This window comes from Populus alba, chromosome 17 (assembly GCF_005239225.2).
Source record: "Populus alba chromosome 17, ASM523922v2, whole genome shotgun sequence".
Lineage (NCBI taxonomy): Eukaryota > Viridiplantae > Streptophyta > Magnoliopsida > Malpighiales > Salicaceae > Populus > Populus alba.
This window is the reverse complement of record NC_133300.1, coordinates 12,341,899-12,413,987: the sequence shown is the minus strand read 5'-3', so window position 1 is coordinate 12,413,987 and position 72,089 is coordinate 12,341,899. Positions and strand designations below refer to the sequence as shown.

The window sequence follows — 72,089 nt, the reverse complement described above, 5'->3', positions numbered from 1 at the left end:
CAGGAAAAGTACAAGTCATAGACTAAAACTTAAAACCCCACCCATCGAAATTCTAATTACCATTTGAAGAAGGTGAAGAACAATCACATGCCACCTCTGTTTCCACTTCCCTTCTGTGGAAGTTCCTATGGCAACCACAAGCCGCACAAGTGAGTGCAGCAGCTGTGCCTTCTTCACCACTTGCCATGAACTCTCTGCACCCATCAACAGCGTAACCTCCAACTCCAGCAGCATGATTCTTTTGGCACTCTCCGTATTTAACATTCCTGATAGTGGAAGAAGAAGTCGTTGAGCTTCTTGAAGGTTCTTCTGATCTTCTTACCACCACTTGTCGCTTCCTCATCTGGCCAGTCCCCAATTCTTCTCCGCTTCCTTCGCCTTCAAATCCTTGATAAGCTAGGCTAGAATTCTCCAATTGGAAGACTGACCTATAATTAGAATATGGCGTAAAGATAGAGAGGGGGGAGGAGAGAGAAGCAAGAAATTGCTTTTAGTTGTTACTGCAAGCCCTAACCCTAGAGGGTATATTTATAGCATGGAAACCTCTCTTTATTCAATAAATCATTTTATCAGGTACCATGATTTATTATCATTTACTTTTCTTTTTAACAATGTAATTGTGTGTTGTAAAAATATTATATATTTCGACAAGTTACTGTGAGGTGATCATCGAACTGCCTTAACAACCGATTAGCACAGTGAAAAGAAATATTAACCCTTAAGGCAAATCCTAAATGATGTAAAAAGCTTTACTTTTCGTGTTAAACTCTGATTGGTTTAAAATAGAATGAACAGCTAATCTCTTAAACCTAATATGCACTGTGGCCCATAAACTGTTGCTGATGCTAAAAGGTAGTTTTGTGGGGTGCGTCGATTCGATGCCAACAAAATTTGTCCAGCTAGGCCTAATAACATGCCAGTGTTTAGCAATCTTGCCGAACCTGATATGTAAAGTCCTTCCATTTTCGTCTAAATCACTAGCTATACCATTGCACTTCTTGTGGCAAAATTTTCAAGTTTAATTTGGCAAACCCAACAACTATTGTAGATGAGACTTACTCCCTCATGAATTTTGAAATAAGTTTAAGGGTAATTGTAACGTTCTTTGAAGATTTCAAAGTTACATTTCCATCCAAATCAGGTAATTGATTATATAAAATGGTCAAGAAAATTTTTTAAACAAAAAAAAACAAAAGAAAAACATTAGAAACAAAAAATATGTTTAAACATGATTAAGAGAAAGAAAAAATTAGATTATTGATAAGGCAGAGTTCTTAAAAAGTAAAAATTGGAGAAATTAAGAACTCAAAAGCATAAAACAAGTTACCATCATAAGATCAAACTCAAAAGGCACTAATAGAACATAAAAGCAATAGCTTTTTAATTACATGATAGTTTCTATTTGCTTATTGCTATTGAGAAGATTCAAGTGTGTGTGTGTGTGTGTATATATATATATATATATATATATATATATATATATATATAGCTGAGGAATTTGTATGTGCTGTAGAGAGTGCATCGTCTCGATTTGTTGATCAGGTGGATTGGACAGTATTTCAATGAAGATGCTCGGTATTGACAAGTCAAAACCTTGGAAACTGCAAGACCTGTTTAACATGGCTTTATTGTCTAAGGATTGAAGACTATCAACTTCACTCCTCACTCCCACTTTAAGAGAAGCAAATGGGGAATCAAATCAACTTGAAAAAAAGAGATGGGACAAAATTGTCTTAGTAATGTTTGATCACTTGAACAATTTGCTTACCTTGCCATCTTCTGAATGGTCGCTGCGTCTTGAATTTCATTCTATTAGCAAATCTTATCGATCCTCACCAAGGAAAGAAAAAAAAAATTGTAACAAAAACAAAAAAACGAGAAAAAGAGGGCCGTATACGTACTATCTTGACCACACATTTCAGATAAAAAAAAAGGCGCCAATAGTCAACCATGTCTAAGATTACTTTCATTTATGTTCAACATCGTAATAAAACTTGTATGTTGTTTCTTTTAACTTCGGATATTTGATAATTTCACAAGAGATTATCTGAAGGTCAAATTTTGTGCTTTAAAATTTGGACGAGGGTCCAAGAGAAGCAAGAAAGCTACACATGCTTGTGTAGGATGTTAAATGGACTTCTAAAAATGGAAACAAACTAGCATGGTTGCTCAGCAGAGCATTTTTTTAGAATTTATTTTTTTATTTAATTTTTTACTAATAAAAATAAATATTCTAAGGAAACACATGCAACAAGTAAAATTAAGAATAAAAAAGAATTTTTTTTTAAAAAAAATATTGATTTATGTAATTTTTTATTGTTTTGACAACAAAATAATTTTTTTATTAGTAGCATAGTTTATTGAAAACAAATAGTAATAAAAAAATATTTGCAAACACTACAATGATCTGAACTAAAAAGAAAAAAAATATATTTTTAATCAAAAATATAATTATCTCATTCATATATTCCCTTTTTTTACTTTGACAAAAAAACATACTTTTTATAAGAAACATTATTTTTTAAGTAAAAACTTTCTAAGATCGTGAAAGCAAATTTTAGTAAAAATTACAAATAACAAATCAATCATTTTGACACACTAATATAAAAAATATAACAACAAAAAATTTGAGAAATTATATAATATAATAAAATAAAAAAAAAATATTTTATTCTCATTTAATAATTATGAGAAAATTATTTTAAAAATTCTAAATATTAGGCTAATACATGATTGTATATAACACAATCAATAATATCATCATAAAAAAATAAGTTTCTTAAAAACAATGGCATAATTAAAAAATTGCTTAAATATTATTTAAGTAAATTAATTTAAACAAAATTTTAATAGGTTTTAAAAAGATAAAGGAATATTTAAGCAAAAAATCTAGGCACAATTGTGCCTAGTCTTCGAGGCCTAGACATTCCAAACACAAGAAAAAGTCTAGGTAAGCCTCGGTTTGAAAGGCAAGCTCTTATGCTTTTTTGAAAGAGCAAATAATATGTTTTCTATCCAAAATTTTATTTTATATATTAGACAACTTGTTGTTTGTCTATGCGAGCAATACATTGTATTTTGGAGGTGACTAGAAAATTAGGATTAGAGTTCGCAGACATTAAAAATTCAATTTTTAACATGTGTTTACTTGGAAATACTCCAAAAACTTTTATAAACCTCAATGAACCAATTTAAAACACCAAAAGAAAACTTGTAATGACTTAAGAAATCAAAATTAAATTGAATATAAAATAAATTTACATTCTCCAATCTATTTTTACGACATGATTAGACGGAAGCATCATCTTCTTTAAACTTCTCTCTCTAAAATAAATTCATTGACACTAAGATTGATTTTTTTAATGATTATCATATAGTTGACTGCCCACTTTCTCACTCCTTTTAAATTCTCTAGGGATTTAAATTTAAAACAAATAAATAGTACTAAAACATGAAAACTTAAAACTTAGGGACCAAACATGAAATATTAAAAGAATTTTAGGACCAAATTGTAATTTTTTGTGTCCCATGAGCAATAAAAAAAGCTTGTTTTTTTTTTAGTTAAATTTGGTACAAATTTTTTAATTATTTAATTGATAAAATAAAATTTTATTTTACAACATCAAACATTAGTTTAATACCAGAGTAATTTTTCACATTACAAATGTGTCATAACATGCAAAATGAAATAAATTATGGTGCTCAAGATCATGTGAATAAAATGTGGGGATGTAAATGAAAAAAAAAAATTAAAGACCATATCAGGATAATTTTGCCAGAATTTAAAAAAAGGGGGGCTATAAAAATAATAATTATTTACCTTTCTCTTTTAATATTACTTATTATTATAATTATAGTAATACACAATTAGATTTTTTTATTTTTTTTTAATGAAAGTAGGTGATCCCCTACTTTGAGTTAAATGCAAAGTTTTTTCCGAGATTGTGATGCTTTTTTCCAAGTGGGCAGGTTAGGGATGGTGAGCAATACCTCTCTCGAATGCCATAGGGCTTCTAATGCTAAAAAACCAATATAGTTTGTTTAACTGTATATTAGTTTTTGGATCAATGGTTATTAATTTTTTATTTCCATGGTTAACAAAGTAATTTATTGTTTTTTTCAAATAATTATTTTATACTATTATGCTTGAATAATTTTTGTCTAGCTTATGATAAAGTTAAGTGGAATAAATGAGACACATTTTTATTAAGAAAGTCTTTCAAGGAAGTGAAGGTTAAGATAAAGATGGAGAAATTGGATGGAAGAATTAAAAGCAATAAGACCTTATCTTATTTTTCTCACTCTTGTAAAATAGCTCAAATATGATTACAGGGAAAGACTTTAGGCGTTTCACATTGTTAAGAAATTGAATTCATCAAGGAATTGTGACTACCCGAATGCCTTGAAAAAGTAGGTTCCACCGACTTGACTTTTGTTACTATTTTCATTGAATTATTTATATTGTTTCCTGTATAATTCTTTTCTATGCTACTTTTTTCTTATTTGTGTAACAATTAGGGTAAGAGTTATATTCTTGTACTACTATATATAAAAGTCTCAATTGAAAACATAAGGGTTTGTTTTCCTATCCACCGTTTTCTCTCTATCAACCTCTTGGCTTCATAACCTCATGATTTATTAAGAAGATTCAAATCTTATTTATTGTTCTTAGTTTCGGTTTGTTTTTGTAGTGCGGTTTATATTTTACATTGGTCATATTAAAAAATCTCTCTTGAAACTTGGGTTAAGAAAAAAATATAATATATAGCTTTTTAAAATATATTTTTTCAAACTACCACTAAAAAAGCTACTACAATATCAATTACATAATCATCAAACACAACTTTCTTTCTTGACCTTTTTAAATATATTAACACAACATGCTCTATTTATCCCTTTATCCTTACCAAATTCATAAATGACAAATTTCTATTTTAGTGATTTTAGATAAGAACCTTTCTTCTATGACTAGAGGTATCCAAATTTATTGATGGCTTCAAGCCAGAACTTCTCAAGAAGATCCAACCATTATCTTTGGTTCTTTATCCTCTCACATAACTTTCTTTCTCGATTTGACTTGCTACTTTTATACCCTTGAAAAATGCTAATCACTTTATGTTTATCAAACTCAAAATTGGAAATTTTTTGTTCTAGTGATATTAAATGAAAACCTTTCTTCTAAGATAAAAGGTATTCAAATAACAATCAGAAAATTGACAAATACAAACAGAAATACCTACAACCAAAATTCTACCGGTAAATTACAGTGAACATTACCGATGGAATAGTTCCTCACTATATCCTTTTATAAACATCGACAAAATATTTTCATTGGTGTGTACCACGAAAATTATAGTGGAAAAAATGAATAAAAAAACAAAAAGCTACGATGATGTGGTATTTTTATAGACGGTATTACCAATGAAATAAACTCATCGGTAATCTTTGTATGTAAATCCATCAGTAATATTTAAGTTATGACCTAGCATATGAACCCCCTCTCCTCCTCTTTCATTTCTTCTTCTTCCTCTATTTTTCTCTACAAAAAACAACAACCCCCTCCCCCCCATTTTATCACAAATCAAACTTTCATCACCACAAATCCAGCCACCCCATCACTTTGTCTACTAATATCCATGATTTGATTTAATTTCTCTTAGGATTCCCCATATCAAGTAAGCTAAAATAACCAATTTTTGTTTGAACTCAATTTTAAAATGTTGATTTTTATTGCATATCTTTGTAATATATGTAGTTTGTTCGTGTGTTTACTTGTTTTATAGCTTTGTTCCATAAAACAATTTGTTGTATGAATATATGATTTGTACATATTAGGGTTTGTTTGAGATTTTAAAAAATTAATTTTGTTTATGATTTGATGAAATTGATTTTGATTTTGTGACTTGGGTGTTTTGTAATGAAATAAACAATAACTTATTTAACGGGTACATTTTATATTTTGCAAATTTTATTATTGAGTTGAAAATTTTAGTAACTATGGAGGGATTTAAATTTATGTAGACAATTGATAATGATTTAATAGTACAATTAAAATAAATTGATTAAGTTTAAGTTAAACTAATGTTAGCTAAATTATTTAGTTCACATAATTAATTAATATATATTGTCATCAATATTCTATATAGGTTTGATATAATTAATGGAAGATTGTTTATGGATGTATCGAGTTTTACCCAAAAGATTACAGAGGATGAATTATTATAATGGGGTTGAGAGTTTTATTAATTACACATTATCTAATTCAAGAAATATTAGTGGAGGCAATATTAGATGTTCATATAAAAGGTTTAAAAACAAAAAGGTTCATTGATCTAGATGTTGTAACGAGATACATCTTCTATAAAAAGATTCATGTTGAAATACTTGTTTTGGTTTGCACACAGAGAACCATATGTCCTTTATGAGACCATGGTAGAAAGGATAGCTGGGTGATAAGAATGAAGATGACATAGTACTACTTATAGAAATATAGTTATGGAAGTACTGAGAATGAATCAAGATTATGTACGTGAATGTTCAATTGTAGATAAAGAACTAAATGTAAAGGCAACCAGGTTTTTTAATATTTTGAAGTACTTCAATGAATTATTATGAGATGGGTGCATAAATCACCATAAATTATTAGTTATTGCATAGGTGTTTATCATTAAGTCATCATAGACTGAGTGAAACCGGTTATAACAAAATTATTGAGTAGAAGATAAGCATTTTACCTTAAAGGAATACGCTAAAAGAAACTTCTAAACTATTAAGTCCATGATGAAATCCCCTAGCCTAAGACACCAGAAAATTAACATGTGTTCAGAATTTTACTTGTACTACTATGAAAAATATATGGGATTGCTCGTTATAAACCCATAACCGACAGGGGAAGGACTCTTGTTATACATAAAAAAACTTAGATATTTCACAATCACTCCTACACTGCAAAGGTAATCATGTCTCCAATAAAGTTATGATGCACCTTTCCAATGGTGAAGCTTGAAAACATTTTAATAGGCTGCATTCTTAGTTTTCAATGGAATCTAGGAATGTACATCTTGGGTTATTTATATATAAATTCAATTTATTCGAGTCATTTAATGCTTCTTATTCTTGTTAGACAGTTATACTCATGGTTTCAACTTACCATTGGGGATGTGAATGAGGCTGGAATTCATGTTTCTATCTAAGGTCATACTTGGTCCTAATAGTTTGGGTCAGAATATAGATGTTCGTCTTCGACTGTTGATTAATGAATTAAAGCAGTTATGTTCATCCAGGACTTTGACTTATAATGTCTCATAGAAATAGAATTTTCAGATGAGTGCAACTTTGATGTGGATTATTATTTTCCTGTGTATGTAATGGTTTCTGGTTGGAGCATGCATGAAAAATTAACATGTCTATACTGTATGGAAAATAATAAGGTCTTTACCTTAACAAATGGTGGTAAAGTGTCTTTTTTTTTATTGCCACCGGTAGTTCTTACCAACAAATAACAAGTACATAAATGACTTTTTTATTGGTAGAGTTAAAAAGGATGTTCCACCACCAGTACTAGCAATTATAGAATTATATGACATGGTATCGTAGTACGATGATATTGTGTTTGGTTTTCAATTTGAGATGCAAAATTTCCTGGTTTTGGTATGACTTATAATTTGATAATGCGAAGTATTTTATGGGAGCTTCTTTATTAGAAAACTAATCTCCTCTGTTATAATCTTGATATCATGTATATAAAAAATAATGTGTTTGAAAACATCTTTAACACGATTATAGACATGGAAGGGAAGACAAAGGATAACATAGATATATTGACACTATAAAAATATAGAGGTGGTTTATGTTGGGTCGCGGATCACAAAGCCCAAAGCTAGTTTTACCTTACACAAGAATGCACAGTTACTTGTCCACCAATGGCACAAGAGTCTGTGTTTTTTTTATGAACATGCTTTGAACATATCTAGATTGGTGAATTTAGAGAATTACAAATTATATGGAATGAAGAGTCATGATTTCCATTTGTTTATACAAACACTAATTCCATTTACTTACCAAGATTTATTGTCAAATAGGATATAAGATGCACTAATAAAGATCAGTCACTTTTTTAAAGATATATACTCTAACAAGTTGTATAACACATAAAGGGTGTCCATTCGAGAATTTCATTCAGAAAATCTGCAAACTTTAAATGATATTCCCTTCATCATCCTTCTACTCAATTGAGCATCTACCTATACATTTACCATTTGAGGTAAAAGTTGGAGACCTCGTCCAGTATAGATGAAAGTATTTATTCAAAAAGTTAGGGATTACATATACATCCTAATTAAATTTCTATTGTCTTTTTTAAAATTCAAAACTTTCATTTAATTTTATGCAGATACTTATTCAACCTTAAAAGAAAAGTAAAAAACAAGGCACATGTTAAAGCTTCAATATGAGAGGCTTATATTGTTGAAGAAATCTTAACATTTATTTTGTATTATTTCAAGCCTCACTTGAAAATAAGAATCAATCGTATTTCAAGGCACGATAGAGGTTGGAAAGTATTTTTGAGCTTGAACTTGTCAATATTTTCCCATCCCGGATGATTTGTACCAAAAAATGTTGTGAGAGGAAGATATTTAACAAAAATCAAATTCAAACATGCATATAATTATATGTTATTTAATTATAATGAACTGAGACCTTTTATTTAGTAAGTATAATATTTAACATATCATTATTTTAGAAAGATTTTTATCTTATACTATTATAAACAAATAGGTTGAATAATTCCTCGTATGCAACATCATAGTTTTTACTATCCTAGAATTCACAAATGACTTAATCTGAAATCTTTCAATTACAACATGAATAATTTTCCACATGGTTCATAACACATGTTAGGACTAATTAATTATTATTATATCTTCGAATACTTACTTTCATTACACATTTTTTGTTAAATATTAACGGTTGTAATTTATATATCAGGTTTATTAATTGGGATGGAATGCTAAAATTACTTTGAATTTACTGTGTCTGAGTCTTGAAAGAAAAGTGAAGTGTTATAATAGGTATTTCATCAATGGACATGTTTTTCATATCAAAGAGTATGATTAGGGTAGAAAGAAATATAACAACGGGTTTTATGTTAAGGGATCAACATTTAATGAGTTCAAACTTGACTTATTAAGGGAAGTTAGAAGAGGTCATTGAATTGCAATATCATAGCAAGCATAATATAGTCTTTTTATTCAAATATTATTGATATAATACCACCGATAAAGGAATCATATGGTTTGGTAAAAAATAATACAAAGGTTAGACTCCGCAACGTTAATGATATCTTTGTTTTTTCCAAACAATGCCAACAAGTTTATTACATATACATTCCTTCCTTTAGAAAGAATCATTCCAGAGTTAATTGGTTGTCCGTAGTTAAAACCAAAGTTAGGGGTCATGTTCAAGTTGTTTAGGATGGTAACGATGAAGTAACTGCAAGAGATGTATGTCAACTGGATGAGTTAGTTGATATATATCGAGTTACGCTATCTACTACCAATTAAGAAGAAAAATTAAATATTGAGTATACTTTTGTTAATATTGATGTTGAAGAGTTAAATGATATTTTGAGAACTAGTGGATATACAAAAATCAATAAAAATGATGATAATGATGGAATCAATGTAGAATACTGTGATAAAGATGGCAATGATGAAATTGATAAAGAAAAAGACAATTCTAATTAATTTATAAAACATGATTATATAATGAAATTAATTTTAATGTAATATTCTTGGATGTTCCTTCACAATGGCATGGATTTATTATTACATGACAAGGAATGTAATATTATTTATATATTTTTGTTATACACAGAACTAGTGTTATTGTGTTGTGATTTTAATGTATCCTCGAGATAGACAGATAAAGAATACATATATAATTTGGACATAAAAACTATTTTATACCGATGAAATTACCAATGAGCTAAGTTTCTCAAAAAATACCACAGAGATGGAAAACAATTACATGCATTTCCATTGAGACTTGTAGATCGAATCACCAACAAATTAAGTCCATCAGTATATTCTAAAGAGTTGGAAAGAAAGTACACTTTAATGCCACTAGAACATACAAACTGTATCAACGACAAATTAAGTATGTCGATATATTTCAAAAAGTTGGAAAAAAACTACACTTCCATGCCACTGGCTATTATAAACGAAATCATCAATGGACTATAATTTCATCAATGATATCTGGAGAGGGTTTTCGTAAAATTTCATGTTTAATTGAAATTTTAATTTTTTTATAACATACGGAATGACCAACAGAATGCAAAAACATAATAACTTTTTAATTGTCCGTTAGGAATTTCATCAGTAAAAAAAAAGCATCAAAGAAGACTAGAATCCCTAACTTCATAACAAAAGTTTGTCTTCTTCCTCTCTTATCCTCTTCCTCTCTATAATTTTTTTTTTTTGTACATTTTCTTCATTTCTTCTCTCTATGCTAAGTTCTTCTCTCATTTTCTTCCTTTCTCACTCCACGCCAGGTAAAATCTCTAACTCTTGCTTATTTTTATTTTTTTTATTGCTAATGTGGTTAATTAATTGATTTTTTTTCCCTCTCAATCTTAGCCTGCAAGGTTTTTGGCCAAGTAAACCTCCTTCTTCCTTTTATTTGTTGAAACATAATCATTATTGTTGTGATAGAAATTGTTTATAGGTTTTGGTTCTTGCTTGAAATGGTACCAATGGCTTTTGGGTTTTTTGTCTTAATACCCAATAAATCTTTATTATTATTAAGTGCTTTGTTGGTTGTTGTATTTTGGGTTTTAATGTTTTTGCTTCAATGGTTAAAGGGTTTAGGGTTTTTAGACTTAATTGTTTGAATTTTTTATTTGAATATTTTGGTTTTATAAGGTTTGATTAATTTAATATTGTGTTGTTAAGGTTATTTCATAAAGGTTAATAAATGTTATATGCCTATTACATATTTTTCATATGTTATATTATAATGAATTTATGTGGTGTGTTTATTGAGAAATGTTAAACATTCATCAAAATAGGCTTTCTTTTAAGTCTAATTTATTTTTTAAAAAATTAATTTAGATGTTGTTGTCAATTGTTAATTGTTGTTACCTATTTTTGGAACCTAATATATATATAAAAGAAAACAGAAAAAGAAAAAGGAGAAGCCCGAAACAGTGTCAATTTGAACAACACTGTTCTTTTTCTTTCTCTAGACGTGCAATAGTAGAAGAAGAAGGTTTTTGAATTTGTTTTTTTACCGCGCTCTCCCTTTCCCTCTCTCCCCCACTTGCACAAACACTATCAAAACCCAAAACCAATTTGTTTTTTTACCGCGCTCTCCCTCTCCCTCTCTCCCCCACTTGCACAAACACTATCGAAACCCAAAACCCAACATAACCCACACCCCCTCATGATGTTAAACTAAGAGAGTCGTACCCTGCAAGAGACTCCCCATTGGGCACCTTGCCCATCACCGGGGCAAAGTAGGGTGGCCTCACTCCTCATGAACCATGATGGGACAAGGGTAGGGACGATCTTGCTCCCCTTTCCCCCTATAAATACCACTCAAAAGGAGCAGACCCTGGGATTATTTTTTGAGAACCGGGGACGAGAAATAGAGGAAAGAGAAAAAAAGAAAGAACAAAGGGAAATTTAGAGGAGATTACGGAGGGAAGAAATGTAAAAAAACAAAGAGGACAGATTGGCGAGAAAACAGAGAAAAACAGGGGGGGTTCGAGAGAAAAAAGAGAGAGAAGAACAAAAAAACAGAAGGGGACTTGAAAGGTGAAATAACAAAAAACAAGAGACTTTATAGAAAGAACAAAATAGGGAACAAGAGGAAGAATGAAATACAAAGAGAGGATGAATGTAGAGGAGGGACAACCAAGAGAAACACAGAGGACGACATTTAGGGAGGAGGAGCAGAAGCATATATAAAGAAAACAGAAAAACAAAGGAAGAAGAAATAGAGGAAGAATGCCCATAACACCGCAGCAACTACCACTGTTCGTTGCCGCAAACCACCGTTATTCTTGCTCTTTGCCACCACCAACAACATTGCAAACAATCGCAGGTCCGCTTCTCTTCCTCCTCCTTTTCTTCTTCTCTAGCCTCATCCTCCACTATTCACTCCACACAGGCAGCGCCGGCTCGGACCAAAATTGTTAGGTTGGGTCCAGTCCAATCCAAAAAATTTCTGAAAAAATCCTTTCCAAAAAACTTGTGATTTTCCTGCATTTTTTTTTTTTATCAATTTTGTTTAATATGAAATTGTATTTTTATATCATAAAGATATAAGTTCGGTATTAAAATACTCGATTTTCATTGAAACGTTGCAAAAACAAATATATAAAAAATATATCTTGTTTTCATGCATACAACGAAGTCTCTTAAAGATAAAAAAGTCATATCATATTTTCATACAGAAAAAAACAAAAAAAATTTAAATATTTGTTTTAGCATGTATTTTGGCTTTAATAACCAGTTTATTAAATCCATAAAGACTATGCCAATATTTCAAAAACACACCTAAAAAATATTTTGTTTTCTTTTAGTATATGGGATTAGGAATTTATACGTAAAATGTATTTCTTATATTAAAAAGGTAGGTTCTTTTATATAGATATTAGAATGGATAAACTTTTACCCGATAAGATAAGGATCATTTTACGGATGAGGACTTTTTGTTAACCTTAGAGAAACCAACAATTAGAAAACATGACAAGACCTTAGTTTTTTATCAGAAAATTAAATAATGTAGTTTACCTTAGGTAGGGCGTATTTGGGGTGCTAATGTCTTTCCTTTACGCAATCAGTTCTCGTACATGATCTCTAAGACCAGTTAGGGTTCCTAGTGACCAAAATACTATATGGTGACTCTCATTCTTGCTTTCCATTGATAAAAGACAAGAATTCCTTGTCTCCCTATATTTTTCTGATTATTTCAAACCTACAAGAGTGGATGCTTTGCCATGACGCCACATATGTGTGACATTAATAAATACAATTAATATGACGCATCTAGTGAGTATAAGAGTTTTCTTAGGAATAATATCTATTCAATGATTTGAGTATATAGGTTTGAGCGTATAAGAGTAGAAGGAATTGATAGAAACAAAAATAGGAACAAGGATAGGAGCAAAAGGATTGAGTTTTGAATAGATATACTATAAAAATAGGTCTCTTCGTCGATTTAAATTAATTTTAGACTAAAGTAAAAAAATCATTGATTCCTCATATTTTTTTTTGTTTTATTTAGAAATTGATAGGAACGAGTGGTCGAAAATAAAATCAACTGGTTTGTGGAAACATATTAGTGATGTGTATTTATAGGTGCATAAATTTAAGGTACTCTCTCATATAAGAGAAGTGTTGTTGATTTTTTTTTAAATAGAAATATTTTTACCTTTTTCAAACCTTTAATTTATGTAGATGCCTAGGGAAAAGTCAGTAGTGCATCATATATAAAGGATTACTATTAGTTCTTCTAGCAACACTTCTAACAACCATAAGTCATTAGGTGCTGACTATAAACAATCACTTAAGACACAACTAAACTCTCTTTATGCAGGCTCATCATGTGTGATGCTGCCACGCCAAAGGGGGTCTATTTAGAGTAAGAACCATTCACTAAGAAGTATAATGTCGAGTGGAAGCCTAACCCCTTAATGTAAGTTTGTTTACCTTTCATACATTATTAAAACTTAAATAACAATTAATAATTTTTGGAAAACTAATTTTAACTAACGAATATAATTTCAGGTTTATAAATGTTGAGATTGCCAACATGATAACATTAACGATGAAATCATCGATGGAACTATCATTATTTCAATGGAGTCAGGTTTTTAAAAATCCTGAATGGAAACCCATGATTGATGCATGGTTTGGAAAATTAAGGATTAATATATACTTAAACAAATTTTTAATTATTATGTTAATTCAATTACTTTATTAATTTTAATAAACTAATTTTAAAAAAAAATTGACTAGCAAGGAAATGTTTTACTATAATAGGGTAGACAACACTGTTTTTCATAAGGGTTTGGAAAAATCATTGCACAATTAGATAAGATTGAATAAATAGTGTTATATGTTTTATTTTTTTATTTTTCATTTATTAATTGAATATTCATTTATACTATATAAGTTGTATGATTTTTAGTATGAAGCATAGAAAGAAGCCAGAAAATATGCTAAAGAATGAGATCTTCTACGCTGGAGAGACATGATGATTTAGAGAGACTTCAGACCTCCATATGTTTTGAAGGCTATATGGGTAAAATACATTCAACACGTGATGTCTGAGTATTTTTTGTGGCGGTTGCAATCTGGTTCAAAAATAAAAAAAGATTCACGATTTAATTACCACACATATTAGCGAATTCATTATGTTTATTTCGCATATGAAGCGGATGATAAGATTCTTTTTTATTACATCTATTTTATATATAAAAAAATGTTTTATTATTATTATTACGTATAACTAACAAATATTTTCTCTTACATGCTATGGTTATTAGACGCGAACAAAGACCAATGGAGCTTTTTGTAGAAACTCACAAGTAAAATGATGATTATCACAAAGAGGTGCAACAACTCATGGATAGCCGAACTCAGAAATTCATGGTATGTTGGATTTCAACAAATTCTTTTCTTAAATTTTTTTTTAATTCACTTACTTTGTTTTCTAGAGAACATATAACACTTAGTTGTAGGAGGGATACAGGGATGATCTTTCAACCCATTCAAAACTCGATTTGAATTTGTTGTTAGAGATAAGATCATCTAATAAACCTGTTAGAAATAGAGTTTATGGTATTTAAAACACTACGGTTAAGGAGTTGCGAATTCCCGTAAATGTTTCAATCATTTGATACTCGCAATCAGTATCTGGAGTTCCAAGCAATTCTAAACCAACAAGTTGAAGCTCAAATGACCCATCTTACTGATGAGATAAAACAACTTAATGTTAAGACAGTTAAACTCTGGTGATTGTACATGGAGTTGAAATCATAAATGGATGGTACATGTGCTCCCCTTTATCACCCCAGTCCTAGTGAAGACTCACCTCCTCCTCCTTTAGCTTCTTTATTCTAGATGAATTGTATTTAAACTAATAAATTTTTAAATTTGTAATAAATATTTGATTATTTTATTTTATTTTAATTTTATACTTTTTTATTAGATTGTTTGACATTCAGTCCAAATAATACAACTTTCTTCGTTTAATACCATAACCAATCTTTTGTCTGGTTTGAATTTTCTTAAACACATGATATTCAAACTAGAAAATTAACACATAAGATTAGGTTATTTGAGAAACCGACAACAAGTTATAATCTAATAATTGAACAATTAGAACATAAATTAAAAGCAAGGTATCAATAAAGGTTGAAGAAACTTCCCTAGTAACTAGGTTCAAAGTATTGGTAGTAGAAACAAATTTTTATAAGGATGAATTAAGAGATAAAGACTTGTATAGAACCAAATATCATATGTCTATAGAACTATAATCAATTATTCATCCACTATTAGAAATAGGTGCAGAAATATTTAAAACCTTACCACTATTATCTATAACTATTACCAAATTTGAGTTTTTTTCAACATCATCTTATGTTTTTATTTTAACAATAGTTATAGTGGAGGTTTTCTTGAAATTGTTTTTTAACAAATCATGATATAACCTAACTATTCTAGATATTTTACAAGCTCATGCCACAAATTTTTGGTATGACTTATCTAATTACAATTGTTGCATTTATAGGTAGACTTCTTAATGCTATTATTATTCTTAAACTAGGTGGGCCTAGTTTCGTATGCAGTTGTAGTGGCAAACGCATATGCTTTAAGTTACTGGTCATACTCCTCTTTCCTTTCATTATCACTCTTAATTTATGATAAATACTCATAATAATCATATTTTATCATATGATAAAACACACAAGATTTTCTAATTATATATGATGGAATGAGATGCTCAACAATCACAATCATAATATCATTACAGATGGTAGTTAACTCTGTTTTCACCTTCTTTCTAAATTTTCACATTGATTTCATTCCTTCTCAACTTTTCCCATTACTCAATTGATAACAAGATTCTCAATTATTCCTTCCTCGCACCAATCACATTCTTATAACCAATAGAGAGTAATTGTCTCTCCTTTAATGTTAATTCAACATTAAGTGTCACCATTTTCTTCACCACATCCACCATTTCATCACAGCAATCAGCTTGCTCGGCGAGTTTGGCAATGTCAATATCATTTGATGAATCCATGTCTATTTTTTTTTTATCTCCCTCTCACTCACTCTCTGTCTCTCTCTCTCTAATTTAGGATACCAAAATCAATCATAAAACAACGAGAATAGTTTCTCTTCCCCTTTGTATGATTAACAAAATCACAATTATTGTTCACGGCTAGAAACACTAGTTAGTTTGCTGCAATTCAATCTTTACCATTGAAATTGTATAACATCATGTCCTAAATTTCGTACAAAATTTTAGCTCAATCAGACCACGACTGATTCTGATTAAAGTGTATTAAAACGAGATGGATCTCTAAATAACTATTTTGAGAAGTTACAAATTGTCTAGATCTTTCTTTTTTTTTTATATAGAAAATCACACAAAAATTGTATGTTTCTCTTAATATATCAAATTAATTAAGAGAGAATGATTCGATGTGTTTGTTTTTTTTAGAATTCAAAGACTTAAAAAAAATGACAAAAATAGGGGAAAAATAAGGGGTTTAAGAATTTCAAAAACCTCATTTTGGTACCATGTTTGCCATTGAAAAAAAAAAAAAAAAAAACAGAGAGAAAACACTCTTATTATTTGCTGTGTTAAGAGAATGAGAAAGGTACATTATATATCATAGTAATCAAGCTAACTTAAAAATCACATTTTTTACATGGGAGAGTAAAGATGGACGTCGGTATGTCTAGTCTGGGTCATTTGGGTCAAGTTCTTGTCTTTATGAATTGATAGGTGAACGAGCTCCTCCAAACATTGGCCATCGTAGACTTGGTCATGAATTGATATTAATTTAAAAATTCTTTGTTAGAATAATGCACTGCCATGCAAATCTGAGTCTTTTAATCTTCAGTGTCAGTCATGTCCCTTGGAAAAATCAAGTTGTTTGTCATTATCTCATGCATTAGAGTGATCTCCACTCCTTCCCCTATCGAATCCGTTGATGGCAATAAATAATACATCATTTTTATTTATCATTCCAGCAAATTTATTTGCTTTTACCCTCTCTCTTCCACATCAGATATGTTTGCTGTTGTTGTTTAATTTCAATTTATATATGAGCTCTATTTTGATTCTGAAGTAAAAATGGTTCAAATTAACTCTCTCCTTGTCTTTTAACTCTTCTTCTTCTACTTATGTTTTAACGGCACCTATTACTGTTTTACAATATATAAGGATATTCATAGAGTACTTTACCAAGATCAACATCTAGAACAACTGGCCCGTGTTAACCCACGTCTTAAGAGATTGAGCCACAATACATTACATTGTTTAACAAAATTTCAAGAGATCAAATTAGAGCCAAAAACAGATAGCAGATTCCCTAGTGAATTTGCGAGCATCAATATTACCAGGCTAGTCAGAGTCCATGAAGGTATGAACCTCAAGAGAGGATTAACAAGAGAAGTGGAGATCATAGTCAGCACTAACAAGCTGGCGATACTTCGTACATTCAGGAAAGAAATCACCCACACGAGTACCAATCTTAACTGAAGAAGAGACTGGAGTAGCAATTGGCTTGCAGGAGCTCATAGTTGCTCGAGCTAGAATTTTCCAATGATGCAGGAGAAAGCCTTGAGGAGTGTTCATGAGCTTAAAATCTATACCGAACTTCATTTTGGAATGTCTGCATATTTTAACTTTAAGGGTTTCTTTTTCATACATCTCTCAGTTCATTTAATTGTAGTTGAGGAGTGAGAGTTTGAAATGTTATTTTTCAAGCTAACAAATGCATGCTATCAGTATCGATCTAATCCTATAATAATAATAATAATATGATGATGATGATGATGTGATGCAAGTCCACCGAAATTCAATCACAGTTTTGAATCGATATAAGATTCGATTGTCCAACCTCAAACTAACAAGATGAAAGATCTTAAATCCAAGTATTGTGTTTGGTTTTTTTTGGATTTTTTTTCCTTCCATCTTAGGCCATATATACGTGTGCCAACAATATGTAATTTCTCTGTGGTCTTGTCCTAGAGAAGTTGCACCAGTGAGCCGAGGAGAGACTTTTGAACTAAAAGTGACGCCAAAAACCCCCTAACAATTTAACCCTGGTGGTTTAAAGGTATCTGAATGGGTGATGCTGGTGACCGACAATGATGGGAGACTGAAATGGTGGTGTGGACCCTTTGCCATTTTTGGTCACAAGTGGCTCGTAATTGTCTAATACAACAGACTCACCTGCTGATTACACTCCAGAATCAACTATTTACTCAAGAATGCCTCGTGAGGCCAGCCCCTCAAAGTGGAAACGGAGCTAGATATCAAAATAATTAATTTTAATCCCTTTCATGAATTCAGGGGTGGTGCATGTATATAAAAAAACAAATGAAATCTGGGAACATATTTTAAAGTTTCTGTATTCAGGATTCCAATACTGATAAAAACTTGTGATGGGATCAGACACCACTCTTTGGTGATGGTGAGAGCGAGTTTCGAACCAAATGAGAGTGCGTTTTTTTTATTCTTTAAAAGCAAAACGATATGTTTTATTTTTCCTTATTAGATAAGCAGACAAGAGTAGTCAGCGTGTATGAAACTTGTCTAGCGTGCAAAACACAACGAATTGTGGATCATGCTCGTCCACAAAATATGGACGAGCATATATATAGACATGGAATTTTCTAATATTGACTTCTGGTGCTTTTGTAATTAGATGTCACATGGAATTTTCTAATACATATATATATATATATATATATATGTATATATATATATATATATATATAGACATGAGAGATTTGAAGCCGTTTATGGATGTATCACATTTTCTTATGATGAATGTAACGCAATTATTTAAAATGTAGTCGGAATTCAAAATATGTTTTGAGAGAGAGAGGATTCTTAAAAAAAATAAAAATAAGAGAGAATGATTGAAAGACAGTTAGTAAGGATAGATTTGTGGGGCTGATAGGGACTTAATTATGATTATGTCCTGAGAAGATTGGGAATTATGAGGCCTTTTGCTACTTACCAACCCAACCCAGCCAGTGATGGCCACAGAAAAAGACTAGTGATTTAGGCTTTTGGAGGTCCTTGGGCAAGGCATCTTAGGCTTCTTATTAAATCACAAATTTCCCTTTTTCAGATCTTGATATAGTGGGTCATTATAACAGACCAGAACTCGCAACTAACCAAAATCAACAGTAATCGAAGATTATGTTAATATGCTTTTTATTTCTTTATTATTATTAACGTGACTGTTTGAATTAATATGTGTATCTAGATAAATTTCATGAATTTTAAAATTAACGATTATATAAGTTTTCAATAACCCCTGAGATTTATGATGCTAGAATTAGTGATTTTTAAAGAGCAAATTTAAAATCTAACCATTTAAATTATACCCTCAAGGAATTGGATTAAAAGTTGGCGTTGATTGATGTCACTTAACCTACCAGACTCTTTTCCCTGTTTGTTCAACATCCCTTCTAGTTAAAGAAAACCTGCTTTCAGATCTCTGGAAGATGCCATTTTCAGTTCGGACCATATATTGTACGCACACATGGTGTTTAAACCTAGTCTTTTAGGATTTGTAACTTGAAAGTAAAATTCACATGACACGGGAAGTTTTATGGCTTTATCGAGCTTTACTTTGAAACCTGAGAGAAGGAGCTACCAGGACGCTGCAATTTAAGCTCCGGTTTCTACCATGGAGATATCGTTTCTTGGGGTTTATTTTCTAGCATAGAGATGCAAGCTAAGAGAGATTGATTTGTTTTTATTTTAAAGATAAAATCATATCATTCCCTCCACCCAAGGAGAGAAGCACAAAGTTGTCATTGCCTTTTCCCGACCAAAAATCCCCAGTTGTATATTGCTACAACTATTCGCACTCGTTATTTATGCAGTAGCACTCTCTTTTCTTTCTTTTTTTAAGTTACAAGCTGATAAAATTACCCTTCAAATAATTTAGGCTAAACCAAGGATTAAAATGATTTTAAAGATTGGATTGTAATACACATTTTGGCGTTTAATTGATTACATATGGAAGCTGGAAATGGACCAACCTTTGCTTATATCGGGTTGTTTGTTTTTGCGGTTGAAATCATGTTTTGTAATTTAAAAAAAAAAATATATTTAAATTTTTTTATATTTTTAAATTATTTTGATGTGCTATATTAGAAAAAAAATTAATAAAAAAAACTTATTTTTATATATTTTTAAATAAAAAAAACTTTAAAAAATTACTGAAATAGCTAATGTTTTAACAACAGTAGTTTCACTTAGGTTCCAGGTTTTAAAATTTATTTTAATTGAAATTAAACTATGTTCTCCAATATTTTTGTTTAAGAAAGAAAACTTCATAAGAATAGAGAAAATGATATTTAATTATATTATCTATTTCAAAAGGTTTGCATATGAAAATAATGTATAGAATTTAATTTTAAATTATTTTTTCTGAGAAATATAAAATCAAGACTAGAAAATAAGGACCCAATTGTGACTTTTAAAGATCACATATGAATTTGAACAAGGTACTCCTAAAGGCAGTTAAATGTCAACAAACCACCGAAAATATCATCATCACAAGCACCTAAAAAACATAAATCAAACGTCATAAATAAATAAAAAATAATAATGTGAAAACTCATCATCCCGATACTGCAAGGGGCAAAATTTGAGGCCAATCGACGAGGAACAACAGGCCCAACCAGACAGGTAAAGAAAAGAAAAGAGGGAGAAAGAGAGGGAGAGAAAAGGGCTAAAGCCTAACCAGGTGGCCAGCCCAACTTGATAAAGTTGGCCCAACCAAATGCATGGTTGGGCCAAAAGCCCAACCAAACAGTAGAAGAAAGGAAGAGAAGAGAAAAAAGAAGGAAGGGCCTAAACCTAATAAAAAATAATACATTCAAGGCCCACCAAAACATCTATGAGAAGGCTTAGGTTTTGATTTCGTCGTCGTTTCTTCGGAGTTCATGGCGACAACAGTAGTTATCTCTCTTCAAAATTGCATTAGATTCGGTTAGGTTGTTTTTGAAACTATATATGTTGGTTGGAGGTGAACACTATTCAATCTAAACTATATATCTGAATTAAATTGAAGATTTAAGTTCAATTTTTGTAAAAGACAACCTAATCGTATTTAATTTGGTTTTTGAACTTTGGTATAGTTTTTAAAAAATTTGAATCCTTTTACTTTGATTTAATTATATAAAAAAAGCTATATTTATGTGTTATACTATTTGAATTGGATGTCTAGATAACTTTTAAGCTACTTTGTAGTTGATTAAAACTTTGGAATGCTTCTCTAATTTGTTTTCTATAACAAAAATTGATAAAACAAAATACTAGCATGATATAAATTGAAAATACATATTTCAATTCAGATTCAGATAATCAACAAAAAAATTATGTTTATTTTTTTCATAGAATTATTTGTTAAAATAACTAACTTGTGTACTTTTAAATAATTATTTTATTTATAAATATATTCAACCAATTATTTATTTATTTATTGAATAAAATTTTTATATATTTTTATATTATAAATTTAATTTTTTTATTTTAAAATATAATTGATGTAAAATAAATTTCATTATTTTTCAAACTATTTATTTTTTCTATTTTATTTTTTTCATGAATAAATATCTATTTTCAAGATAATTTTTATTTATTTATTTCAAAAAAAGTACATATGAAAATAGTCCAAAATCTAAAAGAGTGAAGGGTATTGTTGAATTAATAGAAACGATTAGAAGAAGGTAAAAACTCATCTCTTCACTTGTTTCGTGTGGGCAACAAACAGTTTTGCAAAATATTTTGTACTATCTTCTAAAGGGTAAGAAGGTAGGTGGGCACCTGGAGGAAAGAGCGATATGGATTGCTCATGGTGTATTAAGATACTTGTCCTCCGTTAGGAGTGGAGAGTAGGCGGCTGGCTCTAGATAAGCAAGATCTTGTAAGAGTGGGTTAGGAGTGAAGGATTCTTGTAGAGCATGCTCTTATAAGATTAAAATAAAATCATGATTAAGCTGAGATAGAGCAATTAAATTTTAAATTTAATTTTTAATAATTATGATTTTAAGTCTTTTTAAAATTATTAGGTTACTAAAAGCTTATATAATCATTAATTTTAATGCTCGTAAAATTAGTTGAGGGTATATAATTTAACCCAAATATCTATGTTAATAAAAAAAAATTAATAAAATCATGAGCTAGTATTTAAGATAAAATAAAATAATAAAATCATGAGCTCTTGGTAAGGTTTTGAGTTAAAGGTGATGCCAATTCGTCCATACAAGTCCACACGTGTAGATCTCACATGTATATATACAAGCCCAAGTGATAGTTAAAATGACGTTCTTCATGTATATGAATCTCCACGTATGCAGATCTAGCTCGAATCTATTGACAATTTCTAACACAAATCTCCCCAACAATCCGTAATAAATTTTGTTGAAAAAACATTAATGAAGAGAAAGTTTGATGTAATATATGTAGTATAAACAATAAATTCGTTTGAATTTGTATAATGCAATTTTTTACTTTTTTAGTTTAATTTGATCATTTAATATTTGATTTATTTGAGATTAACTTGATATTTTTTTTATGGGCTCCACTTGAGTTTTCATGGAGCTAGAAAAATATCTCATAATTGATTCTTGATTTTGTAAAAACAAATTTTGGATTTTTTATTTTTAAAAGATTGAAAATAGAGGGGCTATAAAAAAAATAGAAAAACAATGCAGCCCTTTTTATCTCTGAAGGGAAGAAGAGAAGAAATCATGTGCCGGATCCTAGGAGAGGAGAAAAAGAAAGAAAGAGAAAATAGGTCATTAGAATTGCATCGCCATCATGTGTTGTCGTAAAAGGTGACCATCACGGAGATGATTCCAATGAAACTAAGAAAAGGCACCATTGGATCTTGGAGAAAATTGCATGTGCCTTCCCGATGGGATAGCCTTCTAGACACATCTAAGCCATTTTTTACCCTCTTCATTTAATCCAATACTTGCTTCTCTAGCAACTTTTCAATTCACTTTTGAATTTCATCCCATTTGAGCCCAATAAAAGCTCAATTAATAAGAGGTAAAGTAAAAAAAAAACAGAGAGAGAGAGACAAATTTCCCCATGTGTTAACTTTTTGTGATGTGTGTCAATCAATAAAGTTATGATTTTTGGTTAATTCAAATCGATTTAATAAATTACTGTTTTAATATTTAAAATAATTATTTTTTTTAAAACAAATTATATTTTTACTAATTGTCTAGATTGTTTTTGAACTTATTAAATTGACTAGGTTATTTGGGGACAATGCATTAATGTTTAGTTTGAAGTTCAATCTAGATAAAAAACCAAGTCAAAATATTTTATGATTGATGTTATAGGTTAAGTTTGATGACATAGCCCATGGGTTTCTGGACATTTGTTTTTTTATGTTAAAAGTATATTAGAAAAAACAAATTTCAAATAATAGTTTCTTAAAAGTTTTTTAAATCAAATTAAATTTTGATTGAATTAACTTAATATATTATGAATTTACATCTATTAATTAAAAAAAAATTATATACTTACAAGAACATTATCGAAACCTCAGGTTAATTTCCTCTATAAAGAATGGGCAATACAACTAGTAATACCTATATAAAGTCATAACGGTTGATATTAATATTTCATAGCAATGTTATTGTTTTTTTAAAAGGATATATTTTAAGTTTTCTCCTTGAGATTTATGAGGTGCTCCATATAGCCCCAAAACTAGATTTGTTTTGACTCAATAACCCCCTTCAAGTTTGAATATTTCTCAATTTCCCCCTTTAGTCCATCTCTGCTAATGCATTGATGATGTGGTATTCTTAGTGCCTCAGTTGTCCCCGTATAGTTTAAATAAAAATAAAATACTCATTCCCTAATTATAATTTTTTTTATTCAAATATAAAAAAACTCCCGTAAAATATTATTCTATACTACACATTCAATCCAAAAATTAACACAATCATCGTGTCAACATAACTAATTCTTATAATAATTAGCCAATAAAATACCTTCTGTTAATGCTACTAGAATTTTCAAATTTATATTGATATATCTTAATGAAATCATGATTAATTCATACCTAATTAGCATATTTTGGTCATGTCTTCTCATATTCACAATCTCAGAGAAAAGGAAAAACATGTGTTAACTGTATAAAAAAATGTATATGTAATAAAACTATTGAACTAAGTTTCTATCAAAATATTCATTATATTTTTAATGTAATTAAATGTTAAGTACTCTTGTTATTTCAAGAAAGAAGATCTAAAAATTATTGGACATGGTAAAATAATTTTATTTCATCTTTAGTATGGTGGTTGTGTTGATTACTGAACTTTATATTTGGTAGAATAATTTATATATGATGTCTTTTCTTTGCTAGGGAATTTTTTTTGAATTTAAACATGATTGAAACACCTTTTGAATTCCAACAGGTCAATTGAGACAAGAAATTTCATGTCATGTGATCTTATTTTATAAACATTGATGGATGGAATAATATATATAAAATTCAAACTTGAAGAGTAGATTGAGACAAAATCAAAGCTATACGACTACGTTTAAACATCGCATAAACCTCAAAGGATAAAAATTTAAATCAACTCTTTCAAATAAAAATCTCACACTAGACTTTCCATGTATCTCACACTAGACTTTCCACGTATCTGTGTATTAGGCGTGTCAGAGCTTAATCACATAATGAGATAAGACTTGTGCAATCTTCTTACCATAATATTACAATTAGAATTATAACTATAAAAAACAAAACCTAAAAGGCACACGTTGGATTAAGTTTCTTAATTTACATAAAAAAAAATTGTTATTCATTAATTTTCAATGTAATTATTCCTCATTTAATTTATTTAAAAATAAACTTAATAATTTATTTCAGTTAACTTCATAATATTTTTCAATTAGTAGAACCTCTTTTATATAGAACCCTATCTAAAATTAAAAACAAATGCAAACAATCAAATATAACAATCTAAATCATCACCCACGAGATAAACATACAACATTTAAAAGGTTACCATATTTATTACTGCAATGGTTATATTGATGGAATAAAACCAATAAACAATGCAATTATTCACCTCAATCTATATACGATTAATTGAAGAGTATTGGTAGTGTAACATCCTTTTTAACTTTACCTTCCAAAAAATCCTTTTTATTTTTTCTATATTAATGGTGACTTGGTAAAAACCTTACTGTTTTACCACCATTCATTAAGATAAATGCTTTATTGTTTTCAACACAATATAGACAAGCTAATTTTTCATGTATTCTCCATCCCGAAACTATTTCATATGCAAGAAAATAATTTATAGTCCACATCAAAGTTGACTTTAATTTAAAATTTAATTTCCTTAAAACATCATACGTCGAAGCCCTAAAAGACCATAATTGTTTCAACTTATCAATCAATATTTGAAAAAAAAAAATTTATATTCCTACCTAGACTGTAATAACATGATATGATTGTAGATAAAAACATGAATTTCAGCCTCATACATATCTTCGAGAGCAAGTTACCAACTATTAGTATGACTAACCAACAAAAATAGGATGTAGAAAATGACCCAAATAAATTGAACTCATTTGTGTACAAACCAAAACGCATGTCCTATGGTTCCATTGAAACTAAAGATACACCCAATTAAACTACTTGTAACTTCACTATTAGAAAGGTGCACCATCACTTCATCTTTTGTATCATGTTATGTACTCAGGTATCTCTAGAGACATAATGCCTTTGTGGCTTAGGAGTGATTGAGAAATATTTTTTTTTTTTGGTATGTGACAAGTGTCATTCCTCTACTTGTATTGGGTTTATATCGAATATGCCTATAAGTTTTGCACTCGGTTATATTTACATATTCACCATAGTACAACATGCAAAAATTTAGACACATATCAATTTTTTGGTATCTTAGGCTACGGGTCTTCATCATGGATTTTACAACATAAAAGTTTTTTTTTAGCCTATTTTCTTGAGGTAAAATGCTTTTTGTCTATTTGATTATATTATCATACTCAACCTCACTAATACCATAATCAAACTTAATGGTAAACACTCATGTAATAACCGATAATTTATTATGATTTATACACTTATTCCATAATGGTTCATTTGAATCTTTTAGAAGTTCAAAATACCTAGTTGCATTTACACTTGGTTCTTTTATAAGTGAACCTTCATCTGAATAACTATGATTTATTCTTATTGCATCCATCTCCAAATTCCTATAACAATTACTATCATCATCTATAACTTCATGTATGTTGCTGGAACTAGATGTTGAGCTAACAGTACTGTCTAACATGGTCTCGTAAGAAACATAAGGATCTCCGTGTGCAAATTAATATGTATATTTTTCAACAAACCCTTTTTAATAAGATGCATCATCACAACATCTTATTGGCAAAACTTTTTGTTTTTACACTTCCCACATAAACATTTAATTTCATCTCCACTAATATTCTTTAAATTTAAAAGTGCAAAATAAAATCATCAACACCTTTACAATAAATAATCTTCCCTATATAATAATTGGGATGAATATTGATATATCCATGAATGATCATTTATTATTTAGGAAACCTATATAGAATAATAATGACAACATTTCTTAATAATGTAACAATAAAAAATGTAATGATGCATCAATATATCAACTAAATAGAACCAATTAATAACAATTAATCTATAACCACCTAATGATTATCATCAGTTAAATTAAAACTTATTCAATCTAAATTAATATCATTTAATTGTTATCAATTCCATAAAAAATTAATTTCCCAAAAAAAAATTAACATAACAATAAAAATGACAAAATATGATTGTTACCCATCAAATAACCCATCATTTCTTTCAATAAGTATGACAAACCTAAGTTTTAAAATGAAACTTAATTTCATCAAATTAGAAACAAATTAAAATTTCCCCAAATCACCAAAAAAAAAAATCCTAACATACAAATCAAACTTTTAATTGTTATGTTGTAAAACACTTGAATATAAAAGCAAACCACAAATTAATTAATACTTCAACAAAAATCAATAAATTAAGTTAAAACATAAATGAATAGATTTGTTTACTTGAATTATGGAATATTTTGGAAAACACAAACCAAAATAATGATGTTGATACCACAAAGTGTTGGGTGGGCAAACTTGCGATGATAGGACCTAGATTTGTGGTAAAATATGGGGTGCATGATGCCACTATTTTGTGTAGTTTTAAAACCCAACCCGGGCTGGCTGGTCGACCTGGGGCTGAAACCGAGTTGGGTTGATAAAAAAATAGGGGAAGAAAAAATCTGGTGTGATCTGGCGGGCTAACCTGGTGACCTGGTTCACCTAGCAAGACCCGATCAAAAAAATAGTTGCAACCTGTTGACTTTTTTTTTTTTACTAAAACGACGTTGTTTTGATTTTTTTAAAAAAAAAATTAACCATGGCGACCCGGTCAAAACCTGGAACTCGGGCCTTGGACCGGGTCAGCCACCGGACTGGGTCTAAAAACTATGCTATTTTAATTTGTAGGTAAAGAGAAAAAAGAAAGAAGAAGGAAGGAAGGAAAGGATGGGGTTGTTGTCAGTTATAATAGTTTAAATTTTTTTGATGAACTTGTTGAAGAAATTTTGCGATGGAAAATATCGTTGGTCAATTTATCAGTCAATGATGATGTTTCTTCTTAACGAGATAATTAACGATAAAATATTTTTTTGTTTTTAATTATTTTAATTAAGTTGGTGATTCTATTTGTAATCACTGATAGAACACTTTCTGTTAGTTATTACATTGGAAATTTTTGATTGAAATATCTTATCACTATTATAATATGAAATTACTAACAAAATATTTTGCTGATATTATGATTTTTTTTAGTGAAAGATCATCTTCCTGGAAAATGTCAGGAGAAGGTTCGAGGTTGGGGCTGGAATTTCCTCAAGAAAGTGGTTGTAATGCAAGTAAAAGATGTGGTGAAATGCTCACTGCTTTCTACCTATTATGCCCAAGGTACAGGTGATTGCTCAACAAGCATTGTTATTCTTATTCTATCCGGTCCTCACGAAGGTCCAAGGACCAAAAATGGTTGTCATGGGAAAACAAGTGATGGTTGAAGGTTGTGGGTTTTTGTTTTGATGGAGACTGTCATGATGAACACTGTAAAATATGATGAAGTTGAAGTAGCTTATGAATTGTTTGATAAAATGTTTCAAAGAAGTTCTAGCTTTGAAGACATACTATAAATACAGGATTTCTATTTTTTATGCGGTAGCATTTTGTTATTTTTATGTATGAGGTTCTCTTTAGTTATTAATTTAAATATAATAATAATCTTGTATATAAATAAATACATTTTTTTTGGTTAATTGCCAACTACTAAGGATATACGCTTATTCACATTTAAAATTCAAATGATAAAATATAATATTCAAAAACTTGATTGTAAAATGAAAAAAAATAATTAAACCTTAAAATATTCTAAGTAATTTATCAAAAAACAAAATTAAGAACTTCACTTTTCATATAAAACCCCATGTGTTTTTTTTATTATTATTAATGTGAGTGTCCGGTTAGTTTGCGCGCACGGGCCCTGTAGTTAACGACTATATAAGTTTTTATTGATTTTGAAGTTTATAAGATTTAAACTAATAATTTCTAGAAAACAAATCTAGAATCTAATTAGTTGAGCTGTAACCATCAAAGTTAACCATATGTTATAATTGTTTAGATAATACTTCACCATTTTAAATTCCTAACAAATCCTAAGTTAAAGCTGTCGCAGTTACGACGTGTCCATATGCTGCACATAAATGCAACATGAGGTAGGTTATTCGGGTTACATTATCATGAATGAGGGCCCCATGATTTTGTCTTGAAAGTTTTGGTGTCCCGTTTGTAATTATAAAACGCAGGCCACTAGGTCCCAACATATCACCGGAGATTTTCCCAACTTATACAAGTATTGTACAGCTCAATTCGTGTATGCTCAAAGTGGCATGCCAATTGTGGCCAGACACGTTATAATCCTAGCAGTATGCCTCGTAGTCAATAAATAAAATAATATCAAGATATTATTATTCAACACTCACCGGACATCGCATAGGCAAATGGATTGAGGTCATGTGTCCCTTGCCACTGCACCAAACCACTGAGCCAGCTTGAACCCAATCTTTATGTCATCTCATCAAGCATTTGCATAAAATAATCTCCTAAAGATGTTGCAAAAAATTATAAAAGTCTTCAAGAAAAGAAAATAAAAAAAGGGAAAAGAAAACAAACAAAGAGGAAACGAAAACAGCACCAGTCCAACATGAGGTAAGCTTATCTAGAGGAAGATTCCGTTCAAAGATGACATCTTGAAGGAGATAGGGATAGGGTCACCTTTTTTTTTTCTTTTTTCTTTTTTCTTTTTTGCTGCCATTAAATAGTGCATCCATGAGAGGCTTATGCTTCTTCCCATGCCTTTACAACATGGAGCTATGGATTACTTGCATGGTCAGAATCAAACTATATAGCTATTCCTCTACCTGTAAGAAAAAGCAAACCAGCGTTTTAGCCAAGGCCTTCACATGTGCATTAAAGACCGATCTGCATATTCAAGGCATATTGCCACTTGAAATTCTTTCAACAGATTAAAAAGAAAACATTATGGGGGAAAGCGGGGAGCTGCTCATGGGCTTCATGCCTTCATCTCCGTCGGAGCAACTCAAAATAGATATTAATGAAATACTGTAAATTTTATACATAAAAAGAAAAGGAGTGGAGGTACATAAACGAATGCTGTCTTAAACTGCACATCTAATGAACAAAGGCCAAATAATTGAAAAATCAACTCAGAAGAATATTACGACCCGCCTGAACCATGTGATGGCATCAAAACTGATTAAGACCCGGAACCATGTGATGGTACGTGGTTTTGTCTTCCGACTTTTGAATTTTGAACTTTTCAATGAGCCTCTAAACAAGCGAGATGGGAAGACCTTAATAGAAAGAGTTTGTGACAATCCACGTTCCACGTTGGTGAAGCAAATCATTGGACATGGGCTGCAAACATATCTTATCAACTAGCTAGTATGAGTTGTGTGAGAATAGATCCGGTATCATTGTAACGCCACACTATAGTTCAAATTAAAGTTACTTCTGTTCTAATTATGATCTAGGTCCCAAGTTTAAAAAGTTAATACATGTTAATATCTATTTTTTAGCTTATGTTCTTTTCTAATATCATTGTTTGATATATTTTTTTTAAAATAGCTTTGTGGTTTTTTTTAGTTTTTTTTTTTATCGAGTTATTCCAATCTCATAAACTAAATTATGAGTTTTGTGGGTTAACTTGAGTTGACTAACCCTTTTTTGCCCATGTTACATATTTATTGCACTATCTCGGGTTGACTTGAGCACTTTTTTTTTTTTTAATCTAGTTTTGTACTTTCAAAGTTTTTGTTTTTGCCAAGTTATCGAGATTTATTTTAAGAAAAAATACCATTTACTATCGTGCCTATTTTTTTATCATCTAATTCAAATAAAACCAACTTATTAAACTTAATCGGGTTATAACTCGAGTCATTTGTTTTCTTATTTCTTTGAAACATGTTTGTAGCACCAAAAAAAATTAGAAAATCAAATAAAAGTAACTAGATATTTGACTTGTGCTTCACTGTAAGTGCATTTCAAAGAAATAAGAAAAAAAATAACCCAGGTTAAATTTTTTTTGGCAATGATAGTAAACAAACAACTTTTTTTTAAAAAAAAAAAAACATGATAACTTGGATAAAAAATAACCTTCGAAAGTATGAATCTTGATATAATAAAAGAGACAAAACAAACAACCTTGAGTCATCCTAAGATAGCTTGCTAGACATGTAACATGGGTAATGAAGGGCAAGCCAACGGAGTAAACTCATAAAACTTGTGGCCTAGGTTATGAGATGAGGATAACCTAATAGAAAAAAAAAAAAAAAAAAGCAAAGCCAATTTTTTTTTAATAAAAAAATAATGTCAAATGATGAAGTCATAAAATAAAATAAGAAAAAAAAAAGATGTCGACTTTCATTAACTTTTCAAATATATGACTTGAGTCATTAGATTGGAAGCACCATACATGGAAAGATCACAAAGACCAATCTCTAGCAAATCAAACGCCGAATGATGAAATTAGAAAAAAAAAAATTACACAAAATGATCTAAAAAAATAAAAGGATGAGGATGAAAATTGAAATAAAAAATAAATTAGAGGAAAAGAATTTTTTTTTATTAGATGGTTAACTTAAAAAGAAAAATAAATCTAACAAAATGAAAAAAAATGAGGATAAAATTAGAAAGAACAATACACTATAAACTTGGATTGAATGATGAAATTGAAAACCTCAAAACTAATACTGAATTGTCCCTTAGATTGCTAATTTAAGATTTGAAGAAAAGTTTGTAACTTGAACTAATAAGAACCTTGCCTTGAAGAATCAAAGTTATATACAATTGATCACCTTCACTATATGCCAATAACAAGACACAAACAAGAAGTATAAGTCACAACGAAGTTAATCAATCCTATGAAGAGTTTACAAGTTCAATAAAAAAAATTTGTATGTGAATCACTCAATTACTTAAAGAGAAATACGCACATAATATATGGAACGCCACAATAATATTAACAATTGATTTATATAGTATAAAGTTAACTCTAAGTTGACTTAATGGATACAAACTTGATAAATAGACTTTAACATATTAAAAGCCTATAATAACTAAAATAACAAAATAAAAACCTAACCCAAAGAACCCTTAAATTCCACAGGCCCTATAATAAACTAAAATATAAATAAATAACATCCCAAATAATTAAAAAAAAACAAGCCTAAAGTTGAATTTTGTAATATGCTCAAAGAAACAAAGCCTAACTTAAATACTAATTTTTCTAATATGTAGTTTTATATTAATGGGTATAACTTTTAATTCAACAATTGAATTGGGCTAAAATTTTACCAAATGACTCTATAAGGTTAAAATTTTATAACAATCATATATTAGAAATGTCTTCTGTGTGAGAGAGTTTGCTCTTACTCTTTGTTTCTAATGGAACTTTTTTAAGAACTTATCAAAGATCAATTGTCTTTGTGACATTCATCCTTATTCCTATGGTTCTTGGTTCATTATATTCAAAGACTTGGGGTTTTATCCTTATACTTCAAGTTCTTGATTCTTTATAATCAAAGGGTTGGGGTTCTTCATTCAATAACTTTGGTTCCTTGATTCAGATAATTATTAGGCCAGGATTTCTATCTTGTTTATGAGTTCAGGAGTTTTTACTCTCCGAGTTCACATTATAAAATTTATTCATTTTCAAAAGACTTCTTGTGATTAAATATTAATTAGTGAAGAATTGAGGGTAACAGATTGCTACTGATGACTACTTGATTATAAAGTTCTTATTACTACTTTAAAGAACCATTGAACCTAAAAGTTTAATAGCTTGATCAACTTTTTTCTTTCATGCTTTAAAATGATTTTTTAGTATTCATTGAAAGCACCAAATAAGTGGTTGATAAATAAATTCATGTTGCACTCTTAACTTTATGGAACTTAAAGTGATTCCACTTATAATTGGCATTCAAATTCAAAATAAATATGAAGACATTCTTTTTTATATGAAGTTTTTTTTTTTAAAAAAAAGATGGGAATAACCATTAAAAAATTAGGTTAAAAAATTATCAATAATATACATTTATTTATAGTGATATTTATTGCAATATTATAAACATTATGCATTTATATTATCCTTCTATTTATAAATATAAGTAATATAAATTTTCATTCAAATTGATTTGTTTTCTTTTTTATATATAATATAAATATTTTTTGGTCATAAAATGAGTGTGTAAATAGGTTTGCCACAATATAGGTAAGAAATAGTGTACCTTTTATACATCACACACATTTAGAAATACTCCACTCCAATTGTGCCAAGAAAAGCTAATGTAGTTGTATGAATAAGGTTAATCATATATAAATATGCTAGCTTTCTATAAAATAATAATACGATCACACTAAAATGATTTTTTTAAAAGTTTTAAAAAATTATTAATGATATCAAAATGTAAGAGCTTGGATTTCTAATAACCTTTAAAATATCATAAAAAGAGATTATATTTTAAAAACAAATCAATGAAATAGGCATGTGCCCTATCATGAATAGGGCGCAAATGCCCCAACCTTCACAAATAAGAGATTTTTATGCATGACACTACCTGGATAAAGTCTCCTTCTGCATATAGTGAATTTCCATTTTTTTAAAAAGAAATTTCTCAATTAATTTTCTTATATATGTCATTTTATCTCACCATTTCACTTGGAAAATCACTTGAGACACTTATTTCTATATAAATTCCCTCGAATCCTAAAGAAAATGATAATTGAAAAATCTTTATCTAATAAATGACATCAAATTTTAAATACTTCTATATCCCAATAGATGACTCGTCAATGGTCACTTTTTGGACACTTGAGATGAGGTATAGAACATCATTTAGCAAAATACAAAGGATCTTTCACCATAGAACATATAAATCCTTACTAGTCATTTTCCATGGAACTTTGTTGCATAAATATATGCTTAGCACCACCCTTTCTAAGTTTAGGGTTGGGCCAATTGAGCCCCATATAAGCCCATACGGTTATTTATTAAAGTTATGTGTAGATTATTATCTTAAAAGTATTTCAATTCAATAAGGAACATCCACTTTTAGGTACTTTTAGATACTACTTTTAAGAAAATGAATTGTCAATAATCTCTATTTAGATATTTAGAACAAGGGTACCGAAAATCATTTAACAAAATATAAATAACCCTTCAATCATGATAAATAAACCTTCATAGGTTGTCATCCATTTCTATCTAATAAGTGACATCAAATATTAAATACCTCAAGGTACTAATAAATGAACTATCAATACTCATTATTTGGACATTTAGGATTGTGGTATAGAACTTCATTTAGTAAAATAAAAAGGATCTTTCACCATAGAACAAATGAACCATCATTATTCATCATTTATGGACCTTGGTTGCATAAATAGATGTTTAGCACCACCCTTTCTAGGTTTAAAGCTAGGTCAACTAAGCCTCATATAGGCCCATCTAGTTATTTATTGATGTTACCTGAAAAGACCATCACTGGTCATGGGACTCAATCAAGAATAAATGGTTTATCTATTAGACATTTCGATTCACTTATTGTTTGTAGAATAAATAAACCATCACTAGTCATTATTATGGCAAAGATTAATACTAACAATATAACTTGAATATTAGAAAGGATAACCTTTACCTTAACATTATTTAAGAGCTTACGCATTTACTTTAGACTAGGTGGAGACGTAGTGGTAACTCAATGGTCTTTAACTTGGATAACACTGTTGAAATTACCAACTCTCTTTTAATTGTCTACTTGAGTGTATTTAGTATATTGATAGGACACAGTCCTGACCTAAGCTATGCACACCTGGTAGACCTTACATTGGGCTTTAGAGGTTGATCACTACATAAATAGGACACCCTTTATGACTACCTATTTAGCAAACCTGCCTATTCACATAATGGCTAAAACATTCACTTATGGTGTCTCCCTGAAATATAATTATTCCATATCTAATCATTCATTTTTGTTTTTATAAATATTTATTTGTATGCATGTCAATCTAGGGTTTGTATAATGAAAAAAGGACAAAAAATACAAATCACATCTTTAAAACTCAATTTTCCTTGAAGGCTTGCATCCATAGAAAAGGAAGAAATAATTCAGACTGATCATGATCTCCTAGATAAGGTCAACTAGTTAAGGGGTGAAATTAATTGAATGGTTGGAATGCTAGCAAAAAGTCTCCAATATAGCCTCTCCATGTATGGAAACCACCATGACACAACTCACTATTAGGTTGCCTTCTTTTCACCCTCATTAGTTGAGGTCACTCTTAAAGCACCATATCTTATAAATTGAAAGCATGCCTAATTTCTGAAAAAAAAAAAAAAAAAGCCTCTAGTTTTTTTCAAATAAACCAAGTTACATCATTTTCCATGACTAATACACATTGTCCAACTACTCTAAACCTATCTTTAAAGTTGCCCCAACTATTACAAGTTTAAAAAGTTAGTGCAAGCTAGTATCATTCAATTGAGGAGCAACTAAAAGTCATTGAGAAGATAGATTTATATGGTCCTTTTAAGGTTATCAAAATATATCTAATACCTGATGTTGTGATTCCTAAAGGTTTTAAGGTGCCATAGTTTAACAAGTTCACTGGATCTTAATGTTCTAAGACTCATATGATGTTTTATTATACCAAAATATGTGAGGTAATTAATGATGATAGATTGTTGATCATTACTTCAATTAAATCTTGGATGAACCTACTCTTAGCAGGAATATGGGTCTTCATGGAGCTAAAATCAAGAAATACTATTAATTGAGTTTGGAATTGGCCCTTGATAGAATAACCTTGCAAAGTATGAAGAAAAGAGCCAATAAGACCATTGAAGAGTATGTTCAAAGATGGAAAGAAATTGCTACTCAATTCAACCCTCATCTAGTTGAAAACATGATCTTCTTCTTCATGAATACTTTTGAAGCCTTTTATTTTGGATATATGATTTGCAATTCCTTAAAATAATTCTAAAATATGGTGGTTATAGCTAAAAGAGTCGAACAATCTCTATAAAAAAGAAAGATTTAGTATGTCAGGATACCTCTAGCAATTATTGAAGAGAAGGTAACTAAAATGAATTTGCAAGTCAATATCATTTGCAAACATGATCTAAAACCTTGGTCTCATCATTCAAATTTCTCTTAACATCAAACACCTTTTTAAATCCCATAAAATGCTACATTCTACCCTAAAATTCAAAGATCATCACCATCCTCGCCATCTTTATTTTAGCATGAACATCATGCTTCATAAAACACATAACAACAAGTACAAGGAAACAACATGAACAATCATCTTTCTTTTTAGTTCCTCTCATGGTACCATTTACCAACAATATATGAGTGCTCATATTATAGTATCTCAACCATTAGAATATATCTAACCAGTTTTTTTTCTAAATAAAATAACAAAAATATTAAATGTGAGTATCATAAAAAGTCATGGGTTATATCATTGATCATTGTTAAGGGTTTAAGAAGGAAGTTGCCAGCATGATTAAGAATGGGTTGCTATCATTAAAAATGAAAATGGTGAATAAGACATATTCATAAGAGGTTATAAGACATACTCATAAGAGGTTATAAGACCATTGAACTACATTGTTTAATTAACTACTTCTATATTATTATGGTTGGTCATGTTGGTTTTATTCTTAATCTCTATCCAGGAAGTTCTAATAAAAATATTATAGAGATTTATATATTGATAACAAAGTTTTTTTTTTATCAAAAGCAAATAGTTGGTTTGTTGAAACTTGTCATAGCTAGTTATGACCATCATATGATGTTAGATCTATAAAATAGATATGCATATGGCTTTGTATAGGGTATTGATTAACTATCATGCCATTCTATGATTGATGATGATGACACTATTAGAATCGATGAAAACATAAGAGATTGCATAAAGACACTAGAAATATATCTAGATATAGTTCTATATAGTAGTTTTAATTTATATAAAAAAAATTTATTAGTTTTCTATATTAACTTGATGAAATTAAAAAACTAATTTTTAATATAATTGCATTCTTAAAATCATTTTTGAAAAGTAATATGCAGTAATTTCATTTTTATTTCTTCCAAATTATTATTGTTATTATTATTATTAGAGTGAATTATTTTTTTATGAATTGAATAAAGTTAATTAATCAAAGCGTGATTTTTATTAAAAAAAAATTAAAAAGAAAGTTTTTTACCAAGATGTTTGAGTTTTTTTAACATTATGAAAGAAAATGAACTTCATTATTAAAAACTTATATAGTAATTAAAACATAAATAATACAGAGAATTGAAGAAATGAGTCATGTTATTAAAACAATTAAGTAAATTAATTATATTTTCTTCTTAGCAATGAATTATGTTTTTTACAACGATTACAAATTATTTTTAACATGATTTTGATGTGTAAAAAAATTACTATTTTAGTTTTTTTTAAAATTAATTCTCATTATAAACTAAAGTGGAAATAAAGAATATCTATTATATGACGAAACATTACAATATCAAGAATAACACATACTCTTATGTAATTTATTTTGACTTTTCCTCATCAACTATTATGCTTTTACATAAACAAAGATATGATCAAGTTTACCTATATTATATTAAAATGGGTATTCACATGGCTTTATAGCAAAATCCTCCTTCTGATTTAGGGACTAAATTGTATATATTATAAATTAGAGGACAAAAAATTCCAATAAAGACTAAATATCCTAAAACAAAATATGAGAGATTTCAGAAACAAAATACTGGACAACAGTTATAGTTTTTCATTCAAGTCCAATATCATTTGATATTATCCAGATCATTTCAGTCCATTTTCATCTATTTTGTCATGTCCAACAAACGCGAACATAAATCTCTCAACTCCTGACACTCGTATTCTTTCCACTTTAAATACTTTGTTTGTGTACAAAGGCAACATTGACAGTTTAAACAATTTAAAGGTTGCGAGCACATTCTTTTCAGTCTTCACACTAATTATATATGAAAACTCATTGGTTAACTAATTAGTTGGGTATTTATTTCTCATTTACTTCAAGCAGTCTGTCATAAATATTGCATTATTACAGCTACTATTAGTTACAATTATGTAAGCTGCATGGTGGTTGACTCTCTCCCTTCTTGGCAACTTGGCATGCACAGGTTCACAAGAAATACGAAGCCCTGCTTTAATTTTTTCATCGCAACCAATAAATAAAAGCTCGTGCCCTCTGGGTTACTGAGATGCATGCCTGTTCACTGATTTTATTATTTTAACCAGAAAAACAAATTCTAAGAAACCGAAACACTAAACGGCGGTGATGTAAATATGTATATTTCAAGTACTTTCCACAATTTCTTCATTTCATAATTAATTATTCCTTATTGGAAATCAAGGAAATAGAAAATTGATTTGTTAAGATTAGAATATATATTTATATATATTCTAATTTACACTGTCTGTGTAAATTTATTCTCGACAGAGGAAATATGACATCTTAGTAATTAATTCACATTTACACTGTCCGACAGTGTTCTTGCTCTAAAGGGATGAGAACTTCTAACTAATATGACCACTGTGAAATTGTATCACTTCAAGGCCTAGAGCAAAAAAAAAAAAAAAAAACCCAATGATTCTCGAACAAGGAATCCCTTTAGAAAAAAACACTAGCATATTAGTCTAAATCAGAAGAGTACTCAAAGTAGCCACAATAAAGAAGAGCCCTCGCACTAGAAGAGATTATCTTCATCTATTGCGACGTCGTTTATGTAATCTTTCCCTTGCATGGCTCCTTCATCAAATAGCCACCTCTCAATCAATGACAGTGGCACTTGAGCACTGGAATTTGGCTTACTTTCGTCTTGGAAAAGGCCAGTATCAGGCGACATGGATTGAGAGAAATCTGAATTTGAAGAGTCGAGAGAGTCAAAACCAAAGAGTGATTCAAATGCCTGTGATAATCCAGTGCCATTTTTGTCTGCTTTATCAGGAGTCCCTTCACTAGACAGTGAATCAGCTCCAGCCGTATCGATGAAGGAATTCTGAGTAGTTGAGTTTTTTAGCGACTGCTTGGGCCCACTTACCATCCATCCTTTGAGCAATCTGGCTATATTTTCAGTGCTTGATGCATAGATTGGTTCTGTAGCTGGTTTTTCATAGCCACAAGAGGGTTTCAACCCGGTTAATAAGCTGCTTGGTTTACCGGGAGACAAGGCCTCGCATAGGGCTTGCCTAGCCATATTGATATCAGTTTGAAGCCTTCTCTCCCATTGGCCTCTAGAAATTTGCTGTGAACCTGATGATGATAACCCATCTCTAGACTGACCTTCTTGCCCTGCTTGAAGCTTTCTCAACTTCTTCTTCAAATGTGTGTTCCAGAAGTTTTTAATGTCATTATCTGTTCTCTGAGGGAGGTATGAAGCTATGGCAGCCCATCTGCAATATAATCAATGCCCCAAATTAATTACCCTTCAGAAACCGATTCATGCCACCCAAAATTGTACAGTAAAACTAAGGGTATCTTTAGCCAGATCATGATCATTAAAATAATCATGATATATATACTACTATTGGCTTTAGAGAAAAAGAAATGATCAAAATTACGTTGGCATGCATTTACCTGTTGCCTAGAAGGGCTTGGAGGTGGATTATCATCTTCTCCTCGTGATCGGTAAAATTACCACGTTTGATCCCTGGCCTTAGGTAATTAGTCCATCTCAGTCTGCAACTCTTACTGCATCTAAGCAGCCCTGAGAAGAAGATAGCTAATTAGGTCACAAAAATACAACATAACAAAACAAAAATCAAATATGTAAATTTTTAATTGCATATCCCTAGTAGTCTATAAACCAAAACAGCATAACACCATCTAACTAGCTCCAAAATGAACAATTTAAAACCAGAAAAAAATAAATATTACAAGTGAAATAATTAACTCACCTGTACTAGTAGGCACAGCTCTCCAATTCCCAGGACCATGTTCTTGAATATATGATACCAAGATGATATCTTCCTCAGGAGTCCATGGTCCTTTTTTCACTCCTATCTTATCACAGCAAGGTGGTCTGCCCATTATCACTTTAGTTTCTTCCTTTCTTACAAGCAAGTCTCCAAGATTTCTCAAGTAAGAACTCTACTCTTCCTTTAATTCTTTCCCCTAGCCTCTTAAACTTGCTTTTCTTTTCTAAAGATAGAACAGACATCTACTGCCAAGATAACTAGCTTAGTCTCAATATATAGGAAAAAGACCCTAAGGAGAGAGAGAAGCTGACCTAGAAGAGGCACAAGCATACACAAAAGAGTCAAAAGATGACAGCAAGTGCATTTACTCATGGTGCAAGCCAAAGTCAGCTATGCCGATGCTTCCCCCGCCTCACAAAACCGCGTGGCATTCAATGTGGGTTTGCACTTGAAAAGCAGGGGAAAAAAAAAAACAAATATTGCCTGCTTTGAATTCCTTGGGCCTTATTATACCATGAATGTAAATATTAATGGGGTTTTGACCTTTAACTTTATCCGGCAAAAGAAAATAAAACCCTTCACTGACTTTTACTGGTGTCTGAAAGAACTTATTTTGAAAGAGACTATTATGTCTTTTTATTTTCCATTTCGAATCGTGATTTGTTTGGACCATTAGTAATTAATTAGGGTATCTTTAATGATAGATAAAAGTCTCATAGATGATTTCAATTAAATAAATATATCTTGGAATCCTCTTAATTAAATTTAATTTAGAGATAATATAATCTCATGTGTTGAAATTAACTTTTTAGGTGTTGAGAATTAAATTTCAAATGGAATTCAATTTATAAAAATAGTAAAAAACTAAATTAAAGATCTACACTTAATTTGTTTTAATTCCAAAGAACATAAATTTAATGTTAAACATAACTTTTTCAATATATCCATTTACCCTTTTTTTTTTAGAGACCTTTAAATAAGTAAGTGAAGGTAACGAGGGTAATATAGAAAAAAAAAAATTTGAATTTTATATCATCAAAACAAGTAAATTTAACTTATTTATTAATTAAATTCAAATCAAACACTAACCAAAAAAATTGAATTTTATCTCATCCAAATAAGTGAATTTAACTTATTTCTCAATTAAATTCAAATCAAGCACTATAATTTAATTCTAGAATTTATTACAAACTTTTAAAGACATATGCATATTAAAGACTAGGATAGAGAAATATAACAACCTCTTGCATAAAAAAATAAATTAACAAACCATTTATAATAATAACATTTTATTCTATTTCTAAAATATACTAATTCAGGTAGCCATTCACTATTCCCCTACATTTATATGTATTATATATTTCGGACAACACTATAGGAACAATGCATGACAAAACTTCACTTTGATCCTCGAGTTTTTTTTTTTCAATTTGATTCTTCGAGTTTTATGCTTTTATATTTTCATTACACATCATTTTCTTTTTATCAAATTTGAATTCTTTAAATCTAATATATGAGAGAGAAATTTATAGAAAAATAAAAAGTAGAGAGAGATTTCAAGCATTCACATTCCATCTACTAAAAAAATCAATCTTAGTGTCAATTGATTCTTATTAGAGAATAGAGTTCAATTATGGTTGTCTTGCTCTTTAATTATGTTGAAACAAGTAGATTGAGAATTTTTTTTATTTAATTTGGATAAATAAACTCACAAGTTATTGAGATCCAATATAAAAGTGTTAATTTCCATATGAAGAATCATATGTTTCTTACGAGACCATGGTAGAAATGATGGGTGAGTCAACATTTCAAATATTATAATATGTACAGAGTTATAGATGATAATTGTAATTGTTATAAAAGTATGGTTGTGAATATAATGAAAATGAATCGGGGTGATGTGAGGGAATGTTCAACCATAGATGAAGAACCAGATACATATACAATTAGTTTTTTTTATCTTTTCCAATATTTCGATGAACCATTATGGAATGGGTACACAAATGACAGTAAATTATCATTTGTTGCATAGGTGTTCAACATCAAGTTAGATCATAGGCTAAGCGAAGCCAGTTATGACGCAATCATCTAATGAGAAAAAAGCATTTTACCTGAAGGGAATAGGCTGAAAGAGAACTTATATGCTGCTAAATCCATAATGAAACCCCTTTGGCCTAGGATACCAGAAAATTAACATGTGTCTAAACTCTTACATATTGTACTCCCTAGAAAATAGAGATTTGATCGAGTGCGGAACTTGTAGGCATGCTTGGTATAAACCAAAAACTAGTAGAGAAAGGATTGTTGCCCATATATAAAACTAATATACCTCTCATTCACTCCTAAATTGTAAAGGTTATTCATGTATTGAAATATTATTAAGCACATGACATGGCATCGTTCATATGATACAGTAGATGGAGTCATAGAACTACATAACATACATGTTAGGTTATATACAAATAGATTCAATCCATTCAGGTCATTTGTTGTACCATATTCTTGTTGGCTTGTGATACTCACGGTTTACAACTTGCCACCGAAGATGTGTATAAGGCTAGAGTTCATATTCTCATCTATGGTCATACTCGAGCTTAATAGTCTGGATAGGAATATAAATATTTTTCTTTGGTCATTGATTGACAAGTTGAAGTAGTTGTAGTCATCCGAGACTTTGACGTACGATTTCTTGAGGAAACAAAGTTTTCAAATGAAGGCAGTTTTGATGTGGACTATGAATAATTTTTTGTGTAAGAGATTGTTTCTAGTTAAAGCACACTTGAAAAATTAGCATTTCCATACTATATGAAAAATAACAAGGCCTTTATCTTAATAAATTATGGTAAAGCTTTTTTTTATTGTCACCATAGATTATTGCCAATCGAAGATAAGTATAGAAAGAACTTCTTTGTAGGTACAGTCGAAAAGGATGTTGTACTACTAGTACCATTGAGTAAAGAATTATATGACATGGTCTCATGGTACGAGAGCATTGTGTTTGATTTTCAATCCAAAAATAAAAAGTTTTTTGGTTTTGGTATGACCCATAACAAGGTTAAGCGAATTGTTTTTTGGGATCGTTCTTATTAGAAGATTAATCTCCTTCATTTTAATCTAGATGTCATGCATATATAAAAAAACATGTTTGATAAATTTTTGAACATGGTGATGGAAGTGAAATGGAAGACAAATGACAACATGAAGGCTAGAATGGATACCTTTAATTTGTTATCATAAGAATATGGGTTTGGTTTATGATAGGTCATGAGTCGTAGAGCCCAAAGCCTGCTTCACTTTAGACAAAAATGTATAGTTACTTATTTACTGATGGCTAAAAAGTCTATGCTTTTCTAATGGATATATTTCAACCATATCTTGATTGGTGAATTTAGAGAATGACAAATTATGTTGAATGAAGAGTTATAATTGCTACGTGTTTATGTAAACATTAATTCAACTTGTTTATCATGATTTATTGCCAAAAAAATATGAGATGTACTCACAGAGATCAATCACTTTTTTATAGATATATTCTCTAAGTTGCATACCCAACACATGAAGAAGCTCGAAACAAATATTTTCTAGATAATTTGTAAACATGAGATTATATTCCCTTTATTTTTCTTTGATAATTTGAGGCAAAAGTTGGAGACCCTATCTAGTTTAGATGGATGTATTCATTTAAGAGGTTAGGGATTACTCATTCATTATAATTAAATTTCTATTGTGTTTTTTTAATTTAAAACATTCATTATCATTATATTGTTGAAGAGATCTCAACATTTATCTTGTACTATTTTGAGTCTTACTAGAGAACAAGAGTCAGCCATGTTCCAAGTTATGATGACGGTGGAGAAGTGTCTTTAAGTGAGAATTTATCAATATTTTCTCATCCTGTATTACTTGTATGAAAACAAAAGGGCAGTAATGAAAAAAAACTTGACAAAAATCGAATTCAAACATGCATGTAATTATGTGTTATTTAACTACATAGATATTAATCTGTTTTTATTTTTAAATAATTTTTCTCTTATACTCTTATAAACTGATAGAATGAAAAATTCATCATGGGCAACATCATCAATTTTTACAATCTCATAATTCATATCTAATTAGATCTTATTTGTTTTCAATTATAAGAAGAATAATTTACAACGTGGTTCAAAACATATATATATGAATTGCTTGGTAATTATTATTCTTGTAATACTTAATTTCATTACGCCTTTCTTTTTAATTGTTAATGGTTGTAATCATATACTAGGTTTATCATTTGGCAAGGAATGCTAATGGTAGTTTGAATTTACTATGTTTGAGTCTTGAAAGAAAGGTCAAGTGCTATAAAGGGTATTTCATCAATTGATATATATCTTTCATACTTAAGAGTATGGTCAGTGTAGAAAGACATATAATAGTGAAGTTTGTGCTAAAAGATCAACTTCTAATGAGTTTGAAGTTGATTATTATGGGAAGTTAGAAGATATGCTTGAACTGCAATATCATAGAAAGTATAATAAAGCTTTTTATTATTATTATTCAAATATTATTGGTATGATACCATTAGTAGAGAAATTAAAGTAGATCCCCACCATAAGTTGGTCGAAATTAATATAAAATATAGATTTTGCAATGACGATGATATCTTTGTGTTTGCCAAGTAATGCCAACAAGTTTATTACATGTACAATCCCTTTCTTAGAAAAGATAATTCTATGATTCATAAGTCTCCATCTAGTGTTTTGGTTTGTCAAACAATTTTATTGATGGGTCATTGTGCTTGGTTTTATGTCACATTGATTTTCTTAAGTTTTTAATTCATTATTGATTTTCAATTATCGAGTTATTTTATGTCTTATCTAGTATCTGCCTATCTTCTGAGGTTTTGTTTTCATGGGTTTTGGGTTTTTTGTTGTTTTGGGTTCAATTCACTGGTCTTTATTTTTTAAATGAATAAGTTTGATTTTTTTAAATCTGTAGGTAGCTTTAAATCCATAATATTTGGTTTTAAAATCTAATTGATTCCATTAATTAAAGCATTTATCATTAAACCTTTTATCAATTTTGGTTTGCTTTTGTTTTGTTCCTTCTTATTAAAAGTAAGTCTATTGTGTGATTTAACATAAAATAAGTTGTGGTTTGCAAAGATTAGTCGAAAAGATTTATACCTTGAAAATAATCAATTTATAAAAACATATTAGTCATAATAAATAAAATCAATTTGTTTCTAGCTTTATTTATTGATTCATATTGGCAAGTAATAAGATTTTGAGTAGTCTCTTTTATAGAGAAGATGCTATTAATTATTTCTAAAAATAAGAATATTATTACCTTTTTTATGCTTTAATTTGTTTAGATGAAGAAAAGAAGGTTATTAGTAAGTAATACAAAGATGACAATTGCTAGTTCTTCTAACAGCACTTCTGATAACCATGAGTCCCTAGGTGCTAACCATGACCAAGCACCTGAGGCACATGCACCCTCTTTTGACACATGCTCGTTCAGTGCAATGCCACCTTAAAGAAGGGGTGTCGTTCTAAGAGAGATGATGTACTAGGAAGTACATTGCTTAGTGGAAGTTCGACCACTTAATGTAAGTTTGCTTTCATTTCTTGCACGATTAAAAAATAAATAACAATGGATAATTTCTTAATAATTAATTTCAATGAACAACTGGAATTTCAGGTACAAATATGGAGGTTGTTTGCATGATAACATCGACGATGAAATCATCGATGGAAGTGTCTTTGTTTCAATGGAGTCAAGTTTTCAAAAATTCTAAATTGAAGCCTATGATTGATGCATGTTTCAAGAAGTTCACGATTAGTGTATACATTAAAAATATATATATTTAATTTGGTCAATTTTTTAATTTTAATGAACTATTTATCTTAAAAAACTGACGTGCAGGGAAGAATTTTACTAGGATAGAGCTAACAACGTTGTTGTTAAGAGGGTTTGGAAGAATCACAACAAAACTAGGTAAGATTTAATTCAAAATTTTATATTTTTTTAATTAAAATTTTTAAATTTTATTTTTCATTATCTTAACCGATAATTTATTTATACGATATAAGTTGCATGATTTTTAGTATGAGGTGTTAAAAAAACAAAGAACTGCGCAGAAGAAAAAGGTCTTCTAAGCTGGGGAGTCGTGGTTGTGTAGAGGGATTTCATATCTCTGTACATCTCAAAAGCTATCTGGGAAGCTTATATCCAGCACGTGATGCCTGAGAGTTTCATATGGTGATGGGAGTTCGATTCAGAGAACCAAAATAGGGAGATTTATGGTTCAATTACCACGCATACTAGTAGATCCATTTTGTTCGTTTCGCATGCAAAGTGTTGTTTTATAATCTTATATAAAATAAGATTATATTTTGTTACATACATTTTTTTTTCTAAATTGTTGTTTTATATGAAAATATTTTACTAACAATAGCTTCATTTTACAAGCTACGGTTTTTGGATGTGAACTAAAATCAAAGGACTATTTGTAGAAACTCATATGTTAAATGATGATCTTCATAAAGGGGTGCAGTAACTCATGGATAGTCAAGTTTAAAAGTTCATGGTAAGTTGGATTTCAACATTTTTTTTCTTAAGTTACTTTTTTTAAAAATAACTTGCTGATTTTTTTAGGAAATATATTCCACTCGATTGCATAAGAGATACTGGAATGATCATTTGACCCATCAAGAACTCGATATGGATTTGTGGTTAGAGGTTGGATCATCTAGTGAACCTGATAAAAATCATGTTTATAGTATCTCAAACACTATGGCCAAGGATATACGGACAAGTCATTGTGTATTGACCGTTGGTTCCTCATAATTGTGTTCAAGCTCCCAATCTTTGGTCGTCCAAGAGATTATACGAGAACAAGTTAATGCTCAAATAGCCCAGTTTAGTGTCGAGATGACTCAGCTTAGTGCTGAGATGAACAAGCTTGGGTGATTATACGTGGAGCTACTATCAATCCTCGATGGTACATATTGTCCACCTCATCACCCACTCGGTCCTAAAGAAGATTTGCCTTTGCCTCCTTTTTATAGTTTTAAAACCTCGCCCGGCCCAGCGGGTTGACCCGGGTCCTAGCCAACCTGGGCTTGGAACCGAGTCAGGTCTAAGAAAAAACTGGCCTGGGATTTGGCTATGTAAAACCCAGTCGACCTGGAGAGTCGACTCGGGACCTGGATGACCTAGGTAAACCCAGTTGAGACTCGGCTGCTTTATATATATATATATAAGTAAAACCTCATCGTTTTAGCATTTTACTGTCAAACGGTTTTTTTTCCTTGATAAATTATGTTTAGTAAAGATCCTAGTTTTTTTTAATTATATTAAACAATTGTGGAAGCAAATGTAGATGGATTTTTATTTCCTTTTAACTCTTAAGAATAAAGTCAACAATTGCATGATGCATGTTTTGTTTATGTTCAGTGATTATCATCTTAATTTTCTATGATACCTTGTTTTTTGTCTCTTCTATTAGTTTCCCATATTTTTGCAATATTGAATGGGGGTGATATCTTCCTTAGTAGTCGTTCTGTAACTTTATTTTTCTTATTGTTAGTTTTTTTTTTCTCGTTTAATATAGGTCCTTAAAATATCTTCTCATGATGGTAGTACTCCAAATAGTGATCCTTTAACGACCCAATCATCTCAACCTTTAATTTCCATGTCAAGTGGTAGCAAAGGAAGAACACATTTGGCATGGGATCATTGTAGAGAAGCTCTTGAACTTAGTGTTGAATGTAAAAAACCTAAATTAGTATGTTTATATTGTGCTAAAGTTTTTACGGGTGGTGGTATTAATCAATTTAAGCAACATTTAGCTGGAGCTAAAGGAGAAGTTGAACAATGTTGCAAATGTCCTCATGATGTTCGACATCAATTTTTTTAAAATCTTAAATGAAATGTTGGAAAAAAAAGTTAGAGAAATGCAAGCAGATTTCAATCCATTTAATGCACAACAAAGAAAGCATGAAGAGATGATGATTAGGCAATTAAAAGATGATGATGGTGATGATAATAAGGATGATGAGGATGTCAATACTAAAAAACATATGTTACTGCTGAAGGTTGAAAAAAAAAAAAAGAGTCAAAGCACCGGTACTGTAAAACAATCAACTATAAGTTATGGAAAGCAAAAGGAATCTGCAACATTAGGGGCATATTTCATGTCGAGAACAAGTCTTGGTGCTTAAAAGTCTCTTAAGAATTGTTCGCAAAAGAAGGAAGAAATTGAACGGTCTGATCTTGCTTTAGCAAAGTAGATGATTGATACATGTGTGTCATTTAATGTTGTTAACTTTATGTATTATCAACATGTCATAGACGCTCTAACAACCATGGGTCCTGGTTACAAAGGATCAAACTTATATGTTATTCGTGGTTATTACTCGTCAAAAGCAGTTGATGAAGTGAGGATTTATTTTAAAAGTTATCAAGAGATTTGGAAGAAGACTAGTTGCATATTAATGGCTTATGGATAGACATATCAAAAGAGCAGGACTTTAATTAACTTCTTAGTATATTGTCCTCAATGAACAATTTTTTTGAAATTTATGGATGTATCAGATGTCTCAAAGACTGCTAGATTATTGCATCAATTATTTAGATAGGTTGTTTTGTATGTTGGGGTAGAGAACATTATACATGTGGTGACTGATAATGCTTCTAATTATGTTGTTGCTGGAAAGTTATTGATGGAAGAATTTCCTTCAATATTTTGGTCTACTTGTGCTACTCATTGGATCAACATCACACTCCAAGATATTGGTAAATTGTAGTCAGTTTGTTCTGTTGTTAAACATACTTCTAGTATTACAAAGTATATTTATAATCATTGTTATATGTTATATTTAATGAGGAAGTTCGTTGGAGGAAAATAAATACTTCATTCAGCTCCTACTCGCTTTGCTACCAATTTCATTACATTGCAAAGCATTTTAGCTCATAATGATAAGTTGAGAGCTATATTGATATCTAGAGAATGGGTCTCATCTGCTTATGCTAAAAATAGCAAAGGAAAAAAGTTTGTTGAGGGTGTGTTGAACTCTCTGTTTTAGGAAGAATGTGCAATAATTGTACAAATAAGTGAACCTTTAGTTTGAGTTCTATGAATGGTTGATGGTGATGATAGACCTTCAATGGGATATTTGTATGATGCTATTCACTACACAAAAGAAGAAATGTTTGAGGAGATTTTAAAAAAGAAAGGCTAAAGTGCAACCTTTCATTGACATTATCAATAATCGATGGGACGGACAACTATATAAAAATCTTTATGCAGTGGCATTTTGGTTGAATCCTTGATTTCAATATGATGCAAATATAATGGATAAGCATATGAGCACCATTTCTGGAATTCTAGATGTTCTTGAGAAATATGCACATGAAAATTTACCATTGTAAAGTAAGATTACATGTGAGATGAAGTTATTTAGGAATGCAGAACATAACTTTGGTCAAGCATCCGCGATAAATATATGCACCCTTATACCTCCAAGTATATAATTTTTATATTTAAAAATATTATTTGACATAGTCTAACTTATTAATTTTTTGTATAGATGAATGTTAGATGACATATGGAACCGGTGATCCAAGTCTACAACATTTGACTATACAAGTGTTAAGTCAAACTTGTAGTTCTTCGGGATGCAAAAGGAATGAAAGTATTTTTGAACATATTCACTCCAAAAAGAGAAATAGATTGTAGCACCAAAGGCTTAATGACCTTGTTTACGTCCACTGCAATCTAAGATTGAAACAAAAGTTTTTTTTTTTTCTCTAAATCTTTAAATATTATTTTATCTTATTTAGTAGCATTACTAATACTATATTTTGTTTACCTTCACTTTGAATATATAGAAATTATTGGAAATGATGAAATTATAATCCAATTAATTTTAAGACAATTTGTGATATTAAAAACTGGGCAGTAGAAGATGACCCGTCAATTTTGACAACTAAAAAAGCAGAGAGTTTTCACCATGCTGTATCAACAATAACCATGCAAGATACTTTAGATGATGGTAATTAATGATTGATCATTTAATGAAAAAATATTATTTAAAACAAAGTATTGTTTAACACATAATATTTATTTGTTAATTTTGTTTTAAATGTAAATTTCATAAATATTAATGAGATTGAATATCATTGTTATAATGGAGTTTCAAATGAGCATGTTGATGTTTTATTAGGTGTTGACGAGATTGGCTCAATTTCATCGACATTTGATTCGAATTTTGCTTCTATGGACACCGAAGAACTTAATGTGTTCATTCAACAAAAGTGAATCTGTTGTTGATTTAGAATTTATGTTTTTGGATGTTTTGTTTTAAATAATTTATGTTTGGTTTGTGTTTTGGATATTGAATTAATTTTATGTTGTTGATTTAAATTTTAAATTTTAAATTTGGTTTATATAAGTGTTGCATTGTAACTAGTTAGTTGTTTTCTACAAGTGTTGCATTGAAATTTCAGTTTTTGGGTTGACCCGTGACCCGATCATTGTACCGGGTCGACCACCGGGTCGGGTTTAAAAACTATGCTCCTTCTCCTCCTTTAGCTTCTATGCTTTAGATAAATTGTATTCAAACTGATATTTTTTTAATTAGTAATAAATATTTGGTTTTTTATTTTAGTTTTATTTATTTTAATTTTTTCATGTTGTGTTTATTTTATTTTTATTAAAAAAATTACAGACAAAATTACCAATTGATTAAGCCTATAGAAAAGTTCTAAAGAGTTGGAAAAATATTACAAGACTTTTCCACTGACCATTACAAACAAGATCACTGATGAGCCAAGTCCCTCGAAGAGTTCCAGAAAGTTCAAAAAAATTACAGAAAATACCATTGACAATATGTATATCACCAACAGGTTAACTCTGTAAGTAATATGAATTCAATCATCAATGGAATTAAAACCGGTCTTTTTTGTCAATGATATACCATACTCACCGATGAAATTACTTATAGAATGATGAAGATAAATTTTTTTAGTTTGGTGTGTTTTTTTCTGTTTGTAAACTCATTGATAATTATGTTACTAACATACTTACCGATATAATAAAAATAACTGATGATAAGTTTTTTAACGACTAATTACCGTTCATGATTCCGTCAATAATATTTTGTAATTAACAACTAATAAAGTAATCCATTAATATTATATAAAATTCTGGTTATGATTAGACTCAAGACATAAATAACTTAATTGAGCAAATAATTACAAAATATGTGAGTTAAAATACTTTTTGTTTTCTTTTTTCTTGATTTGGATAAATAAACTCACATGTTATATGATTTTTGTATACATTATTATTATGTGATTGGTGAACTTTTCAATTCAATTTTGTTAAATAACAAGTTAAAACTAATGTAGAAAAACTATATCTTTATTTCGAGAACTTCGCTCCACGTACACGCACCAAGTAGATTTCGAGAATTTCGAAAAACTATTTGCGAATTACCCGTAATTTTTATCATTTCTTCTGTAACCAAAGTTTTCTTTCACAACTCTATAACCAAATGCTCAGTGATTAACCAAATGCTTCAAGCAATGCCAAATGAGAAAAGATTCCATGTTTTTTTTCTCTATAATCTGTCATTTATCAATGTTGGCCATTGAAACGATAGCTGGTCTCTAGTCTTTGGAACACGCTAAAGGAACCCCCCATCATGAAAGAAACTTTGTCTATAATTTCCAAGTAGCACTGGAGAAGACGATGATATGCCGATTCTGTCTCACACAAATGGACATGAAGCTTACTCTAATGATAGAAGGTGTTGGTTGATAGATGATTTTGAACCGCTAACCATTTAAAAACATGTTTTTGCTTGGAATAATTTCCTCGAAGTTCCATTGTACTTTATTTTTATTTTATTCGTCAAACCAGCATCCAGCGGTTTCAGCCATGCATATGACAAATGAATTAGACATTTATCCGTACAAAATCGGTCATCTTCTGTTGGTGTACATGTTGCAGGCTGAAACGTAACCATGGATGTGCGAGGACGACAGGCTCTGTACAGTACGTATGGATGGCTTGTTAGGAAGCTCTCTCTCTCTCTTGAAAAATCAATTTCGGCACCCCATGTTTAGTGTGGAGGAGTAGTTTAGTGCTTAAACACAGCCCCTGATCTTGGATTTCGTAGTGATACATTTTTTTATTATTATTTATGTGGGTGTTCGGGCCAGCTTGCACGCACCACGACTAATCTCACGGCTCACTGAACATCCTGCAAACCTAGTGAGCATGTAAGGCACCGCGGGGGTGACAGGCGTGCACGATGAGGTTTGAACCCAGGATGCAGAGGAAGGAAACAAGTCCCTTCAACCGCTGGATCAAGAGCTCAAGTGTTCGTAGTAATACATTTTTGCATAGTTTGTAAATGGCTACGTCTCTGTCGATGTTCCCTTCCTTTCTACGGTCTTTGATTTTTCTTTTTTTCTTTTTTAGCATCCTTCAGTAGTTTCAGTGGTTAAGATTTCATTTCATCTAATTAATGGGTAGTTACGAGATTTTTCTTCAAATCATTAATTTCCAATTGACATAATTTGATTTGACCTAAATGATCCATCAATTGATCACAATTAAACATAAGAAGAATCAATATAAGATTTGTCCTCACATGATATATATAAAAAACTGTAATGTGATTTTAATAAGTGTAATTAAATTGAATAGAAGTTAAATTTATTTTTTAAACTTTATTAGTTTTAATTTTATAAATTTTAAGGTTGTTTGAGGTTTATATAATTATTAATTTTAAAATTTATAAAATTAATCAAGATATGTACAAATTATTCCCAACATCTATATTAATTAAAAAGATATATATACTGTACTGCATTCAGAGAGCTCGATCTTGTGCAAGTGAATTCTCAACAAGTGGTGGTAAAATATATTAAAAAACCAAAAAGGTCAAAGTGATAGGTTCATCTACACCAGCTCAGAGTTCCTGTCTAATTAATTCCCGGTTAGAATTTTCTTAGTTTCAACAATAAGTCGACATGAGATAAATAGACAAGCCAAATGGGATGGACTTTTTTATAATCGAGTTTGTAGCTGTTAAGAATCAACATTTTCAACGGGCTAAAACTTATCTTCAGAAAATAGTCTTTCCTTTTAATTTCGCTTACACTCGTGCTGTACTCATTCATTTATTATGTGTGGAAACTGGGCAAGACACGACGAATCAGCGTTCACATTCAAATACACATGCATGCACTGTACGGGCTATTCCTGTATCCATAATTTTTTTGTCCAAATTTTTAGGATTCAAGCACTGTTACCTTCTCTTCTTGCTGCTATAAATAATGTTGTTTATATATAATTGCAGCCAAAGTTGGAAGATTCTCATTGGTGCTGTATTGAAATTTTATTTAATCAAAGTCTAATACACGTGATGGATCAAGATTTATTAGGAATTGTCATTTTCTGGGGCTGTGGCCGTGGTCAAACGCCAATATTGTACGCATGCCACCTTTTCCGACTCAATTCTATATACTTCAATTCAATTATTTGTTAAACTCAATACAACTTGCATCTGACAAGCTATCAATCTTAATATTGTAGATATGAACAAGATTTATTAGGAATTGTTATTTTTAACCATGGATCTGACAAACTATCAAACCTAATATAATTGAGTTTAATCAAAAGATAAGTCTAGTTTTCTTGGGCATGACCAAGAAAAGCACCCAGCTACCTTGAGCACGGCTAAGAAAAGAGCTCAACTCCCTTGGGTTGACCTAAGGGAAAGAGCTCAGTCTATATGGTTTCAGCTATATTTTGTATTCTATTCTCCCTATATCTCTAAATGTATAAAAAATATTTTGATAACCTACTATTTTTATTCGTTATTAATGCACATATAAAGAATATTTATCTTTCATTAAATACTACTAGGGTTAGATGACATTTCTTCCTCCTCTACATAAAAGAATAAGATTTGTGGGTTATTAATACCTTATGATCCTTCAAGCTCCAGGTTTACAACCGCTTTATTTTTAATATTTTTAGCATATATATTTTCAGAGTTTATATTTCTATAATATCATTGTATTTTCTCTCTCTAAAAAGATATACTTAAGTATATGAGAGTCCTCGAATCTATAAAAAAAAAAGATATTTTACAAATATTAGTCATTAGCCACCTTCACTTACTAGACACCAGGTAAAAGCTATCAACTACCTTATCTTAAAAGAATAAATTAAATTGCTAGAATAAAAAAATTAATAACTTATCTTACACATAAATCTTGTATCCGGGCTAAGTGAATATTTTGGAAGCTCGTCACATAGTTAGGGGGTGTTCTAAACTTCTATGTGGAAAGTTGTTCAACGAAAAATACCTTCTAGTCAAAGTAAAATTTGGCTTGGTTTTCAGAAAAGTATTTTCCTTTTATTTTGGGCAGAAAACACTTTCTGGAAGTTATGAAAAAAAAATTAAAAATATCATATTATTTGTTGATTATATCAAATTAGGTCTTCGAACTTTTGATTGCTGTATATATTTTCTTTTGAATATTTTTTTTTCAATTTCATCCCTTAGAAATTAATATTTATATTAACTTTGGTCCTTATTTTTATAATTGTTATTTGCTTTTTTCTTATCATTTTTGAATTGAAATTTTTTATCTATCAAATTTGGTACTCATTTTTTTGGTTGGTACTTATTTTATTTGAAATAATTTATGAAATGGTAATTATTATTATTTTATTTTTTTCATCTTTCAATTTGTTTATTTGTTAGATTTTATATCTATTATTTTGATTATTATTTATTTTATTTGAGATAATTTATGAAATTATATTTTTTTTCAATTTCATTCTCATTTAACTTTTTAATTTGTAAGATTTGTTCCTTATTATTTTAATAAATTTTAAAAAATAAAACATTAATAAGTCATTTTTCAGCTCATTTTTCATAACATAATCAAACACTGGAAAGTGTTTGTCAACTTATTTTTTATTACATTATCAAAAATAAAAAAATAATTTACTTTTCTAGAATTTATTTTTCAAATAAAATTATTTTCTAGTAAACAAACAGCCTTAATTTCAAATTGGTAAGGAAAAAAAAAACCTTCATTTCAAATGGCTGTACGTAATGAATACCTGAAATACAAATTTATTCTAGAAACTATGTTGAAGCGTCCTGCATTGATGCCAAGCGTAGACTTTTCCTTTACAAATTTATTTTTTTGTTTTTTTTTTAAGTAAGGCTTAAATACCAACCACAATATATTCATCACCATTTGAAGAGAAACTACCGTTTGTAATGTTTATTCCTCAAATTCATTGCCTAAACTTCACATTAATATTAGAATTCAATTTTTTTTATAATCAACAATTAAAGGTGCGAATCCCAATTCAAAAATTGTAGAAACAAGAGATTGCCTATTGTTTGAGTTGTTATTGTTATTATTATTATTATTATTATTTATCTTCTATGGGAATTTTGTTTTCCCTTAGTCTTACTATATGTTAGCATATTGTACCAAGATTAATGATAATAATAATAATAATATGATTTATTCCTATAGTACATTTTATAGGCTAATTTTCTTTATTTAATATCAAATAGACTCAAATAATGTGTGTATAAAATATGTTAGATTCATATATATATATATATATATGATTAGTTATTAATTGTGGGTAGTTATAGTATTAGCAACAAATCATATTCATTGCAATTCTATGGATCATTGTAGTCCTAAAAAACCATTAAAATAAAACTAAACAACATTTCCCCCCTCATGCTCTCTTAAGAATCAGAAAATCATATATAAAAACTAAAAATAAGAATACGCATATTTGTCACCCCTAAAAGAATTAACACATACAAGACAATACCTAATTTATCTCCATTCAAATAGTTAAACATATCATACATTTGGTTAGTGATTAATTTTGCAAGCCCTTCTTTTTTCATATGTTTAAGTAAAAAATAGTCAAGGAAAAAAATTGTTAAATTCAGTGGATTCCATAATCTAGATTGTAGGTCTGAAGGGTTAAGCCATAAAATCCAGGTTGATTTAATATATTATTGTCTTAATATGTGTGTGTGTGTGTCATCTTAAAATATATCTAAAATTTAAACTATATTTTTTTACAAGTTGTCTGGATTGTTTTTGGACTTGCCAAGTCAACTAGGTCATGTTGGAACAACTGTCATGTGAGTTAAACTTAAGCTAGGCAAGGAGTTGAGTCAAGCAATTTCAAGGGTGACTTGCTTGGTTGGGCCCTTTTTCTTTTTAACTCCATCTTCCATTTTTTTTTTCTTTAATGGAATCTTTTTTGGTTTTTTTTTTAATTTCACCCTTTAGCATTTTATTGTTTTTAGATTGGCCTTTATAATATTTCTTGGTTTGTTTTCTATGAGGTTAATTATCGCAATTTCAAAAAAAAACATCTTAGAATTTAATTGGTGTTCAATTTTGTGAGTGTCAATTTTTGTAATCATATCATTAAGTAAAAATATTTTTTAAAAAAAAAATTATTAAATTGAGTGGAGTCTATAATTTGAATTTCAAGTTTGGCGGATTGAGACAAAAAGGTCTAGTTAATCCAATATATTATCATCTTAATATTAAAAAAAAAACATTATTTTGATTATTATTTTAAAATTAAATCATGTTTTTAACGATCATCAAGATTGTTTTTTTTACTTGCCAAGTTGATTTAGTCATTTCAAGACTGTTAATTTTAAATTCTAACTAAGGAATTAAATCAAAAAATTTTAGGATTGATTTATTAGATCGAGTTTAATATGTCAAAGTTTAATATAAATTTAAAAAATTTATATTTAAAAAAAAATCTTTAATCCGACTCAAACCATATCACGTACAAGAGTTTGAATATGAGAGAATCGGCTTAATTAAGCTTTGCCTTTTTATTTGGCTTTTTATTTTTTAAAGTGTAGCCTTCTGGATTACTCGAGCTTTTGTTTTGCACTTACCGTTTGGGTTCTTCCAAAAGAACTACTTGTTTTATTTATTTATTTATTTTATTAAGGAAAAAAAAATACATGTCGGTCAGCTGTATATGGATAAACTCTAGGCGCAAGACAAATCCATTCGACAACGTAAAGCTTTAAAGAAAGTGGATGTACAAATCACATACATACATACATACATATAATCTCCATTGACAAAAAAAATAAAAAATAATAACGATCTCTTGCCTCAATTTTAAAACCATCGAAGGTACGGTTCATCCACGTAAATAAGATATGAAGGCAATTAATTTGAACTTTTTAAGCTATGATGATATCTATTTCTCAACACTGATTGCTTGCCTTATACGTGTAAAACTGGTAGGGAACGGAGTTACGTGAGTGCTACACTAATATTTTCTTAATTGGAGTGGAGTCCTGCTTGTATTTATGGAACATGTAGCCATTGAAGTTGAAGCGTGAGAAAAACTACTCCAGTTAGGGTTTGTGTGGCATACAAGATGACACTTTGCAATTGTACCTCAAGAGAAAGGACCAGATTTGCTGGAGTTTTAAATACGCCTCCTTAATGCATCTGGACCCTAACACTTGTCATACATCAAATAAAGGAGACCTTTTTGTGCTACAGTAGTTTGTGTCTTTTTCCCTGCTGGTTGGAGTCACTTAATAATATAAAGCATATCTGTACATCTCATTTAATCGAGGTTAATAACGTGTTTCGCATTGTATTTGAAAATTGTTTTTAAAAAAAATTTAATTTTTTTTAAATTAATATATTTTTTATGTTTTTAAATTATTTTGATGTACTGATATCAAAAATAATTTTTAAAAAATAAAAAATTATTATTGACATACTTTTCTAAATAAAAAGCACTTTGAAAAACAATCACAACCATACCCCAAAACACTCATTAAATTGATTTTTTTAATATGATATTAGACTTTTGATAATCAAATGGTTACAAGTTTAAATCTTATCATTCTTATTTATTTGATAAAAATAAAAAATAAAATAATATAAGCATATACAAGTTTCAAGCTCAAAAGATTTTCACTCTAGAAAATATATTAGAGAATAATATAAATTATATTTTAAGATTTTATCTAATAGTTTAAGTTTCTGAGTTAAATTGATTTTTTGACAGGTATAAAAACTCATTTCATATATTCTTTTTAATTTTTTTCACTGAAATCCAAGAATAATTGTGTTCTAAATTTTAAATTTTTACAAGTTAAAATAATAGGTAAACCTAAATCTCATGTGGATAACTCTCACTCCATATATCAAGTCTTCAATTTTATGACACATGGGGTTGAGGCCTAGTGATTGAAGGGACTTGTTCCCTTCCTCCACATCAGGGTTCAAGCTCCATTTGTATACGTTTGTCACCCCCACGATGCCTTACATGAGCCTGGGAATTAGTTGTAGTGCACGCAAGCTGGGCAGGACACCTGGGTTAAAAAAAAAAAAAAAAGTCTTCAATTTTACGATGATCAACTTAAAATTTTAATTTTGAATATGATACGTCCTAAATATAATATCCAAGTTTTATTATCGAATCATTTCGTGACTTATTAGTTTTCCTTTCATCTGTTTAGAACCACTATACTGGCATGGTGGTGACATTAAAGTCCTTGGGACTCACTCAACCAATGTGAAAGTCATGCATCATAAGTGATGATAAGTGACTGTTATTTTTACATTTTAAAAAAATTACAATTTTTTTTATTTTTTATTATATATATATATATATATATATATATATATATATACATTCAGATATTTTGATCTACTACTGACAACAAATATAATTTTTAAAAAATAAAAGATTATTAAATTAATTATTATTATTATTATTATATATATATGTATATACACATTCAGATATTTTTGATCTACTACTGACAACAAATATAATTTTTTAAAAATAAAATATTATTAAATTAATTATTATTATATTTTCAAACAATGTTACACGGGAAAAAAAAAAAGTAAACACAATATTACATTAAAATAATGCCACATGGCACTCAATCACCATGCCAAATCCCACAAATTGGAGAGCCCCTCGTACTCCTCTAAGGAGTCTAAGAGCGTGTTTGATAGTGTGGTAGCGGTTACTTTTCAAATAGCTTTTCGTGCCGAAAAGCATGCAAATGATGTTTTTTCATTTTTTAAAAATCATTTTTGACATCAGCACATCAAAACGATCCAGAAAATACAACCGTCACTCAATTTTAACAAAAAAAAAAAATTAAATTTTTACAAAACGCCGGTTTGGCAGCAATGCCAAACGGGCTCTGGCTGTAACTATTTGTAGTGCTCGGCCGCCAAGAAGTAGGTGTGGCATCCAAGTCCTTGATGCTGTCTTCAAAAATACATGTCTTTGCATTATTTCGATGAAAACTACACCGAAAGAAACTTGTCTCTCTGCCCTTTATTTTTTCCTTCTTTTTACATATCAACTTCTTAAAAAATATATGTTTTTTGCATTATCATCTATGAAAACTACACCCACAGTAACTTTTCTTCCCCTATCATTATTTTTTTTTCATTTTACTTATTCCTATAAATTTTATGTTTTTGCTTAGCGTCGGTGAAAACTACAACTTGCCTTTCTCTCCCCTTATTTTTTTTCATTTTACTTATTCCTATAAATTTTATGTTTTTGCTTAGCGTCGGTGAAAACTACATGACAACAACTTGTCTTTCTCTCCCCTATTTTTTTATTTAATAAATACAAATCTAGCTACTTGATTAATATTTTCAAGAGCCCAAATAATTATAAATTTAGATCTATATAAACAAAATTTTATGGTTTTGTTTGGTTTTGCATCATTATTATTTGAGTTTCTTTTTGTTTTTTTCTCCTATTTGTGTCGATTGAAGGTTTGTTCAAGGATCCATGATAAATTGAAAAATAGATTTATAGTTATGTTAGGATTTGAAGTTGTGAAGTTATATGACTGTTGTCTTGATTCTTCTACCAATAAGACCTCATAATCCAGTCTGTTTTCTCGTTGTTGAGTGGTTGGCAAGAGATTTCTAAGATTGAGACATAAAAAAATATCTGATTATGAACAACTTAAAAGGAGAAGCTCAGAGAACTCATCGAAAAGTCTCTAAATTATAGATCATTAGATGATACTTAAATCATTAGATGATACTTAAACTTTCCATATTTTTTATTTTAATTATTGAGTATGTTTTCGCGAGATTAGATTTAGTCTTTATATTAGTTAGGTGGTTTGCGCTACGCTGCGAGTTTATCTTTTAAAATATTATAAAAATCTAAGATCCGAAAGTATTGGGTTTAGTTGCAATATCAGATCCAAGAGCATTGAATATGGTTACAACGCCAAACCCAACAATAATATTTATAATATTAATCATAATAGTTAACTTATTTGCCAAAATATTTATGTTTTTTAATCTTTTAAAAAAAATTATGGTTTTTCTTTGATAATAATAGTAGTTTTTAAAAATTTAATAGTAATAATAATAATAATTTTTTATGTTACACTTCAAATCAAATTTATGATTATTTTCCAAGAGACTTGAATCGTGACACAGGACCCAGGCGAAATGGTTCCTGAAGCAGGACCCTAGAGCATTAGATCTTGATGCCGAACCCAACAAGATTGGGTCCTGACACATGTGACATGACCCAAGACTAATTAGTTCTGTGTCTAGAACACCCAAAAGAATTATAATAAAAATAATAATATTTATACCACAAATAATACTATTTTTTTATATTAATACTTTGAATTATAATAAAAATAATAATATTTATAACACAAATAATTATATTTAGAAACCCAAGAATATTTATAACACAAATAATAATATTTTTGAGATGAATATTTAGAATTATAATAAAAATAATAATATTTATAATACAAATAATTATATTAAGAATTCCAAGAATATTTATAACACAAATAATAATATTTTTTATATTAATAATTTGAATTATAATAAAAAAAATAATTTTGATATGAATACTTTGAATTATAAGAAAAATAATAATATTTTTGATATGAATACTTTAAATTATAAGAAAAATAATAATATTTTTAACATAAATAATTATTTATAGCACAAATAATAAGATCAAAGAGAATTGGGTCCTTACAAAGGACCCAAGCAAAATGGGTCCTGACTCAGGACCTATGATCATTGGGTCCTGATGCAAGACCCAAGCGAAATGGGTCCTAACAATGTACTCAATAATATTGGGTCCTGACGTAGGATCTAAGGCTAAGCCTAGCACTCAGGGCAGCCCCAGCATCATGTGTCTACAGCCTGGGGCCTGTAGTTCCACGCGGCACGTGGGTGCCCAGGGCTTGCCAACACCAGCGCCAGGTGTATACAGCCTCACCCAAACAGGAGCTAATCTAGGGTAATGGGTCTGCAACCTCATCATGCCCACACCAAACAGTACAATTCACAGTGAAATTACTCACAATCTACAGTACTCCCGCTATAGTGCAAACCAGTGAAAACACTCACGGTCCATAATAATTTTCACTATAGTAAAATATTGATCCCTTTTAGTTATAATTAATTTGTTATCTTTATACAAGTCTTATGAAAATTTTAATAAGTATGTACTATCATTATTATCAATAAAATTACATTTTTATATAAAAAATAAGTCGGCTTCAATTAAGAAAAAAAATAGTTAGAAATATATAATATTGTTACTAAATATTAAGGTTTTCAAAGTTTAGGTATTAAAATGACCATTCTGAAAGTATTATAAAATTAAATTGCATAGGTTATTTTAGTAGCTTTGTTTATGAAATTACTTAATTACTACTAAATAAATATTAAATTCTGCTTTGTTTTCTGAAAATCACTTTTTTTCCTTTAAAAATTGGTGTTAAAAATTAAAAAAATTATTTTTTTAACTAAAAAATTAAATCATATCCTTTTAGCGAACCTTTTATTTAAAAATATACCATGTTATCCAATTAAGTTCCGTAAAAAAAAATAATCATTGTTTAAATAATTAATTCCCCCTCTCCTTTCTAATTATCCATTTCTTTTTGTTCTTTGAAGTTAAAATTTGTTTTTTTTTTTATCTCCTCCTGAAACAAACTAAACCTTAACTATTTATTTCATTCTAAAAAGTTTTTTTTATAAATTATAATTTATTTTTCATTATTGTCTTTTTATGTATTATATTTGAGTTAATTATATGAGTTCAATTTATTTATTTTTACATTCAATAACTATGAATTTGTTTAGAATTAACAACTTAATTATACTATACTTTAAAAGGCTAGGGAAAAACATTATACATTTATTGTGAATATATACTCATTGTACTATGGACCACATTGTAGACATAAAGTATTTGCATTGTGGATGATACTGTAGTGTTATAAGGGCATTGTCTTTTCTTTTTTTAGTCAAATGTTGCTGGAGGTGTTGTTTTTTGTGTGTTCTATGTCAAAGTTTGATGGGTCTCGCTTGACATCCAAACCCAATGCTATTGGGTCTGACTCGCTACTAGACCCAAGGCTATTGGATTCGGCTCTGAGATAGATCTAGATATGTCTAATTTTAGTTTTTTTTTCCCTTTGTAGATTGTTTTCTTTTCTCTCATTGAATTTTTTTTATATAGTGAAGAGAAAATAAATTTATGAGACTTTTTTTTATATTGTGCAAAATTTGGGTGACGATAGTTTTTTTTTCATTTGAGGTAGGGTTACTTGAATTTTTTTCTCTCTTAATGAAACTTAATGTTGGACCCTCCTACCAGCAGCACCCAATAGAGTTGGACCCTGCTGTCAGCTTTGCACATTCTAATTATCAAGACTTGGCTATCCAAGTAAAAAAGATTTCTAATAACAAACAAAGCGAGGAGAGCAATCTACAACTTATTTAAATTTTTTTTCATACGGTAAAGAGAAAATAAATTGATGAAACTTTTTTTATATTGTATAAAAGTTGGGTTATGATAATTTTTTTTTCATTTGAGATTGGGTTGCATTTCCTTATTAAAGCTTGTTTGTTTTTTCATTTCAAAAATGTTTTTAAAAAAAATTGATTTTTTTTGAAATTTTTTTTTCTTTAGTTCAAATTAATATTTTTTATATTTGTGTATTATTTTGATGTGATGATATAAAACATCAATGTTAAAAAATAAAAAAATATATATTTTAACAAATAACCATTACGTAATAATATAATAACTAACTAGCATATTGTCCTGCGCTCCACAACATGTCACCTTTTTTTTTTTCAAATGTAAAAATATTTGAGTTGGGTTAAAAACACAAAATATATTTGCATTATTAACATCTTTAAATAAAGTATTTTCTACAGGAGCACCATGAATAACGCATAGCACAACAGTGCCTAATACATTGACAACTAATTTCTTCCCTTTACTTTTAAGATATTTCTAATTTTATTGTTTTTCCTCCTTAAATTGTTTTTCCTTTCTCTTATTGAATTCGTTTTCATATTGTAAAGAGAAAATAAATTAATGTGACTCGTTTTATTTGTTCAAAAGTTTGGTGATTATAAATTTTTTTCATTTCAGGTTGGGTTGAATTTTCTTATTAAAACATGTTTTTTTTTTTAAGTTTCAAAAATGCTTTTAAAAAAATTTGAAATTTTTTTATTTTTTTTCTTTACTTCAAATTAATAAATTTTTAATGTTTTTACATTATTTTGATGTGATGATATAAAAAATAAATTTTTACAAATAAAAAAATATTATCTCAATATATTTTTTAAAACAGTATTTAAAAAAATAGTATTGTTAACATAGAATCATTGCATTGTGGACCACACTATGGACAAATTGTGTTTTTATTTTGAACGACATTGTAACACATGGAGGGTGTTGTCTTTTATGTTTATTAGTAAGAAAGTACTACTGAGTATGGATTGGCTACCAGACTCACGATTATTGGGTTTGGCTTTCAACGAGACACCCATCGATCTTAGATCTGGCTGGGCCGTCAAATATTTTCAATTTTATTTTTTTCTCTTTAATTTTTTTTCTTTCCTCTTAATTTTTTTTTCATGTGATAAAGAGAGAATAAATTGTTGGGAGTTTTTTTTTTTATATTGTATAAAAGTTGGGTGATGATAATTTTTTTGAGGTCGGGTTGAATTTCCTTATTAAAGCATGTTTGGGTTTGCATTTCAAAAATGCTTTAAAAAAATTGAATTTTGTTTTTATTTTTTTCTTTAATTAAAATTAATATTTTTTGATATTTTTGTATTATTTTGATGTGATGATATAAAAAATAAATTTAAAAGAAAATCTCAATATATTTTTTTAAAAACAATATTTTTAAAAATAATTATTATATATTAATATAATAACTACCATATTGGCCTGCACTCCGCAGCGAGTTAATACTATTTTTTTTTCAAATGTAAAAATACTTGAGTTGAGTTAAAAGGACGAAATGTATTTACATCATCACCAACTTCAAATAAAGTATTTTCAACAATAACACCATGAATAGCTAGCAGAGCAATGTCTAATACACTGACAACTAATTTTTTTTCCCTTTAATTCTTTTGCTTTTATGATTTTTTCAATTTATTTTTTTCCTCTTAATTTTTTTTCTTTTGTCTTTTTAATTTTTTTTTCTATACTGTAAAGAGAAAATAAATTGATAAGACTTTTTATATATTATATAAAAGTTGGATGATGATGATAATTTTTTTTCATTTAAGGCTGAGCTAAATTTTCTTATTAAAACATGTTTGTTTTTGCTTTTCAAAAATAATTTTAAAAAATTTTGATTTTGATTTTTTTTTTACTTGAAATAAATATTTTTTAATATTTTTTTATTATTTTGATATGATAATATAAAAATAGATTTTACAAAATAATAAAATGTTATCTCAATATATTTTTTTAAAAACTATTTAAGATATTTTTAATTTTATTTTTTCAGGATATTAGATATGGTTCGGCTGCAAATCCAAATATTTTTGGGCTCTGATGCCAACAAAACCTAATAGTGTTGAACCTCAATGTAACCAGGACTTAATAGTGCTGAGTCCAATACTATCAATTCCATCTTTTTAGCTATATTAAAGGTTATTTTGTGTTTGGTTAGTTTGCAATACTTAATAATATTGGGTCTAATATTATTATTAAATTTAAGACATTTAATATATATTCTTTATATTTTTTATATTTAAAATAAAATTATTATTGACCTGTTACCTATTCGTGTTAATATAGCCGAGGGTCCTTAATTGACTCTGTAATAAAAAAAAACTTTGACTGCGCATGGTAATTTGTGTGGAAACAGGGAAACCCGGAAGCTGTGACCATCCATTTCACAGGATATGCCAGCCACCCCACTGAAAATGCTTCCGTGATTGAAAGTACAGCTGCCATGTGTCAAGGAAAAGTTGGCTAAAAGCCAAAAGGTGCCTTGTGTCGGCAAATAATTTCTAGAAAGGTTAATAAATTATTAGTTAAGGTTACGTTCAGTTTAGAAATGTCTCATTTCTGTAGTGGTGATGGGAGAAAATAGTTCGAATATTTTTAAAGTATTTTTTATTTAGTAATATATTAATATATATATATTTTTTTTAAAAAAAAAAAATATATTTTTGATATTAATATATTAAAATGATTTTAAAATATATAAAAAATTAATTTTAAATAAAATAATTTTAAAAATTTAGTGAAATATCATTTGAATCCAATTCCAAACAGTTTCTTTTGCTTGTATCATTCAATTTTTTTTTATTGCTAATATTAATTAATTAACAAAACGCTTTATCTTGCAACATTTAAAAAAGAACTTTGTTTATTTATTTTAATTGTGCTTTGTTGTTTTTTTAATTTATGTTTTTTTTCATAATTTTAATGTTATCTTTAAATATTTAGTTCATTAGGGATTAGATTTAAGGATTTATTTCAATATATTTTTTATAGGGATTAACCTGTTTTCTTATAATTTAAATCATGAGTTTAACAAATTAACCTCTTTTCTTTTTAATTTTAATTTTATCTTTCAATACTTGATTTGTTCGAGACTGACCTTTATGACTTGTTGCGATTCACTTTTTATAAGACTATCCAAACCTTATAAGTTAATCTAGATTCACTTGGATTATTTTTTTATTTGCTTTTTACGAGGTTATCATAATCTCATAATCTATGTTATAGGTTTAGCGAGTTACCTAATATGAATCAGGTTGTTTTTTGTGTCCATTTTTTAAAAGTATTTTTTTTGTTTTTATCTTTCAACATTGGTTAACTGGAAATTGAGTTTCATAATCTGTTTTGAATTACCTTTTATGAGGTTAGTTCAATCTCATGATTTTGATTGCAAGTTTGGTTGATTAACCAGGGCTAACTCAAGTTATTTTTTAGATATTTTTTAATTGATTTTTTCTTGAATTTCATCTTTTAACATTGGATTAATTGAGAATAAGACTTCATAGTTTTTTTTTATTTGTTTTATATGGGGTTATCATGGTATCATGATTAGGGTTGCAGATTTAATAGGTTAAACTTAGGTCAATTCAATATATTTTTATTTCAATATAAAAAAAAATGATATCGCCTTGAACTTTTTTTTTTTTATTCAAACTATATATTTATTGGTTGTTTGAGTTATCTTTATATCCACTAAATTAATCAAGTCACATCAAATTAATTTCCATACAATTTAAATTTTCTTTTTCTATTAAAAAATTAACAATTCCTAAATATATTTTTTATATTAAAAAAATTTAATCCTACCACTAACATAACATACAATGATATAGTTATTGCAACAGCCTTGGAAGCATTGTTTTAAGACTTGGCCTGGTCCAAGGCCCGGGTTCCGGGTTTTGATGCGGTCACTAGGTCGGCCAGGTAATTTTTTTTTTTAAATCAAAACGGTGTCGTTTTAGTAAAAAAAAATAAAAAAAAAATAAAAGTCAACCGGTTTGTGGCCGGGTCAACTTGTCGGGTCTGTCGGGTCACACCGGGTTTTTCCTTCATTTTTTCTTCAACCCGACCCAGTTCCGGGTTGGCCGGGTCCCGGGTTAACCTGCCAAGCCGGGCAGGGTTTCAAAACCATGCTTGGAAGAGTTGCTTACTATACTTTGTCATGTGGGTGGCATGTGCTAAAGAATAGTTCGTCAAGATCTTAATGCGTTAAAAAAAGATTATCAACAAATGATTGGCTAATATGTAAGCAAATTATATTTATTTTCTTGTAAATTTTGAAATAATTCATTTAAAATCTTACTATCTAGTGCACCTATGCTGCATGTAGGTAGAATTCCAAGTTAAAGCAAGAGAAGAAGGTATCGATGTTATGAATGTGTTTTTTGTAGTATCATGATTTATTTTTAATTGAAAAATAGAAAGATAATGTTTATATTTAATGAAATAAATTAAAAAATATATGAATTAATAAGTAAAAATAGAGTTGTAATGCTAACTAAACAATAAAATGAAAAGTTGATCTTTCTTGTAAGAAGTAAAAAATAAATGCATATGCACTACAACATTTAATAGTTTTCTCGATGAAGAATTCTATTGGTTTTTACTCTAATATGTCATCAGTGATTATTTTACTGATGGATTCACAGATGGATTTAAGCCATTGAAAAAAACATCGTCAGTAATTTCTAGGTTGTCGGTAAATCTTTTGTTAATAAAAAGACTACCAATGGTTTTAAAGACGGATAATGTGCATCAAAAAAAAATATTTACCCACTGAAATATACCAATGGAATAATTCCTTTGGTGGTTTGTAGTAATTCTTTTCCAACTCTCTGGAATATACTAACAAAATTATTCTGTCGGTGATGTAAAAGTTGCAATGGTATTTCAGTAATTTTTTTTAATTATCTGGAATATACCGACAAAATTATTTCATCGGTGATGTAATAGTTGTTGCGGCGTTTCATTAATTCCTTTTCAACTCTCTGGAATAAACCGACAAAATTATTTCATTGATGATGTAATAATTGTTGTGACGTTTCAGTAATTCTTTTCAAACTCTTTATAATATACCGATAGAATTATTCTATCGGTGACCCTATCCATAATTATTTTAAAATATATATTTAAAAAAAAATCTATTGAACAGAAATAGAAAATAATTCAAAAAAATTTAAATTTGTAAAAAATTCATTTTAAAATCAATTATCGTATTATAAAAGCCAAATAGTTATTATAAATATATACGTTCAAATACATTGAAACTAGAACAAAGGCAGCGTTGAAGGAGGAGGAGGAAGAGGAGGCTAGTCATCCTTGGGATCATAAGGCTAATAAGGGGGTGCACATGTACCACTCATCTGTGATCTAATATCCATGACCATTTGGTGGAGTTTTTCATAATCTGCAGAGACTTGTTTATATTTTTCATTGAGATGGGCTGTACATTCATGCACTCCTTGATCCTACAAGGTCGCGAACTCTAAAGACTGAGTGCTCGGGACTGATTGTGAGCTCCCAATGATTGAAACAATACGGACTGTCTGCAAGTTCTCGGTTGTAGTGTTGGAGGGTCCGTGCAACCGATTTCTATTGGGTCCACTAGACAATCATGCCTCCAACTGCAAATCTAGATTGCAATCTAGGTTAGTTAAAGGATTGACCCCATATATCACCTTCAACCGGCTATTATATGTCTCCCGGAAATAAAAAATGAAATTATCAAATTCAAGAAAATAATAACTTAAGAAAGAAAATAGTTGAAAGCCAATGTACCGCAAAGTGTTGAGCTCAGCTGTTGATGAATTGTTGCACCTTTTTTTGGCGGTCTTCACCCTGCACATGCGTTTCCATAAAAAACTCCATTAAGCTTGACTCACATCCAAGAGTCATGGCCTATAAAATAAAATTATTGTTAATTAAATATATTTATGAATAAAAAATAAATTAAATAAAACTAGATGTGATTAAAATAAATCTTACCATTCGTTTCGCATGTAAAATGAATGGAACGGAGCTGTCGGCGTACATGGTAACTAAATTATAAATTTGTCGGCTTTAGTTCCCTGCTTTGGACTGTGATCGTTGTGTGAAATGCTCAAATGTCACATGCTAATATATTGTGCCCATATATTCTCCGAGATGTATGGTGGCTTGAAATCCTTCCAAATTGTTACGTCATTTTAGCTTAGTAGAGCACTTTCTTTGGCATATGTTTTAGATTTCATTTGCACCTTGTACAAAAAATCATGCAATCTATATGGTACAAATGTATAGTATATGAGTAAATGACAAATGAAATTTTAATATTTGGAATTAAAAAAAATTATCCTAATTTCGATGATACCTAGTTGCAGCTTGATTATCATTTGCTCTATCACACTCAAATTTAGTCTTGTCATTAAATTTTTTTTAAAAAATTCAATAATTTCAATAAAGTAAATGAATTAACATAATAAATAGTAAAAAAATTAAGTTATTACTAACCTTAAATCTTGTAAACCATGAATCGACTTGTGATTTCCATTCAGAATGTTTGGAAACCTAGCTTCATTGAAACAATGAAATTTTCATCAACGATTCAAATGTCGATGTTATTATTTGGGCAGCATCAATGTTTGTGAACCCGAAAATTAATAAATTTAATGAAATATTATTTGTTCATAAATTGTTAAACATAAAACAACTCAAAGCAAAACAAAATTACATTCAAAGGTCATCCTTCCACTGTGCCTTGTACTTGCGGGTGAATGAATTCAACTGTGAAGGGACCTTGCCTCTACATTGGAACATTGCACTCGAAACGGCAACATTGTGACTTGACACGTGTGCTTCAGGTGCCTCTTCTTTGTCGGCACCTAATGACACGTTGTTGTCATCATCACTACTAGAAGAACTAGTAGCGATCCTATGCTTATGATGTGCAATTGATTTTTTCCTATGCATCTACACAAATTTACAAAAAAAAAAATAACCAATTTTAATTTTTTTTAAAAAATTCAGCAGCACTTTCTCTATATGGGAAACTACCCAAAAGTTTTAATCTTGTAAAAAGACAACATATATGCCACAAACTAGTTGATTTTATTTTATTTCTACCAATAATTTTGAATAATTCAATTCCATAGAAAATTCTCACTTTTTACGTGATAATATTTTTAATCCTAAATTGACAATAGTTTTTTTTTTAATTAAATTTAATCCTATATATTCAATTGAAATTGAACAACATATTTGAAAAAAAACAATTGAAATTCAACACAACTACTACTTCATAAACTTATAAAGAAAAAAATAATTAAACAAAAACATAGAAAAAAAAATAAAAAATAATACAAAAAACAATATAGGCCTAAGAAATGAAAAATTCCTACCTTAATGGCATGCTTAATTTTAGAGTTGAACAAGGTGTGATACAAAAAAAAAAAAAAAATACATTGTTAAAAAACGTTAGGAAAGAAGAAAAATAAGATGAAACTACTTCAAAAACTTTACCTACATATACCTGTTGATTGTATTCAAAGAAAGAAATCTTGATTTCTAACCTTGATGTTTGAGAGATAAAATGTAATAGTAGATAATTTGAGGAAAAACTTAGATTTAGCCAAGAGAAAAAATGAAGTCTTGATATGCATATTGCGTTTTTATACTATATTTTACGAGTGGGACTTATTGATGGAACATTAAATATTATTATTTTTAAATAGTCCATCAGTGATTTTGTATGTAAAATCCTTTTGAAATTTTTGTTTGGTACTAAAAGTTTCAAAAATCCCTTTGTTCATGATTCCATCGGTAAAATCATAAATAATTAATAGTCAGAAATTCATTAAATACTAGCGCGCTGGAGTTTGCAGCCCGTCGATGATTCTACTAGAAAACCTACAACTTAATCAGTAAAAGCATTATATGCCAACACGATGTAATTCATAGCCCATTAGAGATTTCGTTCGCGATATGAAATCTTTAATTGCTAACACTGACATGTGAAGGGAACAATTCTCTTCACCTCTGAAATATACCGATGGAAACAAGTCATTGGTATACTTGTAAGTAATTTGTTCCATGGAGAGTGCTAGGGAGAAGGGGAACATTTCCCTTTACCTCTGGAATATACCGATAGAAACAAACTGTCAGTATACCAGTATGTAATTTGTTCCATGAACAATTCTAGGGAGAAAAGAACAGCTTCATTCACCTCTAGAATATACTGACGGAAAAAATTCATCGGTATACCTGTGTGTAATGAACAAACCGTTGGTATTTCGGCCAGCTCCATCGTAATCTTCTACGTTGATTTCATTGTTATCATCATCTTCATTGACTTGTGCTTGTCTGTTAGAGCTTAGAGCAACATTCAACTCCTCAGCGTTGACATTAACAAAAATATTATCGGCGATGTGAAAATTTAAATTTTCTTCTAAGTCAATTGATGAAGTAACTCGATATGGATTAACCACCCTACTAACTTGAAAGGCATCATCTCCCTCATTTGATTCATCATTCTCATCCTTAACAACCTCGATATGACCCTTGGGTTTGGTTTTCAATACAGATAACCAATCAACTCTTGAACGATCCTTTCTAAAGGAAGGGGTATATGTGTAATAAACTTACTAGCATTGTTTGGTAAAAACAAAGACATCATGGACATTGCAGAGTTTAGCTTTTGAATTAATTCTGATCAAATTATGATGGGGATCTTCTCTAATTCCTCTGTTAGTGGTTTCAAACTAAAAGCATTTAGATAAAAATACTATATTATACTCATTATGATATTGCAATTCAATTATCTCTTTTAATTTCCCATAATAGTCAATTTTAAACTCATTAAAAGTCAATCCTTTAACACAAACCCTGTTATTATATATCTTTCTACACTACTCATATTCTTCAGTATGAAACACATAGCCATTGAAAAAATACCCATTGTAGCATTTCGCCCTTATTTGAGGACCTAGACTTAGAATAGACAATGTAACACTAGCATTCCATTCCAATTTAAAAACCTAATACATAAAGTACAACAATGAATAATGAATATTGACGATATGTAACAAAATCAAGTATTCCAATAGATAATGATAATTAAAAGTACTTACATGTATTCTAAACCACGTGAAAAACTGTTTATCTTGTAATTAAAATATTTGGGATTCAATCAGCTGTGAGTTTTTAGAGTAAATATTGATGATGTTGTCTAAGAGGTATT

General features: G+C 29.3%; 2 protein-coding genes and 1 pseudogene across 2 annotated transcripts in view; all 3 read right to left on the bottom strand.

The window, feature by feature from the left end:
• The window catches only part of LOC118029176 (mini zinc finger protein 2-like), a 738-nt gene extending 209 nt beyond the window's left edge, over positions 1–529 (bottom strand). Inside the window, exon 1 of the mRNA XM_035032988.2 lies at positions 1–529. This exon is cut by the window's left edge and continues 209 nt beyond it. Within this exon, the coding sequence (XP_034888879.1) occupies positions 53–343 (291 nt within the window). The 5' untranslated portion in view covers positions 344–529 and the 3' untranslated portion in view covers positions 1–52.
• Positions 530–15,836: 15,307 nt separating this feature from the next.
• Positions 15,837–16,320, bottom strand: LOC118029158 (14-3-3-like protein D pseudogene; annotated as a pseudogene).
• Positions 16,321–38,336: 22,016 nt separating this feature from the next.
• LOC118029177 (myb-related protein 306) lies at positions 38,337–40,279 on the bottom strand. Its single transcript, XM_035032989.2, has 3 exons — positions 39,931–40,279; positions 39,611–39,740; positions 38,337–39,426 (listed from the first exon to the last, which is right to left on the bottom strand). Exons 1-3 carry the CDS (start codon positions 40,061–40,063, stop codon positions 38,721–38,723), a joined length of 969 nt encoding a protein of 322 aa, XP_034888880.1. The 5' UTR covers positions 40,064–40,279; the 3' UTR covers positions 38,337–38,720.
• Between the last annotated feature and the right edge of the window lie 31,810 nt (positions 40,280–72,089).

Excerpts from the sequence above, each read along its gene's own strand:
- LOC118029177 (XM_035032989.2), bottom strand. The coding sequence starts at position 40,063 with ATGGGCAGACCACCTTGCTGTGATAAGATAGGAGTGAAAAAAGGACCA. Across the intron at positions 39,741-39,930 it reads AGCTGTGCCTACTAGTACAG|GGCTGCTTAGATGCAGTAAG; the intron begins GTGAGTTAATTA and ends TCTTCTTCTCAG. Across the intron at positions 39,427-39,610 it reads CAAGCCCTTCTAGGCAACAG|ATGGGCTGCCATAGCTTCAT; the intron begins GTAAATGCATGC and ends ATTATATTGCAG.